The 72,089-nt window shown below is 37.4% G+C and overlaps 3 protein-coding genes, 1 non-coding gene and 1 pseudogene across 5 annotated transcripts; 2 read left to right on the top strand and 3 right to left on the bottom strand.

Annotated features, from left to right (window-relative positions):
• The first annotated feature begins 17,899 nt into the window (after positions 1–17,899).
• On the top strand, positions 17,900–22,019 carry LOC107762249 (septum-promoting GTP-binding protein 1-like). The gene is made up of 6 exons (XM_016580597.2): positions 17,900–18,523; positions 19,065–19,185; positions 19,339–19,435; positions 19,536–19,575; positions 20,811–20,894; positions 21,650–22,019. Exons 1-6 carry the CDS (start codon positions 18,209–18,211, stop codon positions 21,812–21,814), a joined length of 822 nt encoding a protein of 273 aa, XP_016436083.1. The 5' UTR covers positions 17,900–18,208; the 3' UTR covers positions 21,815–22,019.
• A 16,982-nt stretch (positions 22,020–39,001) lies between these two features.
• On the top strand, positions 39,002–42,807 carry LOC107762246 (tryptophan synthase beta chain 1-like; annotated as a pseudogene).
• Positions 42,808–43,018: 211 nt separating this feature from the next.
• Positions 43,019–47,975, bottom strand: LOC107762247 (glucose-6-phosphate/phosphate translocator 1, chloroplastic-like). The gene is made up of 5 exons (XM_016580596.2): positions 46,940–47,975; positions 46,091–46,316; positions 45,185–45,407; positions 44,293–44,506; positions 43,019–43,319 (listed from the first exon to the last, which is right to left on the bottom strand). Exons 1-5 carry the CDS (start codon positions 47,459–47,461, stop codon positions 43,308–43,310), a joined length of 1,197 nt encoding a protein of 398 aa, XP_016436082.1. The 5' UTR covers positions 47,462–47,975; the 3' UTR covers positions 43,019–43,307.
• Positions 47,976–49,913: 1,938 nt separating this feature from the next.
• Positions 49,914–57,000, bottom strand: LOC107762245 (F-box protein At4g22280). 2 transcript variants are annotated; one of them, XM_016580593.2, is made up of 5 exons: positions 56,731–57,000; positions 53,825–54,789; positions 53,547–53,702; positions 53,150–53,455; positions 49,914–50,393 (listed from the first exon to the last, which is right to left on the bottom strand). In XM_016580593.2, exons 1-4 carry the CDS (start codon positions 56,738–56,740, stop codon positions 53,171–53,173), a joined length of 1,416 nt encoding a protein of 471 aa, XP_016436079.1. In that variant the 5' UTR covers positions 56,741–57,000; the 3' UTR covers positions 49,914–50,393; positions 53,150–53,170. The 2 variants fall into 2 exon arrangements, with proteins under 2 accessions (XP_016436079.1, XP_016436081.1); XM_016580595.2 differs by lacking the exon at positions 53,547–53,702.
• Positions 57,001–58,155: 1,155 nt separating this feature from the next.
• On the bottom strand, positions 58,156–58,226 carry TRNAG-CCC (transfer RNA glycine (anticodon CCC)). The gene has a single exon. It is a non-coding gene; the product is annotated as a tRNA-Gly (tRNA).
• Positions 58,227–72,089: the final 13,863 nt, after the last annotated feature.

The raw sequence follows: 72,089 nt of genomic DNA on the forward strand, positions 1-72,089 counted from the left end.
GCTGGAACAGTTCAAGACACCAAGTTCCACGTAATCGAGGGTGACATGAGATACAATTCCCTGCTCGGAAGACCTTGGATCCACAATATGAGGGCAGTCCCTTCGACCCTCCACCAAGTGACGAAATTCCCGACGTCGGACGGTGTAAAAATAGTATACGGGGAGCAACATGCTGCAAAGGAAATGTTTGCGGTCGATGAGGTAACACCGATATCGACACTATCAACCTCAGAAAGGTCGAGCATTAAAGGAAAGGAGGAAGTCAAATCGCAATCACAGCCATCAGCCTCGACTGAATCGGGGAAGCAGGATATAGAAGAAGAAGAAGAAGAGGAGGAGGACTTTCTGACCCCTCGAACTTTTATTGTTCCCGAAGATTCTGACGCCAACAAATCAACGGTCGAAGATATAGAACATGTTATATTGATCGAGTACCGGCCCGAGCGAAAGATATACCTGGGAACGGGATTAACCCCCGAACTCAGGAAAAGGCTTATTCAATTCCTTTTTGCTTGGTCCCATTTAGACATGACAGGGATCCCACCGGAGATAACAACGCATCGGCTAAGCCTGGACCCCGGGTTCAAACCGGTAAAGCAAAAGAGGAGACCCCAGTATGAGATAAAGCATGCATTCATAAAGGATAAGGTAACTAAACTTCTCAAAATAGGGTCCATTCGGGAGGTGAAATATCCCGAATGGTTAGCCAACGTAGTTGTAGTTCCTAAAAAAGGGGAACAAACTTAGAATGTGTGTAGATTATAAGGATTTAAACAAGGCGTGCCCCAAAGATATATTTTTCACTGCGTAACATCGATCGCATGATCGATGCCACGACCGGCCACGAGATCCCTTTTCTCGAAGCCTATTTCGGGTACAATCAAATCCAAATAAACCCGGAGGACCGAGAAAAGATTTCATTTATCACCAAGTATGGAACCTATTATTATAATATAATGCCCTTCAGGCTAAAAAAATGCACGAGCTACTTACCAACGGCTAGTAAATAAAATGTTCGAAGAACAAATCGGTAAATCAATGAAAGTTTATATTGACGACATGCTAGTTTAGTCCCTGCGCGTATAGGACCATTTGGTTCATTTGCAGGAAACGTTCGAGATTTTAAGGAAATACAACATGAATCTCAACCCCGAGAAATGTGCTTTCGGGGTCGGTTCAGGCAAGTTCCTTGGCTTCATGGTATCGAATCGGGGGATCGATATCAACCCCGATAAAATCAAGGCCATCGAAGACATCACCGTCGTGGACTGTGTAAAAGCTGTGTAGAAGCTAATCGGACAGATAACTGCCTTATGCCGATTCATTTTGAGGTCGTCGGATCGAAGCCACCGATTTTTCTCTCTACTCAAAAGGACGAACGATTTTTCTTGGACCCCGGAATGCCAACAGGCATTAGAAGAATTGAAGCGAGACCTATCGAGCCCACCATTGCTTTACACTCTGAAGGCAGATGAGAAACTTTACTTGTACTTGGCAGTATCGGAAATAACGGTAAGTGGTGTCCTAGTTCGAGAAGAGCAAGGTACGCAATTTCCCGTTTATTATATAAGTCGAACCTTTAGGGGAAGCAGAAACTAGGTATCCGCACTCAGAGAAATTGACACTTGCACTGATAAGCGCCTCTAGAAAGTTAAGACCATACTTTAAATGTCACCCTATATGCGTATTAACCACTTACCCACTTCGTAATATTTTGTACTAGCCCGAACTATCGGGCCGATTGGCCAAATGGGTCGTCGAACTCAGTGGGTACGATATCGAATATCAACCCCGGACGACCATCGTCTCAAATTTTAGCGGATTTTGTGTCCGATTTCACGCCAACCCACGTACCCGAAGTTAAAAAGGAACTCTTGTTAAAATTGGGTACATCATCGGGGGTATGGACCCTCTTCACAGACGGTGCCTCGAATGTAAAGGGGTCCGGGTTAGGCATCGTTTTGAAGCCGGCCACGGGTAGCACTATTAGGCAATCTATCAAAACTTCTAAGTTGACTAATAATGAGGCCGAGTACGAGGCCATGATTGCAGGTCTCAAGCTAGCTAAAAGATTGGGAGCAGAAGTCATTGAAGCCAAGCGTGACTCTTTACTGGTGGTAAATCAAGTAAATAAAACCTTCGAAGTTCGAGAGGATAGAATGCAAATGTATTTGGACAAACTGCAGGTAACTTTGCACCGTTTCAAAGAATGGACTTTAGAGCATGTACCTCGGGAACAAAATAGTGAGGCCGATGCACTCATAAATTTGTGGTCATCGGTCGAGGAAGACGAGATCATCTCGGGGACTGTCGTTTAACTCTCGAGATCCGTGATCGAGGAAGGTTATGCAGAGATAAACTCTACGAGCTTAACCTGGTATTGGAGGAATAAATATATGAACACTTGAAGAACGAAAAGCTCCCATTAGACCCTAAAGAGTCGAGGACCCTACAAATCAAAGTTACTCGATTCACATTGGTTGAAGATGGAACATTATACAGAAGAACATTCGATGGACCATTGGTAGTATGCTTAGGACCAGGAGACACCAATTATGTTGTACGAGAGATCCATGAAGGCACTTGTGGGAACCACTCCAGCGCAGAATCACTGGTTCACAAAATCATCAGAGCAGGATACTACTGGGATAGCATGGAAAAAGACACTAAAGAGTTTGTTCGAAAATGTGATAAATGCCAAATGTTTGCACCGATGATCCATCGGCCCAGAGAACAACTTCATTCAGTCCTATCCCCATGGCTATTCATGAAATGAGGGATGGACATCGTCGGCCCTCTACCGTCGGCCCAAGGTAAAGCTAAGTTCATTTTATTTATGACTGACTATTTCTCTAAAGGGGTTGAAGCACAGGAGTTTGAGAAAGTGAGAGAGAAAGAGGTTATAGACTTCATCTGGGATCACATCGTATGTCGATTTAGGATACCCGCCGAAATAGTGTGTGATAATGGAAAACAATCTATCGGCAGCAAGGTGACAGAATTCCTCGAAAACCATAAAATAAAAAAGATATTAACAACGTCGTACCACCCAAGTGGGAACGGACAGGCAGAATCGACGAACAAGACTATCATTCAAAACATAAAGAAAAGGTTGAACGACGCTAAGGGGAAATGGAGAGAAATTTTACCCGAAGTCCTTTGGGAATATCGAACAAAATCAAAGTCCAGTACGGGGGCAACCCCGTTCTCCTTAGTATATGGTTTCGAGGCCTTGATTCCAGTCGAAGTCGAGGAACCCAGTGCGAGGTTTTGACATACAACAGAAGAGTCAAATCACAAGGCTATTAATACTAGCCTCAAATTATTGGATGAAAAGCGAGAAGCCGCTCTCGTCCGATTGGCCACCACCCAAAAACAACGGATCGAAAGATACTATAATCGAAGAACCAATTTTTGCCATTTTAAAACTGGGGATTTAGTGCTAAGAAAAGTCACCCTCAACACCCGTAATCCAAATGAAGGAAAACTGGGTCCAAACTGGGAAGGACCGTATCGGGTACTCGAAATCGTCGGTAAAGGATCCTACAAGCTTGGTGTTATAAACGGCAAACAAATACCAAGCAATTCGAACGTGTCGCACCTAAAACGATACTACTGCTAAGGTATGACCCTCCCATGTTCGTTTATATTTCGAAACTAACCCTTGCAGGAGTTGCACTCTTTTTCCCTTAGACCGATTTTATCCCAGATAGGTTTTCGGCAAGGTTTTTAATGAGGCAACCACTGATCGTGCTAACTTAGAACAATTCAACAGGATCTGAGGCCTTTTTACAATCAACCTCGAATACTGGGGGGCGTTACTCTCAAATATATCAAGTTCATATGTCAAGTTCGATGCAAGAAAGTTACTTCATAACAACAGGGTTTCGATAGGAAAAATTGTAAGAGCCACATGGTCAAAACGAACCATGCTCGTATAGTTTGCTCAATTCCATGCTCGTGTAGTTTGCTCAAGCCCTGGTACAAAACATGAACACATGTATAACGACATAAAGAGAAATTTCTTCTTTGCCGATATCCCACGTCTCAGAACCCATCCGCTATTTCATGATCTATTACGCAAATAGGCTTAAGGGCCGACCACTACCCTATAAATCGGAACCGCCAACCGAAAAATCAACGAGGCCAAGCCCCACACTAAGCCTAAGGGCTACTCTTATTTAGAGTTTGAGCAATCACTCACTTGATTACTAAGCCTACGGTCTACCTTACTTCGAGTTCGAGCAAAGCACTCACTCGACTAATAAAACCTACGGGCTACCTTTCTTCGTGTTCGAGCAATCACTCACTCGACTATAAAGCCTACGGGCTAACTATTATTTCGAGTTCGACACTCACTCGATTACTAAGCCTACGGGCTACCTTACATCGAGCTCGAGCAATCACTTACTCGACTATTAAGCCTAAGGGCTACTCTTACTTCGAGTTCGAGCAATCACTCACTCGACTACTAAGCCTAAGGGCTAACAATTATCTTGAGTTCGAGCAATCACTCGCTCGACTACTAAGCCTAAGGGCTAACAATTATCTCGACTACTAAGCCTAAGGGCTAACAATTATTCCGAGTTCGAGAAAAACACTCACTCGACTATTAAGTCTACGGGCTACCTTACTTCGAGTTCAAGCAAAGCACTAACTCAACCATAAAGCATGTGGGCTACACCGCTTCAAGTTTGAGCAAACACCCACTCGGTTATAAAGACTATAAAGGTCCGAATTCGATCAAATTGTCTAAAGCCTCGAACTTATGAAAACTTTCATAAGGCATGAATGAAACAAGATCTTCACAAGGCAGAAAATAAAATAGAAACAAGTCGGGAAAGGAAAAGATCTTTATATATATTCAAGAGTGTTTACAAAAAATAGAAAAAACTCTAAGTCTCCTGGTTATCTCCGGAGCCGGTCTCTTCTCCATCGGGCTCCTCCCTGCTCTCATACCCATTCTTGCTCCCATCATCATCATCGTCATCATCGGGAGCCAATGCTTCAGCATCGGCTTCGAGCTCTTTAGCCATTTTTATCTCTTCGGTGAGATCGAAACCTCGAGATGGATCTCCTCGAGGGTTTCCCTCCGAGATTGGCATTTGAAAAGTTCAGCAGCCCAATGTGCTCGAGTTTTAGCGGTTTCGGCTGCCTCTCTTGCTTGTACCTGAGTGGCTTCAGCGTCGGCCCGATAGACAGCCACGAATGCATCCGCATTGGCCTTTGTTTTTTCAGCATCAGATTTGGCTTTGGCAAGTTCGGAGGCCAACCGAGCCTCGAGCTCCTCTATTTTTCTTACTTGGACCGAGCTCTTCTACTTCATGACTTGAAGTTTGTTTTCGGCAGATGATAATTGGGCTCGAGCAGTTTCTTTTTCTGCGGCGAGATGGTCCATACCATCTTTCCATCCCATGGTCTCCGCCCTTATCATATTGACCTCCTCGCGAAACTTCCCAATCACCTCAAGCTTCTGATGCAACTGTAAGATCAAAATATTAGCCATTGTTCTAGAAGCGAGCCTATGGGTTTTTAAGATTATCATTACCTGCTCGGTTAGGTCGGTCTGGTCTTGATAAGCCTTGGCCAACTCAGTTCGGAGGTCCTAGATTTCTTCTTCCCTTTGCCCGAAGAGGAGTCTAAGGGTGTTCCTCTCTTTCGTGACTCGTCGGAGGTCTGCTTCGTACCAGCGCAGCTCAGCTCAAGATCGAGAACACACTTCTCGATGAACCGGTGCAGCCTACGAAGAAAGAAGAAAAGAAGTTAGAAAAGAAAAGCAAACATGAAGGTGGTACCAACGAAGTGAGTTAAGGCTTACCCGATTCAGAGTCTACTGCACTTTGTGGAAAAGACCCAATGCATCACTAGGGCTGGCATCATCCTCGATACCGAAAAATAGATCACAAAAAGGGTCCTCTCCCTCGTGAGGACCGTCTACCTCGAGGGCCCCCAAAGCGTGGGCCTCTCGAATCGCCCCATCGGAAAAGGCGGGGAGAGTAGGCGAGTCTTCGATTACTATTGCCCCAAGCGAGTCGCTTGGGGCGTTCTCCTGGGTTCGGAGAGCTTCAGGATCGGCCCTTTTGGATATACCCACCGGTTGTCGACTTCGGTGGGAGGCATCCCCAACCTCCATTAACTCGTGTACTTTGCCCGAATCCTTCTCCGATACCGCCTCAGTTCGAGGCGGAGACACACAAGCCACCATCGATCCAGCTACCGTTGAGGCATCAATGGCTTTCTTCACTCGGGCCACCAGTACGGACCCGTCGTATTCTTCTTCCTCATCTTCATCCCTTAGACGTCGAACTGATTCTTCGGTCAAATGGATAGTATTCTTTCTCGGCTTACGAGTTGTCCTCGTCTTAGGTTTTGTATCTTTGGAAGTAGAGGCCCTTTTTCTCTTATTATCCTTCACCTATTTTGGAACAAAGGCCGAAGCCTCTTTCTCGCCGGGCGGGGGCCTCAAAACTGCATCTTTGACCAGGCCTACACACAAATGAATTGATTAAGTGTATGGAAAACACTTCGTTCGAACTATCAAAGATACGAGAAAGAGGCTTACCATGATTTTTGGCCTCCCATCGTCCCTTTGACAAATCACGCCATGAGCGCTCGACATATGTAGAGGTCGAAGCCAGGTCCCGTACCCAGCTCTTGAGGTCACGAACTGTATCGGGCATCCAAGGTACCTTTGCATCACAAAAATGGGATATCAGTGAGAAAGAAATGAAGGGAAAAAATAATAAGAGATAACAACGGAGTTACACTTACGCTTCATATTTCACTTCTCGGAAAATGGCATCTTCTCGGCCGGTATTAGGTCCGAAGTCTTCACTCGAATGAACCTACCCATCCAGCCTCAATCCTTGTCCTCGTCTATGCTCGAAAACAGAAACTTAGTAGCCCTAACGCTGAAGTTTTATTAACCTGCCTCGAAAGAGGCGGGGGCTATACAATCGAATGAGGTGGTCGAGGGTGAAAGGCACCCCTCGATTTTGTTCTCAAAGAAACAGATCACAATAACGATCCACCAAGAAGAAGGATGGATTTGGCCTAGGGTTATTTGGTATTGACGGCAAAAATCAATGATAATAGGGTCGAGAGGACCTAACGTGAAAGGGTAAGTATACACACTTAAAAACCCTTTCACATGAGTAGTAATATCTTCTTCGGGAGACGGAATTACCACTTCTTTGTTCTCCCAGTTGCAATCTTTCCTTATCTGTTCGAGATGCCCCTCGGTTATCGAACATAGATACCTAGATACTGGCTCGCATCGGTCGGGAACCGACGAGACTTTGTCAACTTTAAAATCGGAGGTAAGAACACACGCCCCGGGAACACACTCCTCAGGCCGTGGCTCCACTGGTGTTTTGGCGGCGACATGCTGTGAAGAAGAAGCTTTTTCTTTTTGAGGAATGGATTTTGATGTTTTCACCATTTTGATTTTGAAGATCGAGAATAGAAATATATGACAAAGATGTGGTGTTTTGAAGAAAGGTTTTGCAGTGAAAACCATAGAAGGAATATTTTGCAATAAAAATCACAGGCTTGCAGATAAACTCAGACGATGCGAGAAAGAGCTTAGAAAATTTGGAAACTGGAGATGTAAAAGTGATAAATGGTAAAAAGATAAGCTATTTATAGATTGGGGAATGACGGTTCAATATCAGCAGTGGCCGACCACCGTCTGACACGCATTTAATACCTTGGTAAACGAAACCGACGGGACAGCTATCACGTACGTCATGGTCGGGTTCGAAGCAAACGTCAATGTATATCTGATCGAGCCATTGAAAAATCATATCGTTTCTCGCCACATCCTTCCTGAGAAACGAGGGGACTATCTGTATACGGTCGAAATCGATTTCGGCCTTCATACGATTGGTCGAGATGGGAACATAATAGACCGAAGAGCGTCTTCATAATTTCGGGATAAGATCCGAAGCCGGGTTACCTAGCTTCGAGTTTCAGGGACAGATCAATACCGAGCTCGAAGTCATTATCGAACTAGAATCCAAGTCGAACCATGATGCGAAGAAACGTTATCGATCTCGAGAGCCAAAGACCGACCAATGCTGAGCCCGAATCAATACCGGGCCCCGAGTCAAAATCGAGCTCGAATCAAGATCGAGCTCGATTCAGTATCGAGATTAAGTCAATATTGAGCCTATAGACAAGAGTCGTTGCAACCGCACTAAAGGAGAGAATCTCGGCAGAAAAAAGGGGAAAGTTGATTTATCATGGTTCCCCACTATGTATTTTTAATTATATCTAAAGTAAGATCCCCAACTATAAGAAGGATGGCTATTATCTCTTTAAGGGGGGCATTGAGACATTAAGACACCAGAACTCAGATACTGTGCATATGCTCTATATTGAGAGATTATCATTTTGAGCTTTATACATTATTTTTATCTTGCTTACTCATAAATCACCATCCCTTCAACCTTGTTTGTATTTTCATTCTTGATAGTCAATATTCGATATTTCCTCTTATACGATTTGCGTCAAGTTATACCGCGTACCCTTAGAACTACGTATAAATTCAACTCTATCCATTTTTCGGGTAAACAAAGTTCTAGAGAGTAACTATTCGATTTTGATTGAAAGTATAAATTTGTTTTACATCTAGGTTCGCATTTCAAACATGTTAAGAAAAGATTTAATTTCGATACTCTATGACCTGAATTAAACGAATGTGTACCTTAAATCTTTTATATTTTTTCAAATAAAATTAAAATGTTTAGAAACTACACAAAAAAGTATTACATAAGTTATAACAATTAATAACTTGAATTGTCTAAGAGATATATACAAAAACTAGGTTCAAAACATAATTTGCTCTCGAAATTCGAACACTTTCACGTAAATTAGGATGGATAGAGTGTATCAATCTAACTATACTCTTTATATCGTTGGAGGAGGAATGTAATTGTTAGTTACATAACCAAAATATATACCAAAAAACAAAAACGAACAACTAGTCTGTATAGAAAATTTTGGCCTTATGTTTCAATATATGTCTAAATCTTTCTGCAAGTTTCAATTTTAAAATTGAAATTGACCATTAGAAAAAAAATCGATAATAAACTTTTGTTAAAAGTTGAGTTCCCAAATTGAGGAGTAGGGGTCCGAGGTCTTTCGTTTCTTGTACTACAAAAAGTCTGTCCATGCTAGTATGATTAACGAGGCACTTGTTGCGGCTAAACGCACACACACGCGATCGTCAAATAATAAAGTGACTAAAAGTCGGATGTCGAACCCACGAGCACTTGTAATTAGCTATTAATTAAATTAGACTATCCTAATTATCTAAACTAGAATTAAACCTAAAAGTATATGACTATAATCTAATTTAAAATAATAATAATAATGAACTCTGAACAAAGGATGAGCAGATTCTTATGTTATCAATATAATGAAAACGATCTAGGGTTATAGTCTATCTAACATTCCTATTGTATTCTTCAATTGAATTGACTAACTAATTTATCTAGTTTATTGGTTGGCACGATTAATATTGCTCATAAGAATCTGTCGAGTTCTTACTCGCCTATTCAAGCTAACCTAGCGCCTATATTTCTATGGAATTAGAACTAATAAGAATGCATTTATAATTCATATACATCAACCAAGCAAGGTAATTAGGTATATCTCAATCCTAACGGCGAATTCATTCCCCGATGCCTGTTTCAAGAATTTGCCCTACTTAATCCTATATGCAATCTAGAGTTCCCACTTTCGAGTCCAACTCTATATTCGTAGATAGTATTCAATTGGTGATCAAGCAATCAAATAATTAAGTTCATGATTGAATAAATAAACTAATATGATAATCAAGAAACCAAAATCAATATTCAAATAATAATAGCCGTGAAAGAACCACAACCCTAGAACGAGAAGTTTAGCTCCACATAGACATGGTAGCCAAACAACAAATCATCCAAAGAAATATAAAAATTACTGTTTGGCGGAAGAAAAGATGAAATTTGGCCTCCGCATCGGCTCCTTGCTCTCCCTGAGTCAAAAGTTCCTCTCTGAAAATGCCCCCCTCCCCCTCCCCAAAAATAGGTTTAGGGCCCCTTTTATATAAGTTGGGGTGTGTAGGGCCAAAATAACTGTGTTCAATGCGAAATAGGAGACGTCCCGTCACCCAGCGCCCAGGGTAGCGTGCGGCGCTAGCCCTGGCGCTGGGAAATTTTTGCAATTGTAAATTGTGCCACGGGTAGTGCCCCACGCTACCCAGGGCGCTACACTGGCCTATCTTTTCATTTTGTTCTCTTTTTGGTTCAAATCGTGCACTTTCGTCCCATATTACCTCTGGTGACTCCTACACATAAAAATACCACGAATTAGAATAAATTATTATATTACACATCCAAAATCCACTAAATGTGAGTAAAATTCAAGTATATATGCATATATATATATATATATATATATATATATATATATATATATATATATATATATATATATACTTTAAGTTGAATATCAACACCCCACACTTAGATGTTGCTCGTTCTTGAGTCAACCAATAAATTACTCTATCTTTGAACACTCTATACCAATAGCCATGGTTGACAACAATAATTAAACTCTAGCATATGTAATCACATACACTTCCCTTTGCTTATGCCATTCTTCAAAAATATTCAAACAAAGACAACATGCTCACAACAATCTTAGCTTAAAAAACTGACTCAATGCCACAATGTACTCATGGCTGAACACCCAACATCATAGAGAAGTTTAATAACGTTACCTTTCCCTCGTGAAACCATGTGCCCTCACAACAAGAACAAGAGAATAAGTTGAATCCACACATTCAAATCAAATGCTCAAATAGATTTTAAAGATTCACATATATCAAAGAAAATTGCTCACTCTCCCAAAAGAAGTCACATGCATGCAATTGGTACCATATGCTTGCTCATAATGTAAATCTCTACTAATGTAAGCTCACTCGATCTAAAATCAATTAGGACTTTTCTGTGGTTGTAATGTGAGCTAAGAGACGGGTAGGATATATTTAGAAATAGTAGTTCTCCCTACTAAGCAGTTTAACACATCACAAAATTAATTTTAAGCGCAAATTTCCTCAATCCAACGTCAACTTCACAAAAAATATCACCCCCAAATTTTTTTCATTTTTCTTTAAGCACTATCGTCATTTACACCCCACTAGCAAAAACAAGATATTTATTCATATAATTTTTTTTTTCTTTTTCTTCTTTTTTCTCTTTTTTTCAACTATTTTTTCTTTTCTTTTACAATCTCCACTAGTGGCATATTCTTTTACAAAACAAATGCACTTTTCTTCATTTCATCGGTTCCACTCAAAAGTCATCCCACACTTAGTCCCTTCTTACTTCTTTTAGCGCACATTTCACAAATTCAAGTGCTTTAAGAGAATCAAAATAGTATCAATTAAGAACAAAAAAGGGTATATATAGACTTGTAATGCGGGTGCCAAACAAAATGTCTACAGGCTCAAAAAAGCTAACTAGGGATAAATTTTTATTAGTGATAGTATTAATTTTAAAAAGATCAAAGATAGCCTAAATTTATTTTTCAAACCGAATATCACCTCAAATTTCGCTTCAACTCACATATCGGTCAACTTCTATACTCAATTACCATACATGGACTACACAAAAAGAACTCACCACACATGACACATGACTCACTAAGGACGGTCCCATTCCGAGTCTCAAACTAATGCAAGTATTCACGGAGCCACAAAATATTAAGCATTAAGCACAAAGTGAACATACGTCAAAAAAACGAGACATAGGCGTCGTAAAACATGCTATTCAATTCATCAAGGCATCATAAAATTTTGACACAGACGAAAGATACTACACATGCTAAATCTTAAATATGCTACTATCAAATAAGTCAAATGCGCCTAGGAATCTCATTTTTTTTCCTCCATTTATTCCCTAAATCCTAATCTACTCTAAAAAAATAAATAATATTATGACTCGATTCAAACTACATCCCATAGAAAAGAATCGAGGCACAAAAAAACCCATTGGGGATTATTACTACATAAAAAATTAAAAGACATATTTTTGAATTTTTCTATTTTCCAATTTTTTTGCTAGACTTTAATCCCTCAAGAAAATTGTCTAGGATATCCATCATCGGGAAAAGTCCAATATTTTCTAGTTTTTTTTATTTTTTTTTAAATTTTAAAATTAAGAACCTAAAATACTTACACTACTATAAAAACAAAAATATGAAACTATTATCAAAAATAAAAAATTAACATACTAATATAATACTACTAATTATCTAGAGTAATTCTCCACCCCACGCTTAAAAGAGTGTAGTATCCCCAATGCATAAATAAAGTAAAAAATAATGCGTGTGGACAAGAAACTCCCTGAAAAGCCAAAGGCCGAAGCACAAGCAGCTCACGGTGTTCTCAGATTTCTCCCAAGGATGGTCCTTTGTGCGGGTACCTCATACTATTTCCATTCATCTACTTGCTTTTGCTCATCTTATGGCCTTGTTTCCTATACTCATAATCCTACAACATAAAACAACACTACAAAAATAATAAAAATAAAATAAAATAAAAAATAAACAAAAATAAAAGAAAGCAATAAAGCTAGGTTGCCTCCCAACAAGCGCTTAATTTAACGTTGTGGGACGACGTGAATGACTTTTTCCTCCACCTTGAACTTATGAATTGTACCCCTAATAAGGCATCATGTCTGCGGCTATGCTTCTTTGGTGGGGCTACAAAGATAACTACGCCAAGCAATAATTTTTTCTCTCTGCACTTCTTGGCCTTTAGATGACGAATGTAATTTTTACTTTTTGGCACAACAAATTCAAGAATATAGGTACTCTCATCCTCACTCTTTGACTCCCCCATAGGCTCAGATGGATCGATTACTATTTTACTATCTAAACATAATGTGGAAAAATGATTGAAATGAGGTCTAATGCATCATAACTCATGAATTGTACTACTATTTATATCCCTATATATACACACGCTCAAGTCTCCCAAAGTAATGTTATCTACTCCCTCACATGACTCTAGAGCACTCCTCAACATTGGCGTCCTTAAGAAAAACATGGTCTGATGATTGGTATTCTTATAGCTCCTCAATTTAGTATAGAAGATTTTCTTCAGCATCACATAACTCATCATTAAATTGTTGGGCGTTGCACGCATCAACCTTTGTACGAAAATCTGCATCCAAGTTGTGCAAAGCCAAGCCAAATCTGCCAATTTCTTGTGCAAGTTCAACTCTCTCTTTCGAGCAATCATTTACCAACTTTGTTAGAAGACAACGTCCTTCCGCATATTCCCTTAATCGAGAATATTCGTCCCAATACCAACCCTTACTCTCATATTCAAATTAAGACTTCCCAGAGTTCATGTCATGACAAGCCCAAAGAGACGAGCCATAAAAGTCTTCCGTCAATCAAGTGTCTTCATCCATAATCTTACCTCTATATATTTCATCCCCATGTGTCATGCTGAAAGAACTAGAAACACTCTAAAAGAAAAATTAAATAGTTATAAAAATAAAAATATTTACAAAAAAAAACTTGGAAAGATAAAAGAAAATGTCTAATCTAGAAAAATGGCTAATTCTAAATCCCTGGCAACGGCGCCAAAAACTTGTCGCGGCCAAATGCACACGCAAGTATACTCGGTTATCAAGTAATAAAGTGACTAAAAGTTGGATGTCGAACCCATGAATATTTGTGATTAACTTTTAACTTAATTAGACTATCCTAATTATCTAAACTAGAATTAAACCTATGAGTATATGACTCCAATTTAATTAAAATAAAAAGAAAACAAATAATGACCTATGAACAAAGGAAAAACAGATTCTTATGTTATCAATGTAATGAAAACGATCTAGGGTTATGGCCTATCTAACATTCCTATTATTTTCTTCAAATGAATTGACTAACTAATTTATCTAGTTTATTGGTTGACAAGGTAAATATTGCTCGTAAGAATCTGTCGAGTTCTTACTCGCCTATTTAAGCTAACCTAACGTCTATATGTCTATGGAATTAGAACTAACTTGATCACATTTATAAATCATGTACATCAACCAACCAAGACAATTAGGTATATGTCTATCCTAACCTTGAATTCATTCCTCGATGCCCAGGTTCAAGAACTTGCTCTACTCAATCCTATATGCAATCTAGAGTTTCCACTTTCGAGTCCATCTCTAGATTCGTAGATAGTATTTAACTGGCGATCAAGCAATCAAATAATTAAGTTCAGGATTGAATAAATAAACTAATATGATAATCAAGAAACCCAAAATAAATATCCAAACTATAATAGTCATGAAAGAACCATAACCCTAGAACGAGAAGCTTAGCTCCACAGACATGGTAGCCAAACAACAAATCATCTAAAGAAACATAAAGAATACTAAGTTTGTCGGAAGAAAAGATAAAATCTGGCCTCCACGGTGTCTCCTTGCTCTCCCTGGGTCAAACATTCCTCTCGAAAACATTTTTCCTCCCTCCAAAATAGGTTTAGGACCACTTTTATATAATTCGAGGGTGTGCAGGGCCGAAATAACCTTGTCTGACGCGAAATAGGAGACTTCCCGTCACCCAGCGCCCAGTGTAGCGTGGGGCGCTAGCCCTGGCACCGAAAAAGTTTTGCATCTGTAAACTGTAACACGGGTAGTGCCCCACGCTACCCGGGGCACTACATTGGCTCATTTTTCGTTTTGTTCCCTTTTTGCTTCAAATCGTGCACTTTCGTCCTATATTGCCTCCGGTGACTCCTACACATAAAAATGCTACGAATTAGAACAAATCATTACATTACACCTCCAAATTCCACAAAATACGAGTAAAATGCGAGGCGACATGCATATAAATACACATACTTTAAGTCGAATATCACTTACCTATTAGAAATAAACTAATTGTCTTTGATTTCTTCTAGCGACAGTCCGCATTTCATATTCAGTCGCTTGAGTTCTTATGATATTTTAAACATACTTAAAGAGAGTTAAAAGAAAATTAAACGACGACCTACCTAAATTAGAATTATTCCAACTATTATTTTGAATGCATATTGTTAGAATATTAAGAAGAAAAAGGATAAAATTACAAATTTAAGATTTCTCATCAATTCATGATCATCGTCCATCACAAAAGAGAAATAATATAGCGATTCATATTTCTTAAAGCTTTTGTGCATGCATAAATACATAATATTTTTAACCAGTATAGATACTGAATAACAGAAATTTCCCACCCCAGACTTTTTTGGTAAATTATTCTTTTAGGTTTGGTGTCACTACTTATCTTTCTTAATTTTCTCCAATTTCCAAAATCTTGCAGGCTTGCACCCAACACAATGACTTTTATATATATGTAATGAGTTAGGTGGTTTAAATGGCAACCAACGTCCACCCTTGGAGGGTTGAATACCTATCCTACTCCTAAAATGAATTTAACAAATACAGATTAAAAAAACATTCTTAACAAATCATTCTTGGTACTGTGGGAATCAAATTAAATATGATAACCCAAATGACAAGGTCGTCTTCAGTTATAATCATTAATAATTGCACCTGTGGCATGCTAGATTCTTCACGATCACTCCTTCTACCTAAATTCTATTTCTATATACTATATGCATGAATTATTTTTCTGTTTAGATAATTGGAATATGGATTGTCAATTTTGTGTATTTTGTTTAATGATAAGATTGAAGAACGCCACGTAAAATTCGTGTCGTATTCGTTACGAAGTTGATAAAGACATCGGCTTTTCCACTTGTTTGTTTAGTCCGATAATTAGGATCCGTTTATCCATAGATATTTTTTTTTTTGGAATTATTTTTTAAAAGCATGTTTGTTCATGAAATTTTATAAGTTTTTGAAAAAAAATCGAAAATGAGTTTATCAAAATTTTCAGAAATTTTTGTTTTATCACTCACAAAATTGCAATATTTTTTCAAGTAAAATACATGTCTAAACATAATTTCAAATTCCAAATATAATTTTTTAACTTAACTCCAAATACTATTTTTTTAATTATAATTTTTATGTCCAAACGCCTACTTAGTAGCGGCTTCTAGAATTTCACAATTCTAAATTTGAAGGGGCAAAATAAAGGTGCGTAAAAACTACGTTACAGAATCAAAATTCAAAACAAACAATTGGTTACTTTTAAGCTTAGGCACCCCATTTACGTTATAAGCTGAAAGTATCAGTGGCAAGTAAGATTTATATCGAAGATATTAAAAAAATTTAAAAAGCAAATACGCTAATAAATTAAAAGGTTCAACATTTAATATATATATATATGAGAGAAAAAAAAATTAATCTTATATATAAAATATAATTTTTGACGATGAACCTCGCCAACCTAACTCCGCCTCAAACTGAAACTTAAACGGAATAAACTTATGTAATTAGATTATTCTTGTCCACTTTGGTTGGGATCTAACTTGATCAATTTATACCAGAGACAAGATCGAGATTTGTTGATTTAAAAGACTTCTGGACCTCTTTAGCAGGGAAAAGGCAAGAACACACAAATGAACTTTATTAATTCTAGCAAAATGCTTTTGTAGAAAAGCACAAAAGTATAAGTCATTCTGATGGTATTTTGCAGCTTTTAATTACTTTATTCCCTTGGCATGCCAAATTTTAAAATATTCTTGATCTGTATCCACCAATCAAATCTTGACTGTGTTTCATTTCTTTCTTTCTATCAGTATGTATATATTGTATATATAAATTCTCTCAAAGAAAAATAAAAATATATTGTATAAATAATTCTTTCATTCATTTATTAAGTAAACATGCATATGGCTTTTATCTTTTTATCTAGGACTAGGATGGGAAGGATTTTCTATGATGCTCTAAGGACCTAGCCTAGTGATTAATAAAATGGTTAAAATTCATAAGGTATTAGAATTTTAATACTAGGAGATATATTTCATATGTCTAAACCTTGATTGCTAAAGTTATTTGATACTTTTAATAGTGATATATAACTAGTACGCGCAAACAAGCAGGAAACTACGTTATTAAAAAAACAATTTATTAAGATAATGCTAACATTCAAACAAGGCAACAGAAATATGTTTCTTAAGATAATACTTGTGCTTAAAGTGATGATCATCACAAATATTGTTTTCCTTTTCCAAGCTTTGCTCACGAAATAAATAATTTCCATTAACTTCCAAAAGCACAACATAACATCATCATTAGTATCGTGTTCTGTCATTTGTTGTTTCCTCTTTGCTCTCTCTGATCTTAGGTATCTTCTTCTTTAACATTCTATCTTCTAAATTTTCTCCATTTAAAACATTAAAAGAGCAAACTATGAGCTATAAAGCTACTTATAGATGCTTCACTAATTATAACTCCTAGCGTCAAGCCCTTTAAACTAATTGTGGCCTAATAAATATGTAGATTACGTGTTTCCCATTTTATAATTGACACGAGGGTCGAGTATATTATTGGTTTAAAAGAAGCCAAAATTGCAAAACATTATTTATACAATTTTTTTCTCCCACTTCTTTTTTGAGTTTAATTCTTTATTGTAACATTATAAACTAATTTTTGCACTATCAATTCACCTAATACATGTATCCTTGATTTGTAGAATAATAAGGAACATAAAACAAGAAGCTGGTAATGTGCTAAAACATAATTACATTGATATGTATATTGTCAGTGTATATAAATTATATTTTTTTTATTTTTCAATTATTTTAATCATCTCACTTGACTTTTTAACCTTCATCTAATCCAATTTATTTATATAAGCTGCATTACCAAAAGATACCCTTAAATTTAATGACCAAACTACCCCTACAAAACATCTATATATAGTAGGTAGTGCCTAACTCAATTGACCTAAATACCCAAGTCCAAGTAATTACACTTCAAATCAAGAACAAGAAGCCGGCAAGTTGGACTATTTCCCGGAGATTCCAAAAAACACACATAAACCGGTCAACCGCCCAACTCAAAATACATACTACTAACACAAGTACAACCCAACATTTTCCCATTCTTAATTTTTTGTCGTGCGTCGTGAACGAAATAGAAAATTGTTCCAAACAGAACATCCAAAAAGAAGAAGACTACCAAATTGTGGAAACCAAAATTAGCTCCTATGTATTTTTCCTCAATATGGCTCAAAACATCCATAGAGTAATAGCAGAAAGATGACTAATCTCTGCCGGAAAATCGTTCATGTGAATATTAGGTGGAAGATATTTGATAAAGTTTCAATATTTAGAGAGTTTTTTCGTTTCATTTGGGAAAGAATTTTGATTTGCTCAACTGGCCGGACGCCGGTAAGAAAGTACCGCCGTTTGTCTCGAAGAGCTGCAACTCCGTCAATGGAGGAAAGTGAAGAGTACTACGGTGAAAATGATCCGTTGACTGCAACTTGTAGTGGGTATGATAGTGATTCAGATTTAGTTACCTTGAAGATCAGTATTTTGGGTGATTGCCACATTGGTAAAACTAGTTTTGTGGTAAGTTTAACTTAATCTCTTTCTAGCCTTACTATGTTATTGTTACTCTTTTAGTCTTTTTTCTAACTGTGTTCGGATAATCCTGTTGTTTCTTTCGATTTGGTTTCATATTATTTTGCTGGTGTTATGGTGATATTGCGATTTTATTTTTTCTTCTGAGTCGAGTTTCTATCAGAAACTCTACGTACAAGTTACTCTAGCCAGACCCCACTCGTGCTAGTTTATTTTTTGGTGTTGCTGTTATTATTATTCGGATCAGTTTATTGCACATCTCGACTCATACTCCATCAAGTATATGTTATCTCTTACTGGTACAACTATATAATAATATTGTCGATCAAAACTTAGGCAGATAGAGAACAAAATCACCGTGTGGCATTTTTTTTTTCTAGTGAGATTTGAATTCTGATGATCTCCTAGGACCTTTTTTTACTGACCACAAGTCTAAAACTCTATGGCGTTACGGTTACTATGTTTGTTCTTATGCTTAAACCAAGAAACAACCTTTTTCTGATACTTTTTTGGATTTTCTTTTTCCCAGATTAAGTATGTAGGGGATGAAGAAGAAAAGAGATGTTTGCAGATGAACGGACTGAATTTGATGGATAAAACTTTAGTTGTACGAGGTGCAAGAATTGCATTTAGAATATGGGATGTGGGAGGTATGTTCATTAATTTCTAATTCCTTAATCTGGTTAGCTGATTTTGAGTTCTTGTTTTATTAAGTTTTGGCCAAATTTGACACTTCTAAGGTGGTAACTGTAGCTTGAATGAAATGAATGATTTGTGTTTTGAATTTTCAAACTTGGGTGTAGGTGATCATAGCTCACTTGATCAGATTCCAATTGCTTGTAAAGATGCTGTCGCCATTCTCTTTATGTTTGATCTCACTAGCCGGAGTACATTGAACAAGTATGTCACTTTAATCAGATAGCTTTGTTATGCTGCTGTTAATGCAGAGAAGTTAAACTCCGTTATTAAAAGGTTTCGTTTCTCTTTTGTGCAATTGCAGTGTGATAAGTTGGTATAGTGAAGCAAGAAAGTGGAATCAGGTGCGAAACTTGACTTGTGTTTCAAATTAATGTTGTTTTCTTGAAAAGGAGTAAACTTTAGAACCAAGAATTATATTTACTTATTAACAAATCTAGCAAAAGTTGGATGAGACTTTTACTAGCCAGTAGCAAATATTCCTTTTCTTTTCACCAAACAAAAAAGTAGTAGTACTCCACAGCAATATAACTACAGTGGTTGGGGCTTTATTGATAGTTTGATACATTGAAGTAAAGCTAAAAGGGAATTGAGTAATGAAAGTGGTTGGAACTACTTTCACTCCTTTAAAAAAAAGTAGCCAATGACATTAGTTAGAGTAGTACTTCAGTAACTTAATCAGTTAGGCTCATTTGATTTGAATAATTGAAGCTTAATGCCACCTTAAATGGTTATTAGTGATTACCAAAACTTGATTGGCTTTAACTTTCAAGAAGAATTATTGAGAATGAATTAAACAACAATTATGATGAAATGACCACTTAGTTCAGTTGTTCTTTACCAATGAAATTCTGATTTAATACTCCCTCCGTCTCATATTATGTGTCGTGTTTCTCTTTTACACTCCTCTTAAGAAATTAGGAAAGGGATTAGACTATTCTAACCTTATTTATGTCCTAAGATATAATCTCTTTTCATTGAATATTTATTCTATTTATGTGTTATCTCTATCTTCAAGAACAATTATTACTAAGGGTAAAAAAGAAAAAAATAATCAATTTTGTCTTGAACTTCTAAAATGACAAATAATTTGAGACAACTATTTTTAGTAACCATGATTATAAATTTGAGACGGAGGGAGTATGTATTAGACTATTACTACTCCTTCTGGTCCACTTTAATTGCCTTTTTGGCCTTTTTCACACATATTAAAGAATTCACATTTTAACATTATTAACAATAAAATTGACCATGTTAACCTTTACTATTTCTTTAATTTGTTCATTGAAGATATAACAGATACTCCAAGACTCTTTACTCCAAAGGCAACTTTGGGAAAAAGAATAATTCCTTCTTGATATCTGAAAAAATTAAATATTGTAGATCACAAAAAAGGGGCAAAAAAATCAATTAAAATGGACCCGGGGAATAGTAAAGATTACCATTGCTCTTCTAGATAATGATGGATGGAACATTAGTGTTCAAATATGCATTATTTGTAGACTTAAAAGCCTTGTTAGCTAAGCTAATTTCTTTTTCTAGAAGTCTAATCTTTTGCTTCTACAATTGAAAACTACAGACTGCTATTCCCATACTAATTGGGACCAAATTTGATGATTTTGTACGGCTTCCACTGGACATTCAGTGGACTGTGGTGACACAGGTACAAATCTGATCAATATAGCACTAAATTTATTCCTCATCTTTCTTCTAAATCATTAAAAATACCAGAATCTTATGTATATGTATCATTACTTGATGAATTTTAAAGCTTTGAAATTGAATGTGTATTACAGAAAATACCTACACACAGATGTTTATATCAAACTAACAAACGCATGACACGTGCCTTTATGCACCTTTACTAGTCAAGATTATTTAATCTATAACTATCTCAATTTACTACTTAACCATGGTAAACTTATGGATTTCGTGTAAACATGGCTAGCTTTTCTCTTCTTCCGAATTACCATATCTTCATGTTTGTACACTTTTCCTCTTTGCCAGGTGATTTCAAACGTCAAACCTTTGTATGCTAGTTTCTTTTCGCGTTGGCGTCATAAACAAGCATAAACTGAAAAGAATGTGATAGCATTTGCTTTATCAACAGAATTTCCTTGTTTTAATTTCAAAACCTTTTTTTAAAAGAAAAATAAATAATAAGAAAGGAACTTGTCTTTGGGTTATAGACTTATAGTTATAGAACATTGGTGAGGAGAGTAATAGTCATCCTCCGCCCAACCACAAGGTCCGACCCCCCTCCCCCAACCCAAGAAAACAAATGCTAGTAGGATAGTATATATGAATCAGGAGTTTAGAACGCGTTCAAAAGAACCACCAGCTCAAACTATATAGAGATATAATTAGATCATATTCTGATTTTACATGTTGAGAATTGGTGAAATGGTATTTCTGCAGGCAAGGGCATATGCAAAGGCAATGAAAGCAACTCTCTTCTTCTCGAGTGCAACTCATAACATCAATGTGAATAAGATCTTCAAGTTTATCATGGCAAAACTCTTTAACTTGCCTTGGACTGTCCAGAGGAATCTTACTATTGGTGAACCAATTATTGACTTCTAGATTAGAGTTACTCTGCTCTTCCTACTGCTGCTGTTACATTCTGTTGTAGATACAGACCTCATTTTGACACTCTTTTCTTTTGGCCGTTGCCAGAAAAAGGGAGAACAGGACGAAGAAAAGAGTTGCGCATTCTTTAACTTGTAATATTGCATTCCTTTTCACCTTTTTTTTTCTTGATAATTGGTAAAACTGTGGATTCACACTTTTTTTTTTTTCTTCCTTTTTTTAAAAATTTTGGGAGTGAAAGTTGAAGGTAATTTTTAGTAGACAACATAGAAAAGTTTAATGAAGTGCAGAGATGTTTGTTGCTAGAACACCTCCGGAAGGTTAAGACATATATACGTGGATTTAAGGGTCCTACTGGACGACAATCATAGCCTAAATGTACATACTAACGATAAATGGCTAGTACGTATCAATTAATTTCATCTATTATTATAAGTTTTGATCTATTGCTAAACCTAAACATGCTCCTAAGCATACATTACTTGACAAAATCAGAGAATACAACAACAACCATCCAGTATAATCTCACTAGTGGGGTCTGGGGAGACCTTATCCCAACCCTGGGGTAGAGAGGCTGTTTCTAATAGACCCTCGGCATCCTTCCCTCCAAGAACTCCCCACCTTGCTCTTGGGGTGACTCGAACTCACAACCTCTTGGTTGGAAGTGGAGGATGCTTACCATCAGAGCAACCCACCTTATCGTCAAAATCAAAGAATGATTTAAAATTTTCCTTCTGTGTATTCAATGTATTCATCACAATACACACCTACGTCTATACAAGAATAATGAATATATTTAGATATTAGCCAGTACTTATTTTTGTTTAATCCCAAATATTTGAACTAAAAAATTAAAATTCAGGACAATAATATTTTGTTTAAAAAATATTTATTATAAAACAAAAAATACATAATAAAATACTAAAAAATAAAAAAATTGTTATAAATATAGAAAAAACAATGGAGAAAATTTTCAATATATCTAGTAATAATATAACACATAAAAGAGTAAATATTTTTATTAAAAAAGTAACATAAAAACTAATTAAAATTATAAAAATGCATAAAAATTAATAAAAAATAGGTAAAATACATAATATTATTATAAAAATATATAGATGACCAACCACCAATAACCATGATGCACTTCCATTGTGACTCCGATTTGAAACCACCACCGCCAACTACCAAGCATCAACCAATTGTCGCCGATCACTACCGCTCGAACCATTCATAAATAGTAGTCCTTTAGAGTGGTTACCTGATGTCATTTCTACATACTTAGCTGAGTAGGCCCATAAGGACAGCTTCACCAAGAAGGCCCAAAAGTAAAATCTGGACGCATTTTCCATTCCTCCTTACAAAACAAATGGAGTAGTATTTAATAAGTAGAAAAAATGGATCCTATAACAACACATAACAAGAATTGACACTTTTTTAGCCTTATATTATGTTTGGCAAAGATACCCCTAAATAATTGGCATTATATAGCCAAATCTAAAAAAAATTACTCTCTTTTATATTTTCTCTCAAAAAAAATTACACGCTTATTTTGGCTTCCCACCCCTTTTCTCTCCTTGTATTTCTTCTTCCATCTCTTCTCTTTTCTCTCATAGTTTTGCAAAAATTCTTGTAAATTATGCAAAAAAATTCAGTGGGATAAAAAGGTAAGGTTGATCTCACATCAAAGAAAATCAGAAGCAAAAACTAAGAGAGAGAAATTATATTTCAACTTTGTTTTTCTTCTCTCTTCTTTTTTTGATTGGATTGAATGAGTGGGTGTGATTGAAATTAGTTGAAAATACCTAAACGAGCCTATATACAAAATTTGAGCAAGATTAGCAAAAACTAAGAGAGAAAAAATATATTTCAACTTCGTGTTTCTTCTCTCTTCCTTTTTTTGTTTGGATTGAACGAGTGGGTGTGATTGGAATTGGTTGAAAATGGCTAAACAAGGCTATATATAAAATTTGAGCAAGATTAAAAGTGATTTAGACCGGTTTTAAGTAAAAAATTAGAGCTAAAAATCCAACTAACACATGTATCATACTTGCACTTGTCAGTTCAGAACAAATGAAAACCCTAGCCACCTTGTCCTTCCTTCTTTCTTTCTCTGTCCAAAACTCCATTGGAGACTTCACCATTTTTTATTCCCCTCTCTCAAGTTGGGGGAGGAGGAAAGCACTATCATTATTCTATTTTCTCATAACATTGTAATATGGCAGATGGACCCGACGACATCGCTGGCCTTATTCTGTCAAAATTACCCGTGAATTCTCTGTTACGATTCAAGTGTGTTTCTAAGCCATGGCGTTCTTGGATTTCAAGTCCAAACTTTCAGTTCTTGGATCAACAACGACGAGAAAGTCGAGCCGTCATAATTGTGCACGCCGACCGGCTTCCTGTGTTGAAATTGGCAAAAGTCCCACATCGGTGGATGACAATTTTGAATGGGAATTTCACCCTATAAAAGGAGGCCTAATGTTTAGGATTTAAACACACCTCTCATTTGCATTTTTTATCTTCTTTAAGGCATTTGTATCTTCTCTCTTTAGTATTATTTCATTTGTAATTTTGGAGTGGAATAAAATATTAATTGTGTTCGAGGAAGTAAGCAAATTGGCCGAACCTCGTAAATTCTGGTGTTCTTTTATTGTTGTCTTATTGTCTTGTTTATTATTTAGTGGTTGTCATAATTTTTGGTATAGTAGTTGTGACTCATTCACACTATATACATTTGGCTTCCGCAACAATTGGTATCAGAGCCAAGGTACTGTCTAAGTATGCTCTGTGGTTGCAGCATAGTCTGATCTTCCACATCAGAAAAGATCTATCTTGGTAACTGAGTCAAGGTTCTGTCTGAGTATGCTCGGTGGTTGCAGCTTAGTCTGATCTTCCACACCAGAAAGGAAATAATCTTGATTTGTGTCGTCAGCTACTAAATAATATTTGTGTCAAAATGGGAGTCAGTAAACAAGAAGAATCTACATCAAGTGTCAATAATACGTCATCGTTGGCATCTTCGCTTATGACAAGAATTGTGTCAAATGCGAAATTTGCGGTAGAAATTTTTGACGGGTCAGGACATTTTGGGATGTGGCAAGGCGAGGTTTTAGATGTTCTTTTTCAACAAGGGCTAGATCTTGCCATTGAAGAAAAGAAGCCAGATATTATTGGAGAAGAAGATTGAAAAATTATCAATCGTGTTGCTTGCGGTACCATTCGATCCTATCTTGCTAGAGAGCAGAAATATCCATAAACAAAGGAAACTTCTGCAAGTAAATTATGGAAAGCACTAGAGGATAAATTTTTGAAGAAAAACAGTCAAAATAAATTGTACATGAAGAAGAGACTGTTTCGTTTCACCTATGTTCTTGGTACCACAATGAATGAACATATCACCAGTTTCAATAAGTTGGTCACAGATTTGGCAAAATATGGATGCAACTTTTGATGATGGTGACTTGGCCTTGATGTTGTTGGGGTCACTTCCTAATGAGTACGAGCACCTTGAAACTACTCTACTCCATGGAAATGACGAAATTTCTCTCAGAGAAGTTTGTTCGGCTTTGTACAGATATGAACAAAGAAAGGGAGAAAAACAGAAGGGCGGAGAAGGAGAAGCACTAATTGTGAGGGGTCGTCCTCAAAATCAAACGAGGACTAAGAAGGGAAGATCCAAGTCGAGATCTAGACCCAGCAAAGATGAATGTGCCTTTTGTCGAGAAAAGGGGCACTGGAAGAAAGACTGTCCGAAGTTGAAGAATAAGGTCAGACATAACAATGGAAAGGCCATTATGGATTCAAATGTAGCTGATTGTGATGATTCAGACTTCTCATTAGTTACAACAGAGTTATCAACATCATCAGACATATGGTTGATGGACTCGGCTTGTAGCTATCATATGTGTCCCAACAAGGACTGGTTCGTGAATTTTCAAGAAGGAGAATATGGAGTCATCCACACAGCGGATAACAGCCCTCTTACCTCATATGGCATTGGTTCAATAAGATTAAGGAGCCATGATGGAATGATCAGAACATTAACAGATGTTCGATATGTACCGGGTTTGAAGAAGAATCTCATCTCTGTGGGAGCCCTAGAATCAAAAGGGTTCAAAATCATTGCAGAAAATGGAGTGATGAGAATATGCTCCGGTGCACTAGTGGTAATGAAGGCCAATCGGAAGAACAATAACATGTACTGCTATCGTGGTAGCACAGTTATTGGGACAGCAACAGTGACATCCAGTGATGACAAAGAGGCAGAAGCAACCAGGCTATGGCACATGCGCTTGGGACATGCTGGAGGGAAATCCTTGAAAGCTCTATCTAATCAAGGATTGTTAAAAGGCGTAAAGACTTGCAACTTGGAGTTTTACGAGCATTGTGTCAAAGGAAAACAGACAAGGGTTAAATTTGGTACAGCGATCCATAATACTAAAGGCATTTTAGATTATGTACACTCTGATGTTTGGGGTGCTTCCAAAACACCTTCATTAGGTGGGAAGCACTATTTTGTAACCTTTGTTGATGATTTTTCCCGAAGAGTGTGGGTGTATACAATAAAGAGGAAAGATGAAGTGTTGGGAATTTTTCTCAAATGGAAAACGATGGTGGATAATTAAACAGGCAGGAGGATCAAGTGTATTCGCACAGACAATGGAGGTGAATACCAAAATGATCATTTCAATAAGGTCTGTGAAAATGATGGCATCGTCCGACACTTCACTGTCAGAAATGCACCACAACAGAATGGAGTGGCAGAACGTATGAACCGGACTTTACTGGAGAAGGTACGGTGTATGTTGTCCAATGCTGGCTTGGGCAAAGAATTTTGGGCTGAGGCAATTACATATGCATGTCACCTCATTAATCGTCTACCATCTGTTGCTATTGATGGCAAGACACCATTTGAAAAATGGTATGGAAAACCTGCTATAGATTATGACTCTTTGCACGTGTTTGGCTCAATTGCATACTATCATGTGAAAGAGTGAAAAATTGGATCCGAGAGCAAAGAAGGCTATATTTATGGGGATTACTTCTGGAGTCAAAGGATACCGCTTATGGTATCCAGAGACAAGGAATATTATATTCAGCAGAGATGTTACCTTTGATGAATCTGCCATAACAGATAAGGTGATAGTTGAAGATGTCAAACAAACTGGTGGTGCATCAAAGCAGGTGGAGTTTGAGGGAAAATTTATTTTTCCTACACAAGAAGCAGAGGAGGAAACTCATGAAGATTACCCTCTGGAAGAAGAGCCAGTAGAAAGGGAGATTCCAACTCAGGAACCTCGACAACAACTTGAATCAATAGCAACCAGCAGGCCAAAAAGGACAATAACGAAACCTGTTCGTCTCATAGAGACGGTTGCTTGTGCAGCTGATGGTGTTCCTACCACTTATAAAGACGCAATCCAAAATTCAGAAGAAGATAAGTGGAGAATTACCATGAATGAAGAAATGCAATCCCTTCATCAGAATCATACATGGAAATTGGCCAATCTCCCGAAGGGAAAGAAAGCAATTGGGTGCAAATGGGTATTTGCAAAGAAAGAAGGATTTCCTAACCAAGAAGATGTTCGCTACAAAGCAAGATTGGTGGCCAAAGGATATGCTCAAAAGGAGGGAATTGATTATAATGAAGTATTTTCTCCAGTTGTAAAACATTCCTCCATTAGAATTATGTTGGTTTTGGTAGCACAGTTGGATTTGGAACTAGTTCAGATGGATGTAAAAACTGCATTTTTACATGGAAACTTGGAGGAGGAAATCTACATGACTCAGCCAGAAGGATTCAAAGTTGCTGGAAAAGAAAATATGGTATGCAAACTTGAAAAATCGTTGTACGGATTGAAACAATCTTCTAGACAATGGTACAAGCGATTTGACAAGTTTATGTTACGGCAAGGGTACAAGAGAAGCAAATACGATCATTGTGTGTATTTGCGCAAACTTAATGAATGGTTCCTTTGTATATCTTCTCCTATATGTTGATGATATGTTGATAACTTCCAAGAATTCGGAAGAAATTGATAAGTTGAAGATTCAACTGAAGGAGGAGTTCGAGATGAAGGATCTGGGTGAGGCAAAGAAAATTCTTGGCATGGAGATAATAAGAGATAGACGTTCCAAGAAACTCTGTTTATCTCAGAAAGAATATTTGAAGAGAGTACTACAGCGTTTTGGCATAGATAAGAAGACTAAGCCAATTAGTACGCCACTTGCTCCCCATTTTAAGCTAAGTACTACTATGTCGCCAAAGGATGAAACTGAACAAGAGTATATGTCAAGGGTACCATACGCAAATGATGTTGGTAGCTTGATGTATGCAATAGTTTGTACGAGACCTGACATTTCACAAGCCGTTGGAGTTATTAGCAGATATATGCATAATCGAGGAAAGGAGCATTGGCAAGCTGTGAAATGGATTCTACGGTATATTCATAGTACTATAGATGTTGGGTTAGTTTTTGAGCAGGAAGGCAATCGGTCTGTAGTTGGATATTGTGACTCAGATTTTGCGGGTGATCTGGACAAACGAAGGTCAACTACTGGTTATGTGTTTACTTTTGCAAAGGCACCAGTTAGTTGGAAGTCTACTTTGCAGTCAACAGTTACTTTGTCTACAACAGAGGCAGAGTACATGGCTATTACAGAGGCTGTGAAGGAGGCAATTTGGCTTCAGGGGTTGCTAAAGGAGCTTGGTATTGAACAAAAAAATATTATAATTTTTTATGATAGTCAAAGTGCTATTCAATTAGCGAAGAACCAAGTTTATCATGCAAGGACGAAGCACATTGATGTTTGGTATCATTTCGTACGAGAAATCATAGAAGAAGGTGGAGTCACGGTGAAGAAAATTCATACTACGGAGAACCCTGCTGATATGCTGACAAAAGTGGTGACTGCGGTCAAGTTTCAACATTGTTTGGATTTGATCAACATTGTTGAACACTAAAGATTGAAGATGAAGACACAACCAAAATTTGTTATTGAGAGAAAATTGAAGATGTGGAATTTTGCCAAGGTGGAGATTTGTTGAAATTGACAAAAGTCCCACATCGGTGGATGATAATTTTGAATGGGAATTTCACCCTATAAAAGAAGGCCTAATGTTTAGGATTTAAACACACCTCTCATTTGCCTTTTTTATCTTCTTTAAGGCATTTGTATCTTCTCTCTTTAATATTATTTCACTTGTAATTTTGGAGTGGAATAAAATATTGATTGTGTTCGAGGAAGTAGGCAAAATTGGCCGAACCTCGTAAATTCTGGTGTTCTTTTATTGTTGTCTTATTGTCTTGTTTATTATTTAGTGGTTGTCATAATTTTTGGTATAGTAGTTGTGACTCATTCACACTATATACATTTGGCTTCCGCAACATCCTGGACCCACCTTTCACTACATAAACCAACAACTCAATGAAGAAAAACTCAGCAGCCCTTTGGATGAGAATATCATTTTTGATTATACTCATAGTAGGATTTTGGGTTCTTGTGATGGTCTCCTATTAATACGCGTGAATGAGGATATGTTTTTCTTGTGGAATCCTACGACTCGATTATGCACTAAAACAGTGATTAAGTACAATTTTGATATATGATATTATTTCCCACAAGGCGGGCTTTGTTTTGACTCCTCCAAGAATATTTACAAAGCTGTGATGTTTACTTTGGATAAGTTTGTTATGGTTGCTAGTCTTAAGGAGGACGACAAAACGTGGAGGAGAGTCGATTTGCCTTACGATGATTTCCACTCAGTGAAAGATGGGATTACATTCCATGGACGACTTCACTGTAGGATAAATTCATATGAAAATCCTTATAGAGTTATTTGTTTTGATCCCATCTCTGAAAATTTCCATATGTTTCCAATTCCCGAGCCACCTAAGCATAAAGACATTGATTGTGAAATAGGTGGTTTAGGAGTTTTAGATGATTGTCTTTGCATGAGTCGTGGTTTTATTTGTGATTATAATTACGGCATTGAGATATGGAGTAAAGGAATCATGGACATCCTTATTTAACATAAAGGACCGATGCTTTGATCCTTATGCCGAGTTTGCAGTATTGCCCATTACCGCCGCATACAATGGAGAAGTTGCTTTGCTAATTGACGATCATAAAATTAAACTTGTTGTATACAATCCTAAGAATGATGAAATGCGAGACCTTTTTGTTGTCGAGTATATGTGTGGCTCTATATCAGCCTTCACATATACGCTAAGCTTGAAAGATACATTACTGTAGTGACGACCGGCGCAAAAAGTATTTGGATTGCCGGCGCCCGTGCATATATATATATAGAGAGTGTGTGTTTTTGGTCTGACGGATCTACCTTCTGCTTAATTATCTTCTTTTGTTCTAAGCATAACAAAAGAAAATACAAGAAATTGAGTTGCTCAGAAAAAGTAAAGTAGCTATAGCCTGTAACATGAATTCTTTGATAAGCTCCTCTTTTTGTGCTTATTTATATCTCTTCAGGAGTTTGCTTCAAAACTTCAATTATTGATCTCGCTATAACTTCGCTAGCCAATTTCTGCTGCTGACCAACATGTTAATGATTGCATTTCCAGTACTTTTTAGCTCATTAGGAATAGCCTCAATTGCATACTCTGGATTCTGGAGGAATAGAATTAAATTTGTGCACAGGAATTCTTGTATGTTAATGGGTTTTTTGTTTGACAAATAGGAAGTAGTTATATTACTATTAGCTGCGTACAGAAATATTACAAACCATATATAGTTATGCCACACATTGATTGCCAAGTCTAGCCAAAAAACTGTTACAAACTGCCAAGTCTGCTCTTCCTACAGCTGTAAGCCTGTTTAACATTCTGTTGTAAATATCAATTTCAATTTTTACACTTCTTTTCTTTTGACCTATGGCCAGGAAAAGGTAGAAAAGGACTGAAAAAGAGACTAGTAAATTCTTTAACACTGCAGGCAAAGGGGATTTTAGATAGAGTTGATTTTTTTCCAAGATCACATGTGTCTTTTTCATTTATCATTTTAAGCATGATCAAGATTACTATAAATTTTATATTACACGGACCATGAAAACAACTTTTCTTTTGGTATAACCATTTCGTATCCACCAGACTAATAATAGAAGTACTCCTTACTAAGACTTTCTCCATTAGAAGATGAACAGGAACAATTGTGTGTCAAATATTTTTAAAAGAACCAAAAGGTTTATAGTTGTTAAGTATTTATGCTTTCTGTCACACGTTTGTATTAGAATATAAGTGTGATATTAACCATAAGAAAGGCAATTCTCTCTGCCGGTCGATGAATTACAACATCAGGTCTTGGCAATATAAGCAAATAAAGCAACACTTACTGCCTCCATTAAAAGAAAGAACAGAACGATTCAACAAAAAGCTCAGCCTCAACTAATGAGTTCAAAAGCCTATTAGTTCTGACATAAAATTTGAGATTACATTTATTTCGTGTTTAATTATTGATATTAATTAAAATGGTATAAATCTATATCAAAATTTTGGGATTGGATCCCCTACGGTAATATTTTGTCCATTGATCTTCAATGGAGTGTTTGATATGTGCCATGTAGACAAAAAATAATCAATGGTTTGGATTGTTCTATTATTCAAAATAAGTTTTTAGGCAACACTATTACTTTTAATTTCAAACTATTGAAGTTGTTTTTTCTGATTACAAAATATTGAGTGTGCATCATTGTAGTATAAAGTTGTTTATAATTCTAATAAACTTGTATTCTGTTCCATTTTTTCATAATTCCTTTTTTTTTGTTTGGCGATTCCCAATAATTCATTTTTCTGTTACCAATGTCAAAATCAACTAAAAGTTTTTCTTTCAGCTGAAAATTTAATAAATTCAAATAGCACTAAAGTTTATAGAATAAAACTATATAAATTAGTACGTCAGAAATTACATGTTATGTTAAAAAGCATTCACTTTTTATACAACTAAACTACAATTAAGAGAGAACCCCTAATTTCAGTAATTGCCTTAAAGGAGAAACTATTTAGTATTTGAATGAAAATAATTTGAACAGTTCTGAACAGATAAAAGAGGATTGATAAGTCGACTCGAATCAACACATTCGTTTTTCTTGGCTATCGTATGACTTCTCTGGCAATATTTAATGATCTTGAATTTGGACCATAGATTGTTGTGAATCCTTAACCTACACCCTTTAGCAGTAAAGGTCTTGGCTATATCCTCCAATCTTCTAAAATCAGTGCATCCATCTGCAGTTGGGAAACACGACTTATTCCCAGCACCCCAATGGTACTTTTTATTAGAGTCATTATACCCCCAAAAGAAATCTGAAAATTAATTTTCAAATCGTTTTAGAATAACGTTTGGAGGGGAAATTGCAGCCATTATATGCAAATACTGGATTGTAATACATGTTTAATCAGTATCCATTATATGCAAATACTGGATTGTAATACATGTTTAATCAGTATAGCCCTTCCTCCCAGGGATAATAGCCTACCCTACCACCCTTGAGTTTTGTGCAGAAGTCTAGTATCCATGTGTGCAAAGAAATTAATTTTCTTCCTTCCACAATATATAGGACAACCAAGATATTTGAAAGGGAAGTGGTGGTGCTTGTAACTCGCCACTCTCTAAATTCTATCCCTTATAGATTGAGAAGTGTGAGAAAGAAACTTTTTTCATAATCATTTTCATTGACCTCTTTTGACAAGAGAAAAAGATGACTATATCATCAGCATAACAAAGATGGTTAACTTGAGGACCTTTCTTACTCATAGAAAAACCCACAACCTTCCTTTTCATGTAGGCAATTAAGAGAACTTAAAAGAGCTTCAGCGGCTATGATAAAGAGAGATGGTGAGAATGGATCACCATGTTCCAGGCCCCTAGTAGAGTGGAAGAAACCGTGTCTAGAGCCATTGATTAGAATGGAGTACCAAACATCTTCCACTAGCCTATATATAAGGTTAATAAAGTCTTCTGAAAATCCCAACTCTCCCATGGTGGCTGTTAGGAAATTCCGTGATATCTTATTGTGAGCACTTAATTTTTTCCCACATGAAAATTACTCCTAAAAATAGTCAAAAAATATTTTCAATGGTTTTTATGAATTTTAGGAGTTTTTTATTTATTTGGTTTTGCATTTATTCGCATTGTTTATGCATGCTAGTAATATCTTAAATCATAAAAATCATAAAAAATGTTCAAATCTTAATTTCATAACCTTTTAGATTTTAAATTGCATTTTACCAAAAATGTTGACCGAAGTCAACTAAAATCAACTTTTAAGGCAAAAATTCTTATTTTCATTAGTTTTCAACATAAAAGCTTTTCGAAAACCTGCTCGGCCTGCGCACGTAAATTGAGGAGGGTAAAATGAGATTTTAAAGGCTTAAGAGCACATATTCGAGTTCTAAAATATAAGATGACCTTTTGGGTCATCACAATCTCCACTTCTAAAACAACAGTTCGTCCTCAAACTGACATAGAAAAGTACATGGGCTGGTGAAAAGGTGGGGATATCTACTCCGCATATCGGACTCGGACTCCCAAGTAGCTGCCTCAATAGGATGACCTCTTCATTGCACTCGAACTGAAGGGTAACTCTTTGATCTCAACTGGCGAACTTGTCGGGCTAGAATTGCCACGACACCTCCTCGTAAGTCAAATCCTTGTCCAACTGCACAGAGCTGAAATCTATCACATGGGACGGATCACCGTGATACTTTCGAAGCATGGACACATGGAATACTGGATGAACATCTGCTAAACTAGGTGGTAACGCAAGCTTGTAAGCCATCTCTCCCACTCTCTCTAGAATCTTAAAATGTCCGATATACCTAGGGCTAAACTTGCTCTTCTTTACGAACCTCATTACACCCTTCATGGGTGATACCCGAAGTAACACTCTCTCTATGACCATGAATGCAACATCACGATCTCTACGGTCGGCATAACTCTGATGCCTGGACTGAGCTGTGAGAAGTCGATCTGGAATAATCTTGACCTTATCCAAGGCATCCTGTACTAAGTCTGTGCCCAACAACCGAGCCTTTCCCAGCTCGAACCACCCAACTAGCGACCGACACCGCCTACCATATAATGCCTCACATAGAGCCATCTGAATGCTCAACTGGTAGCTGTTATTATAAGCAAACTCCGCAAGTGGTAAGAAATGATCCCAAGAACCTCCAAAGTCTATAACACAAGCGCGAAGCATATCCTCCAATATCTTAATAGTGCGCTCTGACTGCCCGTCCGTCTGAGGATGGAATGCGGTGCTCAGCTCAACCCGAGTACCCAACTCACGTTGTACTATCCTCCAGAAGTGCGAGGTAAACTGTGTACCTCGGTCAGATATAATGGACACGGGCACACCGTGAAGACGGGCGATCTCACGAATATAAATCTCTGCTAACCGCTCCGAGGAATAGGTAACTGCCACCGGAATGAAGTGCGCTGACTTAGTCAGCCTATCCACAATAACCCATACGACGTCGAACTTTCTCTGTGTCCGTGGGAGTCAAACAACAAAGTCCATAGTGATACGCTCCCACTTCCCCTCAGGAATCTCCATCTGCTGAAGCAAACCACCAGGTCTCTGATGCTCATATTTTACATGCTGACAATTTAGGCACCGAGCTACGTAAGCAACTATATCTTTCTTCATCCTCCTCCACCAATAATGCTACCGTAGGAACTAGTAAATCTTGGCAGCGCTCGAGTGAATAGAATACCAAGAACTGTAAGCCTTCTCAAGGATCAACTCACGAAGCCCATCCACATTAGGCACACAAATACGACCATGCATCCTCAAAACTTCATCATCTCCAACAGTAACCTGCTTGGCACCACCGTGTCGCACTGTGTCTCTAAGGACAAGTAAATGAGGATCGTCATCCTGCCGATCTCTGATGTGCTCAAACAAAGAAGACCGAGCAACTGTACAAGCTAGAACACGGCTGGGCTCAGAAACATCTAACCTCACGAATTGGTTGTCCAAGGCCTGAACATCCAATGCAAGCGGTCTTTCACCAACTGGAATATATGCAAGGCTACCCATACTGACTGACTTTCTCTATTCAAAGCATCAGCCACCACATTGGCTTCCCGGAATGATACAATATGGTGATATCATAGTCTTTCAATAGCTCCAGCCACCTCCTCTGCCTCAAATTGAGTTCCTTATGCTTGAACAAATACTTCAAGCTCCGATGATCAGTGAATACCTCACATGGTACGCCGTAAAGGTAGTGCCTCCAAATCTTCAGCGTGTGAACAATGGCTGCCAGCTCTAGATCATGAACAAGGTTATTCTTCTCGTGAACCTTCAGCTGTCGTGAAGCATATGCAATAACCTTGCCACCCTACATTAATACCACACCCAGATCAATACGAGATGCGTCACAATATACTGTATAAGATCCTAAACCTGTGGGTAACACCAATACCGGTGCCGTGGTCAAAGCGGTCTTGAGCTTCTGAAAGCTCGCTTCACACTCGTCTGACCACCTGAACGGGGCACCCTTCTACGTCAATCTGGTCAGCGGGGCTGCTATGGATGAAAACCCCTCCACAAATCGACGGTAATAGCCCGCCAAACCCAGAAAACTACGGATCTCTATAGCTGATGTGGGTCTGGGCCAGTTCTAAACTGCCTCAATCTTCTTAGGATCCACCTGAATACCCCGTGCTGATACAACGTGACCCAAGAAAGCAACCGAACTCAACCAAAACTCGCATTTTGAGAACTTAACATATAACTGGTTGTCTTTCAGAGTCTGAAGAACGATCCGAAGGTGCTGCTCATGCTAGATATCATCAATAAACACAACCATAAAGGAATCTAAGTAGAGTTTGAACACCCGATTTATCAAATCCATGAATGTTGTTGGAGCATTTGTCAGCCCAAATGACATCACCAGAAACTCATAATGCCCATACCGAGTCCAAAAATTGTCGTAGGAATATCGGATGCCCTAATCCTCAACTGATGGTAGCCAGATCACAAAACAATCTTTAAAAATACTTTGGCACTCTGAAGCTGATCAAATAAATCATCAATCCTCGGCAATGGATATTTGTTCTTGATGGTGACTTTGTTCAGCAGCCGATAATCTGTACACATCCTTATCGATCCATCTTTCTTCTTTACAAACAACACGGGTGCACCCTAGGGCGAGACACTAGGTCTAATGAAGCCCTTATCAAGCAAATCTTGTAACTGCTCCTTCAATTCTTCAACTCTGGCGGGGCCATGCGATATGACAAAATGGAAATAGACTGAGTGCCCGAAGCCAAATCAAGGCAGAAATCAATAACCCTGTCGGGTGGCATCCCCGACAGGTATGCAGGAAAGACCTCTGGAAACTCACGAACAACCAGCACCGAATCCATGGGAGGAACCTCCGCACTAGAATCACGGCTATAAGCCAAATAAGCTAGACACCCCTTCTCAACTATATGCCGAGCCTTCACATAAGAGATAACCCTATTGGTAGAATGGCCAAAATTCTCTCTCCACTCTAATCGAGGCAACCCATGCAAGGCTAATGTCACCATCTTGGCGTGACAATCTAATATAGCATGATAAGGTGACAACCAATCGATACCCAGTATGACATCAAAATCAACCATGTCAAGAAGTAGAAGATCTACACGAGTCTCAAGACTCCCAATGGTGACCACACACGAACGATAAACATGATCTACAATAATAGCATCTCCCACTGGTGTGGACACATACACATTAGCACTCAAAGAATCACGGGGAACAACCAAAAATGAAGCAAAATATGATGACAAATATGAGTAAGTAGATCCCGGATCAAATAGAACTGAAGCATCTCTACTGTAAACTGAAACAGTACATGTGATAACAACGTCAGGCCTATCTGGGAAAGCATAACACCGGTGCTGGGCCCCACCACCCTGAACTACGTCCCTGGGACGGCCGCTAACGGCCTAACCTCTACCTCTAACAGTCTGGCCTCTATCTTTGGCTGCCTGACCCCTGCCTCTGGCTGGCTGAGCAACTGGTGCCGGAACCATGGCACGAGAACTCTGCTGCTGTGAGCTGCCCGTTGCCTGAGGGCAAAATCTAGCAATGTGCCTCGGATCACCACAAGTATAACATAACCTCGTTTGTTGTGACTGCCGACCCTGAAACTGACACTGTCGACCTGAATAACCACCCTGATAACTCTAGAGTGGAGGTGCACTAATAGGAGATGGTGGTGCACCGTAGGCTAGCTGGTCGAAATAATGCATCTGAGGGCCACGGCCACCTGAGGCACCGTGGGATGCCTGAAGCGCTGCATACTCTGGATTCTGGAGGAATAGAATTAAATTTGTGCACAGGAATTCTTGTATGTTAATGGTGGGTTTTTTGTTTGACAAATAGGAAGTAGTTATATTACTATTAGCTGCGTACAGAAATATTACAAACCATATATAGTTATGCCACACATTGATTGCCAAGTCTAGCCAAAAAACTGTTACAAACTGCCAAGTCTGCTCTTCCTACAGCTGTAAGCCTGTTTAACATTCTGTTGTAAATATCAATTTCAATTTTTACACTTCTTTTCTTTTGGCCTATGGCCAGGAAAAGGTAGAAAAGGACTGAAAAAGAGACTAGTAAATTCTTTAACACTGCAGGCAAAGGGGATTTTAGATAGAGTTGATTTTTTTCCAAGATCACAGGTGTCTTTTTCATTTATCATTTTAAGCATGATCAAGATTACTATAACTTTTATATTACACGGACCATGAAAACAACTTTTCTTTTGGTATAACCATTTCGTATCCACCAGACTAATAATAGAAGTACTCCTTACTAAGACTTTCTCCATTAGAAGATGAACAGGAACAATTGTGTGTCAAATATTTTTAAAAGAACCAAAAGGTTTATAGTTGTTAAGTATTTATGCTTTCTGTCACACGTTTGTATTAGAATATAAGTGTGATATAAACCATAAGAAAGGCAATTCATCATTTGAACCATTGATTAAATGATCGTATTCCGCGCATTTACTTTTCTCTGCCGGTCGATGAATTACAACATCAAGTCTTGGCAATATAAGCAAATAAAGCAACACTTACTGCCTCCATTAAAAGAAAGAACAGAACGATTCAACAAAAAACTCAGCCTCAACTAATGAGTTCAAAAGCCTATTAGTTCTGACATAAAATTTGAGATTACATTTATTTCGTGTTTAATTATTGATATTAATTAAAATGGTATAAATCTATATCAAAATTTTGATATTACCTTCCGGGATTGGATCCTCCAGTAATATTTTGTCCATTAATCTTCAATGGAGTGTTTGATATGTGCCATGTGGACAAAAAATAATCAATGGTTTGGATTGTTCTGTTATTCAAAATAAGTTTTTAGGCAACACTATTACTTTTAATTTCAAACTATTGAAGTTGTTTTTTCTGATTAAAAAATATTGAGTGTGCGCCATTGTAGTATAAAGTTGTTTATAATTCTAATAAACTTGTATTCTGAACCATTTTTTTCATAATTCTTTTTTTTTTTGTTTGGCGATTCCCAATAATTCATTTTTCTGTTACCAATGTCAAAATCAACTAAAAGTTTTTCTTTCGGCTGAAAATTTAATCAAATAATGAATTTCATTATTTACATAATAAATTCAAATAGCACTAAAGTTTATAGAATAAAACTATATCAATTAGTACGTCAGAAATTACATGTTATGTTAAAAAGCATTCATTTTTTATACAACTAAACTACAATTAAGAAATACTTGGTAATGCATTATAAAGGAAATAAAAATAAAATTAGCACTCATGTCATTTAAAGTTAATTTAAGTTTGCCTTCGTCTTTTATATAAAGCAGTGATGTTATTATACTATTCCTTCAACTTGTTTATATATATATATATATATTGAGAGAATTAAGGGGCCATGAATGATAGAACAAATTCAAACCATTTATTATATTTTGTCCACATGGCACATATCAAGCACTCCATTGAAGATTACTGGACAAAATAGTACTGGAGCGGATCCAATCCCTTATAATTTCCAGTTGTACACAAATATTTTTATAACTAAAGCTATTAAAAATTATTTATAAGAATGTAAAAATACCTTAAAAGAAAAACAAATTATTAAATATTTTTATCCTGAAATGCATAAAAATAAATATATAATATGGATGAAAAAAGTAGTAATTCGTCAATTCGTCCTATTGTGGGTTGCATTGTCCGGTCACAAAAGAGAATCTCTGTGGATTCTAAATTGCAAAACAGCCACGTCATTCCCACTTACCTGTCGTCCATCTCTAAGATGAAAATCCTTTAATTTTATTTAGATCAACTCAACCAAACATGGCGAAACAGCTCCACAGCTACCGAACGAAGACCCACTGCTTCTCCTCCTCCTTATTTCAATCGCAAATACCCTTCAAACTCAACAAAGTTACGATTTCACCCACCAAGCCACATGCAATAGCTTGTGTACAATCAATGTCGGCTCAGGACGTCGCGGAACCCGCCGTCGTTCAACAACCCGATTCGTTCGGCCGCAAATATGTACCCGAAACACTAATGCATGAGCTCGTCTCGCTACCGACCATGACTTTCAGGTGTTTGATTTTTTGCATTCTTAAATTGCTGATTTAGTTTCATTTTTTGAGTATTGGAATGAGATTGGGTCCAATTGGAGCGAAATGGGTAGAGTAGAACATTCATATAGTTGAGACAAGTTAGTTTTGGGATTGAGATGTACTTGATGTTATTGTTTTTTTAACCGCATTATGCATTTTGTAAGAAGAGCAGATCTGATTGATTGGACGTTACAACCGGCTATATTGTTTTCCCCGAGTTAGCCACGTATTATTAGATGTCTGACCCTTTTCTGATTTTTCTCTTATCCTTTAAAATATGAATAGTGAAACTGACCAAAAAAAGAAGCTATTCTTTTAGTTATTCAATTATTCAATCGTGAAATGATGAAACTAGTGGACTAGTATTTCTTGATATCCAAAGTCTGTGTCTTTATAACGTGATGAAATAGGTGGGCACAAATTAGCAAATTCCTGAGAACTAGCTTCAAATGCATATATTGTGCGTGTTTTAAAATAAAGTATACACATTTGCTTTAAGCATAATTTCTTAGTGCATGAGCTACAATTTTGTTGGCAATTTAGTATAATTCAAGTGTTTATTCTGATATAAACAGTTGTAGCTATGACTTCTGAGCTTATTCACTTAACCCCCTTTTTTCAAATTTTCATTTTTCATTTGACTTGGGATTTAGAGAACCCCTAATTTCAGTAATTGCATTAAAGGAGAAACTATTTAGTATTTGAATGAAAATAATTTGAACAGTTCTGAACAGATAAAGAGGATTGATAAGTCAACTCGAATCGTTCTGAGATTGTGGTGTAGCTGATTGATTTCAGTTGCTTTGCATTAGGCAGACTTGTTATGACCTGTATAGAAATTCTAACTCGTTTACATGATTTATGCTGACTGCAGAAAGAACTAGAACGAATATCGAGAGATTATGTTGGCAGAGAGAGCCCTCTTTATTTTGCAGAGCAGCTTACTGAGCATTATAAACGTGCAGATGGTGAAGGACCATTGATCTACTTGAAGAGGGAAGATCTAAACCACACTGGTGCCCACAAAATCAATAATGATGTTGGCCAGGCTTTGCTTGCCAAGCGCTTGGAAAAGAAACGCATTATTGCTGAGACAGGGGCTGGTCAGCACGGTGTTGCCACTGCTACTGTCTATGCTCGGTTTGGTTTGGAGTGTGTTATTTATATGGGTGCTCAAGATATGGAGAGGCAAGCACTGAATGCCTTCAGAATGAGGCTGCTTGGAGCTGTGGTTTGTGTCCTACATTGTGGATTGTCTGTTACTGTTCTTAGCGTACTTCAGGAGAGAATTTGAAAATTTCTACAAGGAGTTCACTGATTAACTTTTGCAGCTTCACCGAAAATCTCTAAGAGTGCAACCTTTTATTAACTGAATCGGCTACTCTCAGTGACACTAACAAGAAAAATTGTGTGGTTTCTTCTCTATGCTCCATGGATGAATTAGAGGTTCAAGGAACAAATGTATAAAGGGCAGCCCGGTGCACTAAGCTCTATGCGCGGGGTCTGGGGAAGGGCCGTACCACAAGGGTCTATCGTACGCAACCTTACACAATGTATGCGTGCAAAATATTGGTAAATGGGAAAAATAGAATATGCTATGAATTTTTATGAACTTGGAGAGTAGGGATTAGATGTGTACTGATGAGGAGAGTGTATCTTCTTAAAATCCACGAATCAGTCAAGTAAACTGAAGGTAGCATGAAGTTTAACTAAAAAAATTATTGATCTGCTATGCTTGTGTGAGCCATCTTTGTTCTTGAGCTTGACTATCTTAATACCAAAACCTCAACTACCAACTAGAAATGGATGATGGCACAAGGTTACCCCCAATTAGTTTTGATGTTGATCGTTTTCTTTTTCTTTTTTGGATAAATTTCCCTGCCTCTATTTTGTTCTGAAGACCACTCGTCATTCTGCTGATGGCTTAATAACAGAAGGTTACATGTACCATTGCTTGTCTTCTGTGATATGTTCCTGTAGATGGTCAATCTTCAGTTCATTTTTTCCATCCTCTTCTTGCAACGCATGTTCATATTTCAAATCATGGTTTCCCATTCGATGGGGATAATTACATAAGTATATCTTTTGCAGCTTGAAACTGTAACTTTTTCTTTTGCATTTGAGTCAACTTTTTCTGACATTTAATTAGCTTCCCCAAATTTACATGTAGGTTAGAACTCTCCACTCTGGAACTGCTACGCTCAAGGATGCTACTTCAGAAGCTATAAGGGATTGGGTTACAAATGTCGAAACAACTCATTACATACTTGGTTCTGTTGCAGGACCACATCCTTACCCTATGATGGTTAGGGAGTTCCATGCAGTGATCGGTAAAGAAACGAGGAAGCAATCAGTAGAGAAGTGGGGTGGGAAACCAGATGTGCTTGTTCCATGAGTTTGTTGATGACAAAGATGTGAGGTTGATTGGGGTGGAGGCAGCAGGTTTTGGTCTAGACAGTGGTAAACATGCTGCCACTTTGACAAAGGGAGAGGTGGGTGTTCTTCATGGAGCTATGAGCTATCTACTGCAGGATGAAGATGGGCAGATAGTTGAGCCTCACTCTATCACTGCTGGGTAATAACTTGAACTTTACTTGTTACCAAAGTGCTTACTATGCTATTAGGAAATCCTGAGTGGGATAGGCGTATCGCTATGAATTATGTCTTCTAACTGGTTTTCTCCCCGAATTATTAGGTTGGATTACCCTGGACTTGGGCCAGAACACAGCTTCTTGAAAGATTTGGGGAGAGCAGAGTACCACAGTATCACAAATGAGGAGGCTTTGGAAGGTGATAAGTGACTTCACTTGCTCTTAGTTCAAAGCTTTGCGTATAATTTGGATCCCTTTGAAGTTATTATTTTCTAGTCTGTAACTGGCTTCCACTTTTGTTGCATTTTTATGATGTATCTTCTAAACCCATTCAAGTTTCACTTACGTCCTTATGTTTGCAGCCTTCAAAAGGTTATCTCGGTTAGAGGGCATTATCCCCGCTCTGGAAACATCTCATGCTCTGGCCTACTTAGAGAAGCTGTGTCCAACTCTTCCGAATGGAACTAAGGTTGTGCTTAACTGCAGTGGTAGAGGAGATAAGGACGTTCAGACTGCTATTAAATATTTGAAGGTTTGATGGAGCTCCTTGGTAATGCTTGGCCCAGAGGATTCTTTGTACTCTATGAAGGTATCTTGAAGTATTTCTGTTTATAGGCAGAAAAATTTTTGTAAGTTGAACGAAAATTTTGCTCAGTTTTTATTGCTAGAACTGCTGGTTCACAAACCTGATAGTATTCTTTTGATCGTTTAGAAATTTACTAATAGGCTGAGATTTCCACCTCATCAGAAAGTGTTCAGGTTTCTCCATCTATACTTAGTATTGTCACTTGGTTTCTGTCAGTAAACGTGTGTTCTTTTGTTTAGTTTTATACAAGATACTTTGATAGATTCTCAGTATAAATTCAAGAGAAAAAATTCAGCTTAATAGCCCCTGGAAATCAATCAATGCCAAACATGGAATGGCCAATCCTGCTCTTTTCATTCGAGCCAGTTTTGAAAGGTGTAAAACCAAATTTGCTTCACTGAACTAATTTATATCACTCTTAACCAAGTAATCAGTTTATTGGTACAGTTTTGATGCCTCTATCAAGTTCGATGCATAACGAAACAAGGAAACCTGCCTTCGCAGCTCTATAGGATTTGAGTTAATTTTAAATTTTAAACCCATTATTGCTATCTACATACTAATAAGTTTCATGTTCCACCTCAAGTAAGGGTAGATTGAGGATTCTGGGATACGTTTTCTCAACACCTCTAGGTTCTCTCCAACACCTTTCCTACACGATATGCAAATTCCACTCTTCACTGTTTTGCCTGCATAACAATCGAAGAGTTCAAGTTAAAAGAGCCGCAATCAAAATGATGAAAAATGGAACTTCCTAATTAGCGCAAAAACATGGAAAACACGAGAATCAAAGGACTTGCCTAAGTTACAGGCTTATCAGGAGCAGAAATTGGTTAAGATACAAGACTTATACAATTCTTGAAATGTCAGTATCAAGGGTTTAACTCAATCCTCAATGAATGGGCAGAAAACCACAAGCAATTTAAAGAAATTTTTCTACTAAGCAAACCCCCTCCCCCACTACTATACTATGACGACTACGACAACAATTCTTCATTTATATAAGTTGGGATCAACTACTCACTATCGATTATGCTCCATTTGAAATCATTTCATTCCGTTATTCAATAACTTATTTCTGTAATATATTCCATTTGCAATTTGAAGATAATATCCCTTACCCTTATACCTGAGTTATATTGCACCTGAATCTCTTACCCACACCCCACTGCAAGAGTTCACCAATGGTTCTTTCCCACTTTGCTCACTTGAGCTAGGAATTGAATGACATGACCAATAGTATCTCCCTTTAAATCGGGAAATAATAATTTTACTCTATCCATTTCCGCATTAGCTGATTCGCATTTCATTGGAAATTAGAGGTACTCGAAGTTTCAAACAAAAAATAGTTAAATTATGATGAATCTTCCAACACTCTTTGCCAACCCAAAAGAAAAAGAAAAGATAACACATACACACACAACACAACAAAAAAAACACAAAGAAAAAGGAACAAAAAGATCTGAGTGAAGGTTGTGGTCGGGGAGTAAAGGAAAAGAGTTATTTCTCATTCCCGTGTTTATAATGGCAATAGTTATGGGGAAAAATTAGTTTGTTTGCATACTCGCACAGAAAAAAACTAAATAGGCTATAGAGAAAGACATATCAAGGAAGCACAAACAATCACATCTGGTACAGAAAGGTAAAAAATGAAATTATCACCTGTGAATACAAGAAAGTTCCAAGAATTGCAATGGCAGCTCCAAGAGCATTGACTGGCTGAACGGGTGTACGGAAGATAATGATGGAGGAGACAATTACAGATATACGTTTCATGGTGTTTCCAATACTAAATGTCAAAGGAGAGATCTCATCCAGTGACATGTATGACACCTGATTGTATAGGTGATAAAATACACTCTGGGCCGCCATCCACCTGTTATCAACAAACATTCCACCATATAAAACATCAGTCAACACCAAAGCTAAAATTTAGAGGTAGAAAGTATATGTTCTCAAGCCTTAATTGGATTAAACAAAAATACGTCGGGGGTTAATTCATGGACATTCTACTTTCACAGTTCTTGTGAAGTATTTGATGCAACTATTTTCCCAAAATCCTTCCTTGCCGCATTCTGACACAGCTCGCGCTACCACCATTCTTGCTATCAATTCACTTCCTCACATATCAGTTAGCGTTAAATTGTTCTAGGCGTAGTAAAATTCAGATGAATATTTACCGCTCTCACTACAAATTACTGCAGTCAACAACAGCAACTACTGCAAGTTGGGATCGGCTATACGAACTTTCACTAACCATGTCGCTCCAATTAAGCCCATGTCAGTCCATATCATTTTTTAAAAAAGGTTTTCTAGTGCCAGAAGTTCTAAGTATTTTTATTTATATATGTCTCTGACGTGACATAACTTACTGCAGTCAAATGTAGTATTCAGAGCAACTTTGGCATGGTGAAAATGACACAAATTGTAAAACAGACATGATGGCAGTCATGTGATTACCATAGAAATATGGTATTATTTCACTAGAGCAATTTTTTTGGCATAGTGCAGATGACACAGTGTAAAATAGAAATAGTGGCAGTCTTGTGATTACCAGACGATTTGGGGTCCAATTTGAGAGACAGCTTTTTCAAAACCTAGTGCCCACATCTGTGGTCCCTCAACAGCAATGGCAAATGGTGTGAGAATCAACAGAGACAGCATAGACAGGCAAGCGTAGTAGTTCATCCCACTAACAGACTTCCCCTTCATACCCTTCTTCGAGAATATATTTCTGAATACAAATGCCACATTTGAGATCATAGCCCCCGAGAAACCTAACGTGGACAAACCAACAAATCAGATAAATGATAACCAAAGCAAATTCATAAGCAAGTTGCCTTCAACAGATCAAAACCAACTTAATTGTCGAAGACGCCAGAAAATGCCAAGATACAATTTTATCCATAAGGGAGGTCTCTTAGAAATCTAAAGTGGTTGAGTGTATCGCATAACAATCCTTCCGTTAATTGGAGAATTATCAAACTCGAGAATTCAAAATTACAACAAGAACTACGCCTCAATTACAAGCAAGTAGGATCGGCTATATGAATAATCACTGTCCATGTCGCTTCATTAAAGTTCGTCTGTGTCTAATATTATATAAAATAAACTTAAGAATAAACATAAAAACTACTAGAAGTTCTCTATATTCACTACTAGCATATAAATCTTTGACATGACTAAAACAAAACTCCTAGAAAATATTATACCTAAAGAAAACATACTAACGTGATGTGGAAGTCAGAATTACCCTCAGAAAATGCTGAATTATACTACAGCTGTTACAGCTATGAGTACAAAACATTTCTCTCGTACGAGAAATTTGCCATCAAAGTTGAAAAAGTTTATGTGTATACGAGGATAATGACATCACAAATGTTTTACCACGCGGCAGGCAAGAAAATCAATACATATAATAAGGAAATCAAGTCTTAACCATTAAAAGTTGATTAATTACCAATCCAGTTGAAGTTCAGTTCTGTAAGAGCAGAAAGACCACAGCCACCGATGATGGGAATAAGAGATAAGTAAACGGCCAAAGGGAATGACTCTCCTAAGAGGAACCTTGAAACCAAAACACTAAAAGCAGGTTCACCACTCTTGATGATGTGAGTGAATGACACTGCCACCTTTGACATGCTCACTGTAGCTGCCACATGCCCAATTGTATGTGCAACTGCAACCTAGAATATAGAACATGAAAAAAACAAAGACTGATTAAGACTGTTTGGTATAAAAAAACAAAGCTTTTTTTTTTTTATAATGGTAGTATCTAAGCTAGTTTGTGTGCATATCGACTAATCTACGAGTATCTGTGATAGCACAGGTACCGATTAACTGTTGAGCCCCAAAATTTAAGCAGGAAATAAATCACTTAGCATTGAAAAGGTTTTCATCCATAAAAAAACAAAACTTTGTTTTCAGAAAACAATTGGTTTGTACTTCAAAGCCAACAACTTTGTTGTTTTGTGTTCTCTGTCAACAAACCCAGAAATATTTCTCCCAAAATTAAATCCAAACAAAATCAAAAATAAAATTTTGAAACTGGGTTAGTAGGGTTTTTGCCCCTCTGGAGGGGTTAGATCCTTTATTAACCTAAAACCACAAAAATAACCATAAGACTAGATCCCCAGTAATTGAATGAAAACATTCAAAATTAGCCAAACATTAGAAAAACAAATCACAAGTACCACTAGTGACCTAAACACAAGGCATCAAAGAACAAAATCATGGCCACAAAGATCATCAAAATTAGATAGTTGTTGCCTTTAGCCAATTGGGTATCCAAAAATTCAATTTTGCTTACCGGGAAGAGGGTTTTCCAAAATTCAAGATCAGTTTTGGGAGTTTCAGCAATTCTAACAGCCCAAGAAATGAGCATAATAAGTGAACCAGCAGCAAGTGACAACGTTGAAGTTAACCAAGGGAATGGAAAAGCATTCAACACTTTCTTGTTATATATATTAAAGATCACATTCAAGAACCACCACGTAGCAAAATAAACACCGATCTTCACCCTCCTCGCCACTTCAGTTTTGGACTCGGGCCCATCAATCGATTCGGCCCGATCCGCTTCATATGCCTTACACTTAACCAAACAACTCTTTTCTTGATCATGCCCTTTAGATCTCCTCAAAGTTCCAAACTTTTCAACAGAAGAAACATAAATAGGCTTTGAAAGAGATACGCCGGAGTTCTGGCGAGGGTTCATCGCCGGTAAAGGTGGCAAAGGGGAGAAACGGCGTAAAGAAGTCAAAGTTTGAAACTTTGACCGATTAAAATCAGACCCATTGAGTGTAACAGCCGATTGCTTCACTGTTGAGATCATAGTTGCAAAAAAAAAAAAACTTTGAGCTGGCAAGCGAGATTTTAGATGGGGGTTTTGACTCAAAATTGACAAAAACTTTAAAGATCACAAATAATATAATATCACCAAAAATCAAGATCAAGATTTTACAAAACTTGGAAGGGTTCAGGGCTCTACGTAGAGAGAGCCTGAACAAGCATGCGGCCTCCGTGTGAGTATTTATTTATGTGAAGAAGAGAGAGAGAGAGAGAGAGAGTTTCTGATAAACATAAAACAGAGTGAAATCTTAGTGTTTGTTAACAAAGGATCCTCAGCATGTGATGATCCAAAAGAAAAAAAGTAGGCTTGTATAGAAAAGTAGGGTGGCTGCTTATTTTTGGTTCTTCTATTATAACGCCAACCCTATTATATTCCAAATAGCCTATCATATTTTCTTTTATTCTTCCTTGCTCTTTTCAAATAAATTGAAAATAAAGTTGGTTGGTGCAATCCAAGATTTTCATTTAATGGGTGTTGAGTGTTGACCATGTTGTGAAAATTTAGATATCGATTCTAGTGCAACATCGAAGATTTATGATGGAAGTGTCGAGTTAGAATCATAAAATATTACTAATAATTTTTTTGAAGGGAGCACTTTAATATTCCTAATAAGCATAACCCAAGCAAATTTAAATTAATTGGACCGAGAAGTTTCAAGATTCGAACACCAAAGGGTTAAATTGGAAAAATAAACCATGGTATACTTATTCATTTATGACCAACTAGTAGAAATAAAGAAATAGTGTCTCAGAGTATACCAAAAGAAAAAAAGTGACTTACTTTTTTCTTAAGTACGGAGCACCTATGAGGTGAGGAAAAAAAAAAGGTACTGAGAACCTAACGTTCTATTGACCTCTCACAAGATTTAAAATCTTCAAATTAATTTTAAAAAGTTTAATACCTCAAACAACTCCAGCAATTATTTATAAGCTTCAAATATAAACAAACATACTTTAAAATATGATGGGATAAGATATTCCCTAATCAAACAACTCAATTATTTTCTCTTCCTCAACTCAACAATTATTTACAAGGACTAGGGGAACTTGGCCTTTAAGTTTGCAATTTTCAATATGATGTCGAATTGTAGTTGTCTTAAGGTAGATATTAGGATTTATACCTTCTTTAGCAACAACAGTGTTTATACCTTCTTTAGCACGCTTGGTAGTTTGGAAGTTATAAAAATTTTAACATGCATTCTATCACTAATAAATATTGTTACAATAGGGAATAGTAAAGGAAAAAGGGATAAAGAGGGCGATGAAAATTGAACTCACACATCGATTCACAAACTTTTTCGGATACCATTAAACTGTAAATTTACTTTACTAACAATATATAAGCCTTCACAAAGACAGCCCGTAACTGTCAAACTTTACCCACACACCTACTCGCAGAGGAAGTTTGAAGAGTAGGCAAAGGGGCCACACCATGTGTTTGGTGGAGTTGATTTTGCAGCATTTCCATTATTATAATTAGTGTTATTATCAATAAAAAATAGTCCCATTCTTTTATAATGACAATGATAATCAAAAGGGCACTAAACTGCTTTGTTAATAAGGACATACATAATTATTTATTGAGTGCAAACTTTGACCTTTCCTCATTAAAAAAAGGATTTTCTGAAATGGCATATTCCTGCTAGATTATGTAAATGCTGTGTCATATTAATAAATGTACAGACGGAGAACTTTTGCAGGTCCCTTGTCTGGTTTTCTCTATTGGGGACACTAATTCTTAAGTGGCTTTTTCTTGGAATAAAAAGACATTTTCATGGCACGACAATTGTATACTATAATAACAACCCTCCACTGCAGGTATAAGTCAAGAAGGAAAAAAAATGTTTTTGAAGCATTATTGGGCTCCTCTCTCTTTATGCTTTTCCTTTCCTTTCCCAACGCAACCACCAAAGCAGTATTGACTCTTTTCTATAATAGTGGTGTCGGAATAGTTTCTACCCATCACGACTATTCATTAGGTATATGCTGCCTTTTATCGGAATAGAAGAACTCACCTAGCATATTTTTTGCTCCCTATTCAAATTTAAACTTTAATCTTACATGATTTTCACTCACTTAATTAAACGCTAAAGGCAAAAGATATTAGTGACTATGTAGAAAGGCAACACATTTCATACTACAAATTAGCAATATCTAAGGTCTAAATACATTTCATACTAGAAATTAGCATTATCTAAGGTCTAAGTACTAAGAAGATGGACCAACGAAAAGTAGAGAGATGTGTCCCCTATGAATACTCACCTTCTCTTATATTTTATATTTTATATATATATTTTTAATATTCTGACATGCCTGTAAAGAGGGCGTATCAGAAGAGTATCCCCTTGAAAAAAACTCAATTTCTTCAATTGTGAAACAGAACATAATGCAAAAGTTTGAAATGTTAAAACACACAAAATAGCAGACATAGGAACTTGATCAATGCATGTGTAACTTTCTCTCCCAAAAACCAAACTATGATACAATATTTCCCCTATTCTTACTGTTCACATGACTAAGTAGATTTACAATGTTTGATTCCTTCTGAATAAAGAAAACAATCACAAAATCATCATCCTAGCATCTATGCCTATCCTCACAAAATAAAAGACAAAAGAGGTCAAAGGTTCCTTAGCTAAGCTAACTGTTTACCTGTTCCAATACAGTCAGATTCCACTACTCCAAAAAGACCTTTAAAGATTTGTGACCTAGGTGCCAAAAGAAGTTCCAACTGATTTACATGAACCTGGAGACGGCATTACCAAAAACAATAACTGATGTATGAAGTAGGACAAGCATACTAAAGCATGGTGTTGCACTCATAATAGGAATCAAAAGATCATAGCCAGCGATCTGCAAGAGCCGCAACAAATGCTTGCAAACTAACTGCTTGTAGAAAACTGCATCACATACTCCTACGATAAGATGAATAAAGCATAAAAATGTTACTATCAGGTTTACACTTTACACACAATAACATGAATGTGTTTCTAAAGTCGATGGCTTTTGAATGCAATACTGCAGCACTACCAAGTGTCGGAAAGAAGAAACCATCAGATGATCTAACTGTCAACAGATTTAATATTAAAGGAGCACAAGACCTTTCAAAACATATGAAAGATCAAAAGGCAAACCACCCTGATCTTGCAGAGCAAGCATGAGTTTGATATCGAAATAGGTTTACTTACTACATTAAGAATTTTAAGTGTAACATGAAATTCGTCAAAGTACAAGTTAAATTTAAATTGACAGATTCTTTTGGGTAGCTGAAACAGAAGAAAAATCAAATTTCAACAGGCCCCAAAAGGAGAATTTCATATTGCAATTACTCTTGCCTTTAACTACTTGAGGAAAGAAGAAATTCCTTGATGTTTCCAGTCGTAGAAGTCCAAACAGGTTCTAGTTCAACAATTTCTTAGCAACACTCTGTTCTTTTAAATAAGAAATCCCCTGAATGTGCATCCTAACTACAGAAACCAGATATACAATAAGCAAATACAGCTCCCATTTATCTATTTATAATAGTAATCCAATTTAATAGTCTTATGTGCAGAAGTTCAGTTAAAGCTGTCGAAAGATGGAACAATTAGGTCTAAAACTCTGAATATAATTGTCCAGCCAAACCTAACTCTATTGACACAATGAGCTTTTTGTGCAAGCACGTGCAAATCTTTATATACTTATATAAAGAGTCATATTTTCATCTGGCGACCAATAGATTCACAGACCAAAGCATCTGCAAATTAATGGTAGGCTAGAAACCCGTGTTTTAGCCATAGTATTGCACTCTAATTACTGCATTTTACGTGTGTTTGAGCTTAAACGATAGTGATTTTCACTTATTATCCATTATTATGCCTTGTAGGAATTGATTCTGAGCTATTAAGGTAATCTGGAGCTATTTCGAACAAATTGGAGCTTTGAAGTCTGAGTAGAACCCCAAGCAATTAAGCCGAGATCACGTTCGAGGATTGAGGACCAAGTCCAGATGTTAAAAACTGAATCAACGACTTCACTCTAAGAAAACTGCACAGCCGCGCCGCGCAGTGCAAAATATGCCTAGATTTTGTTTTGTCGATGTGTTCTGGAAAATGCCACAAGCGCGTTAGTATAAAATTTTTAGAGTACTTTCCTATTTCGGCTAAAAAAAGGATAGTTTCGTCAGTTTTTGTTTTGGAGGACGGCTTAAATGCACCAAAAACACCATTTTACAGTATCTTGAGACCGAGAGAAGATTGGAGAGCTACCCAAGGAAGAAGACTCAAGAATTCATCAAGATTCCAATCTATAGTCGGTGCAATACGAGAGTTTGTATCAAATCTTTAGAATTGATGTTTTCTTTGTTCTTAAACTTATTTGAGATATCTTACTCCATTGCTATAGAGTAATTTCTATTTGGGTGTTGATAGATAAGGTGTTTCAATAACTTGATTAGGGATTCGATTCTTGATAATTGCTAGAATTAATTGATGGAGCTTGATATGTATTGTGGAGTTATTTAATATTTTGCTTAATCGAAAGAGGAGTTTGATATTAAATTTCTTCACATCTTATGCTCTAGTTTAATTTCATGATTCAAATAGGTAATCAAAGGAGCCTCTTGAATTGTTATTTGAACTAGAAAATAGGGAATATTCATGAGAAATTACCCTTTAGATCATAAATATCATTTTTATTGTTGCAATTATTTACCATGCTTCAATTGGGTTAATTACCGAAACTAATGTTTAATCGAAAGAGGAATATTAACTTCAAGTGTAATCTGATAATCGGTTGAATTCGTAAGAATCAATGTATTATAGAGTAAATTAACTCAATAATTGAATCCTGAGCCAGTTATCGTGCACATATCTAGTCAATTACCCTTATTTTCCTTATTAATATTTCTTTGTGCTCACTTACTATCTTTAGTGATCAATTGTTATTTGCTTAAACTTTAATAGTAATTGTTAATTTTCCTGGATAGTAATCAACTGGAGATTATTCAAACACTGTTTAATTCTAATCCATGTGGAGACAATAGTTAATCTATACTATCTTTGACTAGCGAGCACAAATTTAAGTGTGTGTTTTGCGCTAGTCACAAATCTTTATATACTATATAAAGAGCCATATTTTCATTTGGGAACCAATAGATTCACAAAATTAGGGATAAAGAGTGATCTTATTTTGACCTGGATAGCAACTAACATAAGTAGTGTAAAATGATCTTTAAATGGAGATTAACAGGAAAGCATATCTGTACTTCTAGTTCTATGTGATTTTCAAGCACTAGCTACTTTGTCACAGAAAAGTTAAATTAACTCCTGGATAGATGCACCTCTATGATATTCTGGAACATGCATAACCCTATCCTCCTTTTGTTTTCCCTACTTATAACTAACCCCTTGCAAGTTAACTCATGAATAGTCCATGGAAAAATGACCTTCTGAAAATGACAAGAAATTAAGCATTCATCATTCCTTTCTTGGTAAAACTCAAATTCATATCTCAAAGGGAAGAATCTGAGATTTTAAACTCATTACTTGTGCTGAGCACTCTGATTCAGATATTTAGCTAGAAAATTGATTGATGATCAAAGCAGAAGGGAAAAAAAGATGCCACAGCTCTGCATGAAAAAGCAAAATGACAAGGAAAAGCTATGAAGCTTCTTGATGGAAAAGGAACTCACAGGTAAAGGCTCTTTGAGGTTTTACATAAACTTGATAGCACAAGACATTGATCCCCTGTGAAGACTTTGCAGTTGATCTTTAACTTCATTTTGCTTCTTTGGATCCCCGAAACGTCTCTTTGAACACATTATGTTCAGCTTCTCCAAAACTATTGTGTTTTTCACCAAATTTCTTAAAAAAGAAATTTCTGTGTTATTACCATGAAAATTGCTGTATGTTACTGTTTTGAGACTAGACAAGAAACAGGACGGTACATATCTCAAGTTCCAGTCATCTTCACAGAGGCGCATGCAGGGGGCAAGTCCCTGAATGGAAAGAAAAATGAAAAATAAAAAATAACTCATATAACTTGAAACGAATTTATAAGCAAGTCCATAATGCCAAAGGTATCTCTACTTCAGAAAAATGAAGTGATTGCAACTTTGGCAGACATTGGAGCAGTTCCTTCAATGGTCCAATCGTATGATTTTCAAGTTCCATACTCAACTCCAAATGCATCAAGTTATAAAATACTGGAAGTCGGTCTTTCTCTATGTCTGCGATAAAGAGAGACTTGCCAAGCAACAAGTACGATCACATAAAAGGAAAAGAAAAGAGATCAGTAACGCATATTTAGACATTTAACATTCTAGACTGTCAAGTTCTGTAGCTAATTCCGTCCTGTTAGTAATTACCTCAATAGCCCTGCTAGATATTCTCGCAGCGTTAATTTTGTGTAGTCCTCTAAAGAGCTTAACAGCACGAAAAGCAATTTCATTTCGCTTCTCATAGAGAATTGGGATGTGAATGGATGCATAGACGGAGGGCGATAGATTATACAAATATATCTCATTTGAGAGATAACCACTGTACTTAAGGAAACTAAGACTTGATGCATCAATCTTGATTTCGCAGCCATTTAGATCATCAGTGGAGCCAAAGAAAGGCAAATCATCAATTGTCAAACTCTTTAATGTAGAGATTGAAATTGCAACATGCTTCAAGTTCATCCATTCACAATCTAATATAGCCAACTCTCGAAGCATAGGGCAACCAGAAAACAGCCTCTGGGTTGAGCTATCATCCCGAAATGTGACAAGACATAGGTGCAACGTTCTAAGGAAAGGAAAGAAAGTACTAGCAGGTAGTTCAAGTACACAATTCATTTCAAGTTTTAGAGAAGTAAGTGTCTTGCTACTGAAAACACATTGAGGCAACATAAAAGGCTCTTCTACAAAAAGGCAAAGATCAAGCTCTTTAACATTATGCCTAATAGCAGCTAAAATCCATGAACAAACATGAGAGGCACTGAAGCAAACACGGCAGGAAAGGCGAAACTTTTTTATGTCTGATTCTTCTCGAAGTTGAAGAATTCTCTGGACAAAGTGCATGAAACAAGTAACATTCACAGGATAACCAAAAATCCCACTTGAGTAGAGCAATGAGTCATCAAAGTCAATGTTTTCAACACAAGTCCAAAGATTCTTCCACCTTGTTGATAGTATACATGTCCCTAGAACATCTCTGGTAGGAAGATATGAAAGAATGTGATGAAGAATAGAATCAGGTAAATTGCTGATCTTATCTTCTCTGTTATCAATGTTATGCACTTCCAAAGCATTCTGCCGTTTGAAACTGTTAATTGTGTGCCACCTACTCCCTGTACCGGCAAAAAAGCAGTTATTAGGTCGAACATAGCAGTAAAGAAGTAGAAATGGACGAACATCAATGCAAGTAGAAGCATAAGACTCTCGTTAGTTAATGTGTGGAAACCAAATCAAAGAAGACTTGGATCTCTAACATCATCAATGATTTACTTTGCAGTCCGACAATCAAAGTATTTACAAGTTCGTAAAGACATCCAAATCCTATCTTAAATGAGAAACAAGAAGAATCCATTATCAACCTAATGCATTAGAAGTTCTCACTAATGAATCACGACGTTTCAATGAAATAGACCCCTTCTCCAACGGAAGAAGGAAACATTACAGTTGATATGTGATGATATCAACAATAGAAGAATCCCACTTGGCCATAATTGGGACAAGGTAGGGGAAGGCAATATAATGGGCATAAGATCTGTAACACCAAAATTTGGATTGGATCAGCTGAAAACCAGTTCAGCCGAATCGTAGGCTAGTTTAGCTGAGCTGAGTAGCTCGACCGAGCCTTAGGGCAGCTCATCAATCCAAGGACTACTTCAACTGAGACGAACACCAGTTCAGCCAAGATGCAGAGTTGAAGATAAAACCTTTGAACCCATGTCAACCAATCAACCAGATAATGAATTTTGAGTCTTCATTGTGACAGGTTAAGCTTAAGATGAGTCTGAGTCAACTAGATTAGCCTGAATTTGAACACACCTAGACTGAACTAAGTCCAAGGAGTTAGGCCAGAGAAACAATCAAGATCCAAGTTACCGTGGGAAAAGCTAACATATTTGACCAGAAAAACTTATAAGCAAAGGATCTAGTTAGTAACTAACTTCCCATGTACTGAGGGTCAAGGAACAAACCAGTCACTTGATGCAATCCTTAAAATACAGGAAAGTCAGCTGAGCAAACTATCAATTATCGCCACAACATGGGGGCATAATCTGCTCAGACTTAACGAACTCGTCTAGAAGAATGTGTACAAATTGTTAGGATAACTAATTTCCATCTCTAACTCTATAAATATATAAACTTATCATTTATCAACAACTTTTACAATAGGACATCATCCATCCAACACAACACATCGACAACCCATGTTATCCTTTTTTGGTCAATTTTATTCCATGCAGTTTATTTTCGTTTTCCATCTTACATCCAAGCATTTACAACTTTCACTTGCACACTTTCTTAAAAGTTCATCCCCTCTTTAGTCTAGTCCTATTTAACAACCTTAATTTTCTTCCACACTAGTGTTGCAACTTGTACTTGCAAGTACCTTACAGGAAGAGATCTGTTAAACTCTCACATTGATGAAGGGAATGAGTTGTTGTCACCTTATATATGTCTTGGATAATCCTCAACTTATGAACTAATTTTTAAGGTCGAGTTAGACCAAAAATTCATTTTCTTCTTTACATGTTACCAGAGCCATACTCATCCCTATTTTTAGTTTACCCAATGTTGGACTCTCATGCACATATCCCGTGTTGGGTGTGTGGCAGTGTAAGAGTCCCACATTGGTCTCCTTCCTTACATATCTTATGGTCTAGAACAATATATTCTCACCTTATGAGCTACCAATAGTTGGGAATTAGGCCCAAGGTTCATTTCTAGTCAAAGGAATAGAGTCTCTTCTCCATAGGAATCATCACAAAATTTTGGGAATCATTAACATGTGATTCGGGTACAGTCTACAGAGCTAACTATGCTCAATCATCTAATACACTTCGCCAAGAAAAGATCAAATGTATCTCAAGAAAACCACAATCAACAGCGGCAATTGAAAAAGCTAAAGAAAGAACCACCTTTACTTTTAAAAAATGGAAAAAAAGAAGTAGAAAATAAAAGACAAATATAAGCTATATGCAATTCGATAGTAGCATCAACAACCCCAGAAGCCATAACCCAAAAAGAAAACAGAGAAGAGAGTGAAAGGAGGAGCTCACTAGTGATCATAGTGGATATTTGACCCGACAAACGAACCGAATGCCTTCTTTAGCGGCGAAGGTTTGTTATCACAGAGAAGCCTGAACCCGGCTACATCCGAGTCGGTGTGTGCGCGTATCGTCAGACGTCAATCGTGTAACGCCTTCAGTAGTAATGATGGGAAACACGCTTTCGTCACGTGATCCAAAATTCTGTACATTTGACAAATCCTGCTTCTTACACTTGGATGGCGCCAGTTTGGTTTCTCTTCTTTTTTTATTTTTGGGTACAATTTTTTGGGGAGCGTTCTTATAGAAAAGATATCATAAAAACTCTCATTTCAAAGAAGTTTTCATATTATTGGAATAATTGGCATAATACATAAAAAATCCAAATGTCGGTTTTTTATTTGTTTTGTAAATTTCAAGTCACTTTTGATTAAGAAATGAAAAAAAACTAGTTCAAGCATTAGCAAAAGTAGCGGGGGAAATGCAATGCTATGCAGTATATAGTAGTATTACTGCTTTAACAAAGAAACTTAACTCGGGAATATTTAGGGAGAATTGTTTATGCTAATCATTGCGAAGTGTGCTCATAAAGTTAAGAATTAGTCATGTAAATTAAAATGTATGACAAAATAAAAGAAAGTGTAGTCATCATCAAGGGTGTGTTTGGTATAACAGAAAATATTTTCCGTAGAAAATGAAAACAAGAAGTAATCTTACTCATTTTCGTTATTTGATACGCAAATTAAGGAAAATAATTTTCAAGAGTATTTATAAATAATTTAGATATAATAAACATGAAGCCATAAACTTTCGAACCAACAACCTTCCGAACAAACAAATTCCATAAACTTCCGTACCGCTAAACTTTCGAACTCGTAAACTCTATAATTTCTAAACTCGCAAACATCCAAACACATAAACCTCTGAACTCATAACTTTAGAACTCGTAAAATTTTGAATCTGTAAGCTGAAAAATAAAAAAATCAGAAGTGAAAATATATAAAAATAAAAATTTGTCGCGCGGGGGAGGGGGAATTTGCAGAAAATTGAAAATATGGCGATGGGGGTGGGTGGTGCAGAAAATTAAAAAAAAAATGCGGGGGGGGGGGGGGGGGAGGGGATGGTGACGAAAAAGAAAAAAAAATGAAATATGAAAAAGAAAGAAAAACTTTTTGGAGATGGGTAGCGAGAGAAAGGAGAGAGGGTTTAGATGTGAGGGTAGTGGTAGTTTTTGAAAAATATTTTTTTAACTTTTTACATGGAAGTCATTTTCAAAAATATATGATATGCAGGAAAATATTTTCTAAATTATTTTGTCCAACCAAAATATTTTCGGTGCGCACACACAAGTGATATTTCTTTATACCTCCACTCTATGGCCACCGCCTGCAGCTGCAAAACTATGTGACATATGCGTCGATTTAAAATACAAACAAATGCGCATCCGGGGAATCGAACCCCGGTCAGTACCGTGGGAGGGTACTATGATACCACTACACCAGATGCGCTTGCATGCCGTTGCAGCTGCTTGAGTTATATTTGACAAAGACAGTTTTCGTAATTTATAGTGATTCGGTTGCCTAGGCTTTTGAAACCCATACTGGAATAAGTTATAAAAATAGCTTGTGGGATTCGGAGCTATTGGATACTCTTAGTTTCAAAGGGTAGAGACACATTGAAAAATGTTTCTACCTAACCAATTATCGTCCAAATTTTATATTTTACAACTATTTTTTGTGTCATTTGTATACATACTAAATTTAAGTGACATAAAGGAGTATAAAGCTAGTCCTCCCTAAGTAATCGGCCAAGATAATTTTAACTCAACATATAACAACATCCGAAAGGGGCATCATAATTGGCTCAAGAGCTTTTAATGTTTCGTATAACTTTTAATATTCAACAAAAGTCAGAACTAGTAACATAAAAAGTTATTAGGGCAATGAATGTCACATTCTTCATTAATCGCGTAATCACATAGTTTATATACTATATACCAACAAATTTTATTAACAGATTGTTTGGATCGTTGTTACCTATTGTATCGTATTGTATTGTTTTCCCAAAACAATGTTTGTTTTGATTGTTTAGTTAAAACTGGTTGTATTGTATTGTTAAATCAATTGTTCCGGACAATGAAAAGTCCCGTTTTTTTAAACAACCGATTTGGTGTGGTGGGATCGTTTCCTATTTTTCTTTCTAATTATTCTCTAACTTATTACTCTATAATTCTATTTTACCCTTTACCTTTTTCTATTTTAAATAATAGCAAAATCTCTTTCTCGTATAATTTTATAATAGAATTCTACGTGAAGTCTAATAACCTATATAAATTCTCAAAGACAGCATCCCAGATATAAGCTATATACGTGAAATCTAATAACGTGAAAATCTCGTTCCTTCTGTCGCTTCCAAATTCTTCACGTATAGGTTTTCCCTAACTTTTATTTTATTCTTTCTTCTACTTTGATTTGTAATTCCAATTCTAATTACTTTATCTCCAATTAGCTTTATGATATTGGTTGTTAGGAAATATTACTTATGATCTAAATTCTAAATGGAGTCTACTTAACATTTTTTATTTTATTATTATGATCTAATTATGAACATAGTGTACTTATTATTATTTTTAATATTATTAACTTGTTCCACTAATTTCGATAGGATTTGCATGAATTTAATTACTTATCTTATATATAAGACATAATTGGTGATAAATTAGTAGAAAGTGGTTTTCTTAAATAATTTTATGTGTAATTCTTGATAAATTAAATATTTAAAATAATTGAGGGTATTTTAGTAAACTTATCAGTTACTGTACAGTACGATACAGTCAAACCAAACAGCAAAATATTATTTAACAATAATAAACAATACAATCTATCCAAACGTTGTATTTATAAAACGATACGATACAATACAATACATTATAAAATGATACTGTCTACTGTCGAAACTGATTTCGGCCTTCGTACGAGTAATCGAGATGGGAACATAATGGACCGTAGAAAGTTTTCATAATATCGATACGGGATCCGAAGAAGGCACAAACGAGCTTCAAATTTCAGGGACATGTCAAATACCGAACTCGAAATCATTATCGAGCTCGGGTCCGAATCGAATTATGATGAGATGTGATGGAATCGAGCTTAAGGGTCAGAGGCCAACCAATACCGAGCCCAAGTCATTATCGGACCCCGAATAGGCATCGATCTCATCTCAAACCCGCATCGATCTCCAAAACTGGAAACCGACCAATATCGACCAATACCGAGTCCGATCAAGATCGAGCTCATAGACAAGAGTCGTTGCAGCCGCACTAAGGGAGAGAATCTCGGCGAAAATTAGGGAAAAGCTGATTTATTATGGGTTCCCCACTATTTATTTTTAATTATATCTAAAGTAGGATCCCCCCACTATAAAAGGAATGGTTATATTTCTGTAAAACAAAGGAGAAAAGTTTTGCATACATTGTGACTCACATATCATACACTCCCATATTGAAGAATTATCTTTTTTTAGCTTCATAGATTGATTCATCTTGCTTAATCCATAAATCATCCTCTTTTCAACTTTTGCTTATTTTTTATTCTTTACAGTCAATATTTGATATTTCTATTTACTCTTACGATTTGTGTCAAGTTATACCACATACCCTTAGAACTACGTACAAATTCAACTCTATCCGTTTTTTGGATAAACAGTTTGGCGCCCACCATGGGGCTAAGGATAACAGTGGTTATTTGATACGAATCCGCAAAACACGCCCTTTTATGCTTGTTTCCGGAAGTGTCTTTGATTTCGGATTAGCAACGACGTGCTATCAATTAAATGGCCTTACCTATTAACAACGAAGCTGGTCTTCAAGGTGAGAACAACAACTTGACGCCCAGGACCGAAAGATCGCTTGTCGACGCCATTGGAGCTCAAGTCGAAGTGCCATTAGACGTTGATTCACATGTGGCCATTGAGGCAAACCTACATTCTGAACCTGAAAATAACATTTATGGTGGCACTCGATCTGCAGCTCGAGATACCCATAACGTCGAGGAAAATGACATCAGCTTGCGTATGATTTTCGAAATGTTGCAAGCTCAACGGGCAGCAATAGCTCAGTTGCAGAGTCAAACCTAGATACCGAGCAGGCCGGAGCCCAGTCCACCCCGAGAAATCGCCCACAGAATGGAACCAGCTATAGTAAGGTCAAATGAGCAAGAGTTGGGGACTAATCCCAAAATTGCTAAGATGTTCGAAGAACTGACCAAACGAATAGAATCAGGAGAAAGGATGATCAAAGCAAACGACAAAAGGTGGAAACATATAACTCCAAGGTTGATCAGATCCCGGGGGCATCACCGATATTGAAGGGTTTAGATTCCAAAAAATTCGTACAAAAGCCTTTCCCCCTAGCGTGACTCCTAAATCGATCCCAAAGAAATTCCGCATGCATGAGATTCCTAAATATAACGGAACTACCGACCCCAACGAATATGTCACCTCTTACACATGTGCCATTAAAGGGAACGACCTAGAGGACGCTAGAATCGAATCTGTATTATTGAAGAAATTCGGTGAAACCCTGTCAAAGGGAGCAATGATATGGTATTATAATTTACCATCTAATTCTATCGATTCTTTTGCTATGCTTGTATATTCCTTCGTAAAAGCACATGCCGGGGCCATAAAGGTCGAGACCAGGAAGTCAGACTTATTCAAGATAAAACAAAAGGATAACGAGATGCTAAGGGACTTCGTATCTCATTTTCAAATGGAACGAATGGATATGCCACCAGTCACAGACGATTGGGTTGTTTAGGCTTTTACTCAAGGTTTGAACGAACGAAGTTCGATGGCTTCACGGCGGTTGAAGCATAACCTGATCGAGTACCCAACTATTACTTGGGCCAACATGCATAATCGGTACCAGACAAAAATTAGAGTCGAAGACGATTAGTTGGGTTTTGAACCCGCTGCTAGAAGGGACATCAATCGAGAACAAGGTCCGACCAGGTACCGATACTGACCATATAGTGGAAACCACAGGATCAATGAATCGAGACGTAACCCCGGACAAGGCAATAAAAGAAGTGATCGAGGTCAAGGGTCTCGGGGGCTGATGAACAGAAATGGGATCGACAGGCCTATCGGACCTAAGGAAGCACCACGATTATCAGAGTATAACTTCAGCAACGATGCATCTGCCATCGTGTCGGCTATCGGACGTATCAAAGACACTAAATGGCCTCGACCCATGCAGACCGATCCTGCCCAGAGGAACCCCAATCAAATGTGCAAATATCATGGTACTCATGGCCACAAAACGGAAGATTGTAGACAACTAAGAGAAGAGGTAGCCCGGTTATTCAATAAAGGGCACCTTCGAGAATTGTTAAGCGACAGGGCCAAAAACCATTTCAAAAACAGGGATTTCAGTAAACAAAACGAACAGGAAGAACCATAGCGCATCATCCACATGATCATCGGCGGCGTCGATACCCCTCAGGGGCCAGTGACTAAGACATCGGTTATGAGAGAAAAATGACCTCGAACTCAGGATTACGCACCCATAGGAACCTTGTACTTTAAAGATGAAGATACAGAAGGAGTCATGGAACCTCACAACGATGCACTCGTAATATCCGTACTTATGAATAAAACTAAAGTTAAACGTGTGTTAATTAATTCAGGTAGCTCGGCCAACATTATTAGATCGAAGGTTGTAGAACAACTCGGTCTACAAGACCAGGTCGTACCCGCGATCCTGGTTCTAAACGAATTCAGTATGGCATGTGAAACCACCAAAGGCGAGATAATTCTGCCGATAAACGTGGTCGAGACCATCCAGGAAACAAAGTTCCACGTAATTGAAGGCGACATGAGGTACAACGCCCTTTTGGAAGACCATGGATCCACAATATGAGGGTTGTATCTTCGACCATCCACCAGGTTCTTAAATTCCCAACATCGGAGGGAGTCAAAATAGTATACGGAGAAAAACTGGCCGCGAGAGAATGTTTGCCGTCGAAGAAGCAATTCCGATACCCACACCTTTATCAGCAAAGAGGTCCGACTCAAAAAAGGAATGGGATGCCAAATAGTAATCACAGATGTTAGCTTCAACCCAACTAGAAAATCAGAAGATTGACGAAGATGATGATCAAAGGATCCCTCGATCCTTCGTGGTGCCCGATGATTCTGACGCTACCTAATCAAGGATTGAAGAACTGGAGCAAGTCATACTAATCGAGCATTTTCCCAAACGAAAGGTATACCTGGGAATGGGATTAACCCTCGAACTCAGGAAAAGGCTTATTCAATTTTTTATCGATAACATAGATTATATTGATTGGTCCCATTTAGATATAATAGGGATCCCACCGGATATAACTACACATCGGCTAAGCATGGACCTTAGGTTCAAACCATTGAAGTAAAAGAGAAGACACCAGTCCGAGGTAAAGCACGCATTCATAAAGGACGAGGTAACTAAACTTCTTAAAATAGGGTCCATTCGGGAGGTGAAATGCCTTGAATGGTTAGCCAATGTAGTTGTAGTCCCTAAGAAAGGGAACAAACTTAGAATGTGTGCAGATTATAAGGATTTAAACAAGGCGTGCCCCAACGATTCTTTTCCGCTGCCCAACAACGATCGCATGATCGATGCCATGGCCGGCCACGAGGTCCTTACTTTTCTCGATGCCTATTCCGGGTATAATCAAATCCAAATGAACCCGGAAGATCGAGAAAAAACTTCATTTGCCACCAAGTATGGAACATATTGTTATAATGTGATGCCCTTCTGGCTAAAAAATATAGGAGCTAACTAACCAACGCCTAGTAAATAAAATGTTCGAGGAACAAATAGGTAAATCTATGGAAGTTTATATTGATGACATGCTAGTTAAGTCCCTGCGCGCAGAGCACCATTTGACTCATTTACAAGAAACATTCGAGATTTTAGGAAAATACAACTTGAAGCTCAACCTCGAGAAATGTGCTTTCGGGGTCGGTTCGGGTAAGTTCCTCGGCTTCATGGTATCAAATCAAGGGATTGAGATCAACCCCGATAAAATCAAGGCCATCGAAGACATCGCCATCATGGACAGTGTAAAAGCCGTGCAGAGGCTAACGGGACGGATTGCTGCCTTAGGCCGATTCATTTCAAGGTCGTCAGATCGAAGTCACAGATTTTTCTCTCTACTCAAAAAGAAGAATGATTTCGCCTGGACCCCGAAATGCCAACAGGCATTAGGGGAATTGAAGCGATACCTATCGAGCCTACCATTTCTTCACGCTCCAAAGGCAGACGAGAAACTTTGCTTGTACTTGGCAGTATCGAAAATTATGGTAAGTGGTGTCCAAGTTCGATAAGAGAAAGGTATGCAATTTCCCGTTTATTATGTTAGTCGAACCTAAGGGGAAGCAGAAACTAGATATCCACACTTAGAGAAATTGGCACTTGCACTGATAAGCACCTCTAGAAAGTTAAGACCATACTTTCAATGTCACTACATATGCGTATTAACCACTTACCCACTTCGTAGTATTTTACAGAAGCCGGAACTATCTGGCCGATTGGCCAAATAGGCTATCGAACTCAGTGGGTACGATATCGAATATCAACCCCGGTCGGCCATCAAGTCTCAAATTTTAGCGGACTTCGTGGCTGATTTCACGCCAACCCTCGTACCCGAAGTCGAAAAGGAACTCTTGTTGAAATCGGGTACATCATCGGGGGTATGGACCCTTTTCACAGACGGGGCTACGAACGCGAAGGGGTCCGAGATAGGCATCGTTTTAAATCTGCCTACGGGTAGCACTATTAGGCAATCTATCAAAACTGCTAGGTTGACTAACAACGAGGCCGAGTATGAGGCCATGATTGTAGGTCTCGAGCTAGCTAAAAGCTTGGGAGCAGAAGTCATTGAAGCCAAGTGTGACTCTTTACTGGTAGTAAATCAAGTAAACAAAGCCTTCGAAGTTCAAGAGGATAGAATGCAAAGGTATTTTGACAAACTACATGTAACTTTGCACCGTTTCAAAGAATGGACTTTACATCATGTACCTCGAGAACAAAACAGTGAGGCCGATGCACTTGCAAATTTAGGATCATCGGTCGAGGAAGATAAGATCAGCTCGGGGACTGTCGTTCAACTCTCGAGATCCGTGATTTACGACCTGAGATTGGAGAAATAAGTATATTGAATACTTGGAGAATGGAAAGCTGTCACGACCCAAATCGATGGGCCGCGACGAGCACCCGGTACCTTACTCAACCAAGTACCAACGTAACGTATCTTTTCATATCATACTATCATAGATAACTGAGTTGGAAAGGCTGTCGTGAGAGAAGTAGAATACAACATGTAATACCAACTTATACATAAGACATACGGGCCTATAAGACCAAAATAACCACTCGTACACTAAACATAGGCCGACGAGGTCATACAATCTTTTACGTACATGGCATCTGTCTACAATTCTCTAAGAATATATAATTTTCATAAAGGTCGGGACAGAGTCCCGCCATACCAAACAATACACGTCTAAATCATAGTGACCAAACAAGCAACTCCGGAGGAAATGGAGCGCACCAACATCTTCTGCTGAGCTGATAGCCTACTTGGAGTGCTCTTAACCAGTCTATCGGGACCTGCGGGCATGAAACGCAGTGTCCCCGGGCAAAAGGGACGTTAGTACAAATAATGTACCTACTATGTAAGGAATGAAAATCAGTAAACAATAGACATGAGAAAACATTGAGTAAAAGACTCGACATGTATGTCTGAATAACTCTGTGAATCATTAATATTTATAATACCATGCATATGCGTATAAAATATCATACCATGCATAGGTAAATGCGTACATAACACCATCAAGCCTCTGAGGGCATCCCATCATATCATCTCGGCAAATGTGGGTCATTCATCAACGTATATCAGCTGATCAGGTGGTGGTGCGTATATAACACCGTAAACTTTTTCCATACCACATATACATATAATATACATATATATGCATATATAACGCCATCTGGTAATGGGTCAATGTACATGTATAAATGAATGAAATACATATGAAATACGTCAATAAAATCTCTCGGAACGTAATAGGACCATTATGCCTTTGATTAAAGTCATGAAATAAACTCTATCAATTTACGTATATTCTGAGACCCATGAACATATGATGGAATAATAAGACACATGGGGAATCAAGAATATAGACACCCCTAGTATTTCTATGAATAAAGTCATTTATGAAAGTTGCGTATTTTGCTCGTTTCATTTGTATCATTTGGATCATGCCAAAAAAAGAAGAGATAACCTTAACATACCTAAGTCGATTCTCTTGACAATTCCTCTAACACACGTTAATTGCGATGAAACACGTAACGGCAAGATCAAAATAGGGGAAACACGTAACGGCAAGATCAAAATAGGGGACAATCCATATGATATTCTTGAGAAAGATTATACCGTACTTCCCTATAATTGCCAAATCTTACGTTCTGATATATGACTCTCACGTTCTTAAGAAAGGATATGTGACTCTTTCTTAAGAACAAATATGTTAAGAATGAATAAGTTACTCTTTCTTAAGAGTGGATATGTTAAGAACGGATATGTTAAGAATGAATATGTTAAGAATGAGTAAGTTACTCTTTCTTAAGAGTGAATATGTTAAGAACGGATATGTGACTCACGTTTGTTTAAGAATGCCAAATCTCACATCTCTAATCTTGCCATATAATGTAATGACTTAAGAGTCACAATTCATGGGGTGGCTTACTGCCACGTGGGGAAGGGTTAAATCTTATCCAACTCTTTAATTAATTACCCAATAATTCCTTAATTAACTAGGCAATCTCCCATTACCCAATAATTAAGAATTATCTCAAATTACTTAAAATACTACTCACTTTTAACACACCTTATATACCTTACTATCATGGTCATGTGGTACCTTGTATGGCACTAGTCTATAAATACCGGGTATATTAGCTCGGGCCATATTTTACCCCAAAATGTCAAACTTTACCATTCCATAATTACTAGAACCACTTAATTCTGACTTAATGCCACATCACTTCATATTCCCCCCTTTAGGGGAGTACTAAGAGTTGGAGCTACGACGATATACCTATAGATGTTTTACCTCTTCATCTTTGGCGCATTTTCACATCATCGATGGCCCTTACTCGCCTTGCGGTAATCCTTCTGTAACAAGGATAACAAAATTCCTTACTCGCGAGGGTGACACTTAGTATAACTGGAACATACAGTCCCTTAAGCTTAACTTTGCTCACATTGCTTGCTTTAGGAAAGCGTCTTCCTGAATGAACTTTAAAGGTTATTCTTCTGTCGTCCATTCTATTATCGCTGGAACGCAATCTGAAATTCTCATGATGCCGACCATTATCAAATCACTCAGTCCCTAATTCATGTTTAGTTTATCTTGTTCACCAGTCCATACTGATTTCTATTACTCCGGGGTCTAACTTTTTGTTTTTGGTAATCACATTGGAGTCATGAACTTATTTATCGAAATGAGGATAGGACTTTGTGGCCTATACTCTTTTGTTGTCTCAAGGCCTGTCACATCTCGTCTTTTCTTTCACTTGACTATAGACTCTGTAATACTGATATCTTTTCGATCTACCGTTGTCATCCTTGTATCATATCTTACTCATAATGCTTCATTAACTCTCTTCTTATTTCTCGCTAACATTTATGGCTAACGCTTTATTCTGAAAACTTCAGCAAGACATTCTCTTGCTTTTAGATCCCCTTGCTCTATCTACTGGCTCTTCGGGTTGCCTAACATTCTTTATCTACTAGGGACGGGAGCCACACTAAGGTAATATTTATCCCTTCCAGACTTCTAGTGCCTATCTTTGTAGTACTTATATCTAGCTGTACTATTTTAGAGTGCACCATATGGGTGTCTCACAAGGAGATCTATTAGCACATTTGCAATATCTTTCGGAAACGTCAGCTAACGTTAACAATCCATCCACTATTTTGGGTTACCCTAACCCCAGCTAGATCCTGATATCCTGCCTTCTCTTATACTACTTCTATTAGCCCCCATATGGCATAAATGAGATGGGTGTGGCCAATTGTACATACCTCTGTTATTGTTGAAGGTAACTCAAAAGGCTTATATTCCTCTGCGATAATCTTCATTAGCTGGGTAGCTCGTACCCTTTTTCGTCTTGCTTCTTTTACTTGCTGAAACTTGTGTCTACCTTCCGATTCTCTTATTCCTTTTTACCGTAACAGTGGATAGACATTCTTGCCTTAGGGGTCCTTATCAAGAAGTTTGCATGACATCTGCCTACAAGCCTCTAAGAATACATAATTTTCATAAAGGTCGGGACAAAGTCCCGCCATACCAAACAATACACGTCTAAATCATACTGACCAAACAAGCAACTCCGGATCAAATGGAGCGCACCAACATCTTCCGCTGAGCTGATAGCCTACTTGGAGGGCTCTTGACCTGTCTTTCGGGACCTACGGGCATAAAACTCAGCGTCCCCAGGCAAAAGGGACGTTAGTACAAATAATGTACTGAGTATGTAAGGAATGAAAATCAGTAAACAATAGACATGAGAAAACATGGAGTAAAAGACTCGACATGTATGTCTGAACAACTTTGTAAATCATTAATATTTATAATGCCATGCATATGCGTATAAAATGTCATACCATACATAGGTATATGCGTACATAGCATCATCAAGCCTCTGAGGGCATCCCATCATATAATCTCGGTCGTTGTGGGTCATTCATCAACGTATACCAGCTGATCAGGTGGTGGTGCGTATATAACGCCGTAAACTTTTTCCATACCCCATATACATATAGTATATAACGTCATCTGGTCATGGGTCAATGTACATATATAAATGAATGAAATACATATGAAATACATCAATAAAATCTCTCGGAACGTAATAGGACCATTATGCCTTTGATTAAAGTCATGAAATAAACTTTATCAATTTACGTATTTTCTGAGACCCATGAACAGATGATGGAATAATAAGATACATGGGGAATCAAGAATATAGACACCCCTAGTATTTCTATGAATAAAGTCATTTATGAAAGTTGCGTATTTTGCTCGTTTCATTTGTATCATTTGGATCATGCCAAAAAAAAGAAGGGATAGCCTTAACATACCTGAGTCGATTCTCTTGACAATTCTTGAGAAAGATTGCACCGTACTTCCCTATAATTGCCAAATCTTACTTTCTGATATATGACTCTCATGTTCTTAAGAAAAGATATGTGACTCTTTCTTAAGAACATATATGTTAAGAATGGATATGTTAAGAATGAATATGTTAAGAATGAATAAGTTACTCTTTCTTAAGAGTGGATATGTTAAGAACGGATATGTGACTCACGTTTGTTTAAGAATGCCAAATCCCACATCTATAATCTTGCCACATAATGTAATGACTTAAGAGTCACAATTCATGGGGTGGCTTACTGCCACGTGGGGAAGGGTTAAATCTTATCTAACTCTTTAATTAATTACCCAATAATTCCTTAATTAACTAGGCAATCTCCCATTACCCAATAATTAAGAATTATCTCAAATTACTTAAATTACTACTCACTTTTAACACACCTTATATACCTTACTATCACGGTCATGTGGTACCTTGTATGGCACTAGTCTATAAATACCGGGTATATTAGCTTGGGCCGTATTTTACCCCAAAATGTTAAACTTCAACGAAACTCATTTTCTTCAATTTGCTTACCCTCTCACCATCACGAATTTACTTATTACTTGTTTGAAATAGCATAATGCTTATAACGTAAAAAAATGCGAGATGTAATATCTCATTTCCGAGCTTTCATCAATTTATTTATGGCGTACTTTCACGTACGAAAATATGGGGTGTAACAAAAGCTACCATCGGACCCTAAAAATTTGAGGGCCCTACGAACCAAAGCTGCTCAATTCACATTGACTGTAGATGGAACATTATATCGAAGGACATTCGATGGACCATTGGCAGTATGCTTAGGTCCAGGAGACACCGACTACATCCTACGTGAGATTCACGAGGGTACTTGTGGAAATCATTCTGGTGCCGATTCATTAGTCCGAAAAATAATTAGAGCAGGATATTATTGTATCGATATGGATAAAGATGTAAAGGAGTTTGTTCGAAAATGTGACAAATGTCAAACGTTTGCACCGATGATCCATCAGCCCAGAGAGCAACTTCACTCAGTCCTATCCCCATGGCCATTCATGAAATGGGGAATGGATATCGTCGTCCCTCTGCCATAGGCCTCAGGTAAATCTAAGTTCATTTTATTTATGACAGACTATTTCTCTAAATGGGTTGAAGCACATGCGTTCGTGAAAGTAAGAGAGAAAGAGGTTATAGACTTCATCTAGGATCATATCGTATGTCGATTTGGGATACCTGCTGAAATAGTGTGTGACAATGGAAAACAATTTATCGGCAGCAAAGTGACGAAATTCCTCGAAGACCACAAAATAAAAAGGATATTACCGACACCATATCACCCTAGTGGGAACGGACAGGCCGAATCGACGAACAAGACTATCATTCAAAACCTAAAGAAAAGGTTGAACGACGCTAAGGGAAAATGGAGAGAAATCCTACCCGAAGTTCTTTAGGCATAACGAACAATATCAAAATCCAGTACGGGGGCAACCTCGTTCTCCTTTGTATATTGCTCTGAAGCCTTGATTCCAGTCGAAGTCGGGGAACCCAGTGCCAGGTGTCGATATACAAGAGAAGAGTCAAATCACGAGGCTATGAATACTAGCCTCGATTTATTGGATGAAAAATGAGAAGTTGATCTCGTCCAATTGGCCGCCCAAAAGCAGCGGATCGAAAGATACTATAATCGAAGAACCAATCTTCGCCATTTTAAAATCGGGGACTTAGTGCTAAGGAAAGTCACCCTCAGCACCTGAAATCCAAATGAAGGAAAACTGGGTCCAAACTGGGAAAGACCGTATCAGGTACTCGAAAACATCGGTAAAGGATCCTACAAACTCGGTATTATAAACGGTAAACAACTACCAAGCAATTAGAACGTGTCGCACCTAAAACGATACTACTGCTAAGGTATGACCCTCCCATGTTCGTTTATATTTTGAAACTAACCCGTGCAAGAGTTCAATCAGGAACAAGGATGGATCATTCAACACGAAGCCTTAGGTCTGAAAGCACGCATTGCACTCTTTTTTCCTTAGACTGGTTTTGTCCCAAATGGGTTTTTCGGCAAGGTTTTTAATGAGGCAACCATTGATCGTGCTAACTTAGAACAATTCAACAGTATCCGTGGCCTCTTTACAATCAACCTCGAATACTGGTGGGGCATTACCCTCAAATATAGCAAGTTCGATGTTCGATTATCAAGTTTGATGCAAGAAAGTTACTTCATAACAACAGGGTTCCGATATGAAAAACTGTAAGAGCCAAATGGTCAAAATGAACCATGCTCGTGTAGATTGCTCGATCCCTGGTACAAAATATAAACACATGTATTACAACATGAAAAGAAACTTCTTTGCCCATATCTCATGTCTCACAACCCATCCTCTATTTCATGATCTATTACGCAAACAGGCTCAAGGGGCGACCATTATCCCACAAATTGGGGAATGACACTCGACCATTAAGCCTACGGGCTACATTACTTCGAGTTAGAATCACTCACTCGACTAATAAAGCCTACGGGCTACATCACTTCGAGTTCGAGCAGGCACTCACTCGACCATAAAGCCTACAGGCTACTCTTATTTTGAGTTCAAGAAATCACTCACTCAACTATTAAGTCTGCGGCCTACGTTATTTCGAATTCGAGCAAGCACTCACTCGACTACTAAGCCTACGGGCTACTCTTATTTTGTGTTCGAGAAATCACTCACTCAACCATTAAGCCTACGGGCTACATCATTTTGAGTTCGAGCAGGCACTCACTCGACCATAAAAGCCTACGGGCTACTCTGATTTTGAGTTCGCGAAATCACTCACTCAACCATTAAGCTTACGTGCTACATTACTTCGAGTTCGAGCAAGCACTCACTCGACTAATAAAGCCTACGGGCTACTCTTATTTTGAGTTCGAGAAATCGCTCACTCAATCATTAAGCCTACGGGCTAGTTACTTCGAGTTCAAATCAGTCACTCGACTAATAAAGCCTATGGGCTACATCACATAGAGTTCGAGCAGGCATTCACTCGACCATAAAGCCTACGGGCTACTCTTATTTTGAGTTCGAGAAATCGCTCACTCAACCATTAATCTTACGAGCTACATTACTTCGAGTTCGAGCAAGCAATCACTCGACTA

Source organism: Nicotiana tabacum, chromosome 2 (assembly GCF_000715075.1).
Source record: "Nicotiana tabacum cultivar K326 chromosome 2, ASM71507v2, whole genome shotgun sequence".
In the NCBI taxonomy this organism is placed as follows: Eukaryota; Viridiplantae; Streptophyta; class Magnoliopsida; order Solanales; family Solanaceae; genus Nicotiana; species Nicotiana tabacum.

What these genes read in the sequence shown, in the direction of transcription:
- LOC107762249 (XM_016580597.2), top strand. Translation starts at nt 18,209, where the DNA reads ATGACTAATCTCTGCCGGAAAATCGTTCATGTGAATATTAGGTGGAAG. An exon ending in TTGGTAAAACTAGTTTTGTG is followed by an intron (nt 18,524 to 19,064) that starts GTAAGTTTAACT and finishes TCTTTTTCCCAG; the next exon opens with ATTAAGTATGTAGGGGATGA. An exon ending in TAGAATATGGGATGTGGGAG is followed by an intron (nt 19,186 to 19,338) that starts GTATGTTCATTA and finishes ACTTGGGTGTAG; the next exon opens with GTGATCATAGCTCACTTGAT.
- LOC107762245 (XM_016580593.2), bottom strand. An exon ending in TATCTAGCAGGGCTATTGAG is followed by an intron (nt 53,703 to 53,824) that starts GTAATTACTAAC and finishes TTGCTTGGCAAG; the next exon opens with TCTCTCTTTATCGCAGACAT. An exon ending in AATCACTTCATTTTTCTGAA is followed by an intron (nt 53,456 to 53,546) that starts GTAGAGATACCT and finishes CTTTCCATTCAG; the next exon opens with GGACTTGCCCCCTGCATGCG.
- LOC107762247 (XM_016580596.2), bottom strand. Translation starts at nt 47,461, where the DNA reads ATGATCTCAACAGTGAAGCAATCGGCTGTTACACTCAATGGGTCTGAT. An exon ending in TTTGGAAAACCCTCTTCCCG is followed by an intron (nt 46,317 to 46,939) that starts GTAAGCAAAATT and finishes TCTATATTCTAG; the next exon opens with GTTGCAGTTGCACATACAAT. An exon ending in ATTGGACCCCAAATCGTCTG is followed by an intron (nt 44,507 to 45,184) that starts GTAATCACAAGA and finishes TGTTGATAACAG; the next exon opens with GTGGATGGCGGCCCAGAGTG.